The 72089-nt window shown below is 36.2% G+C and overlaps 2 protein-coding genes across 5 annotated transcripts; both read left to right on the forward strand.

The window, feature by feature from the left end:
* Positions 1-31843: 31843 nt before the first annotated feature.
* LOC131033349 (uncharacterized) lies at positions 31844-34965 on the forward strand. Of its 4 annotated transcripts, none has more exons than XM_057964558.2 (4): positions 31844-31997; positions 33124-33228; positions 33305-33774; positions 34176-34965. In XM_057964558.2, the coding sequence occupies exons 2-4, from the start codon at positions 33141-33143 to the stop codon at positions 34584-34586; spliced, it is 969 nt and encodes a 322-aa protein (XP_057820541.2). In that variant the 5' UTR covers positions 31844-31997; positions 33124-33140; the 3' UTR covers positions 34587-34965. The 4 variants fall into 4 exon arrangements, with proteins under 4 accessions (XP_057820541.2, XP_057820544.2, XP_057820542.2 ...); XM_057964561.2 differs by having other exon boundaries at positions 33124-33216; XM_057964559.2 differs by having other exon boundaries at positions 31878-32056.
* An 11814-nt stretch (positions 34966-46779) lies between these two features.
* LOC131033323 (purple acid phosphatase 7-like) lies at positions 46780-49983 on the forward strand. Its single transcript, XM_057964520.2, has 7 exons — positions 46780-47143; positions 47264-47420; positions 47866-47994; positions 49073-49203; positions 49282-49410; positions 49609-49676; positions 49788-49983. The coding sequence occupies exons 1-7, from the start codon at positions 46949-46951 to the stop codon at positions 49981-49983; spliced, it is 1005 nt and encodes a 334-aa protein (XP_057820503.2). The 5' UTR covers positions 46780-46948.
* Positions 49984-72089: the final 22106 nt, after the last annotated feature.

Below are 72089 nucleotides of genomic sequence, written 5' to 3' on the forward strand. Positions count from 1 at the left end.
AATGCCTCAGATTTCTCCTTCAAAAAGACAACTCATATCATCCTGGAATAATCATCAATTAGCAACATAAAATATCTATCTCCCTGCACACTTCTAACATTTGTAGGTCCACATAGGTCAGTATGCACAAGATCTAGCAATCCATCAAATTTATATTGTTTTCTCTTGAAAGAAATTCTTGTTTGCTTACCCAATTGACATTCCTTACATATCGAATTAGCATGCTTAACAATCTTAGGCAGATATCTAATAGCTTGTGTAGAATAGATCTTAATCATTGAATCAAAGTTATCATGACACATTCTCCTATGCCACAACCAACTTTCATCAATCTGAGCAATCAAGCAACTTTTCTCAAAAGCATTTAAATGAAAAATATTACCTTTAGTCTTAGTTCAAGATGAAATCTCTACACCAAAGGCATTTAGGATCTTGCATTTACCATTCTTGAATTGTAAATCATAACCTTTGTCAACCATCTATCCAATACTCAAAAGATTATGCTTCAAACCTTCAACATACAGAACATCATTAGTATTATGTTACCATAAAAGGAAATAGAACCTCTACCATGAATCACACAGACTTTGTCATCTCCAAATCTCACTATTCGACCATCATACCTTTCCATACTCACACATTTTCTTTTATCACCGGTCATATGATGTGAACAACCGCTGTCAATCACCCATTCATCTTTTTCCTCAACTTTAGCAGCTAAAGCTTTATCCTCAATAGTGCATCTAGTGGATTCAACAGGTATCGATCCATCTTCTTTAATGACAAGAAACACAACTTCATCTCCTTCTGACCCTTCATCTGCAACACCTTCATTAGAAACATAATAGTAGTTCTTCTGATTCTTATACTTCCGGTTAGACTTGTAAGGCTTATCATACTTCTCATGCTTCTCATATCTATCATTTCTATCATGCTTATCAAATTTATCATGCCTATCATACTTAAACATTCTCTTCGGGCACCTAGAAGTAAAATGTCCTACCTTATTGTAAGAGAAACATTTCAAGGGCAATTTTCCATCGTACTTACCAGCTCCTTTAGACAATCTCTAGGCAATCAATGTTTCAAGCTCATCCAGTTCTCTTTCTTGCTCTTCCATATCTCTTCTTTCTCTTTCATATCTAGATATTATGTATTCTTCAAGTTCGTACTTCTTATTTCTAGATACAGATGCTATAAATGTTGTCTTAGACTTTCCATGTGATTTACCAAATTGGATCAGTTCAAATGCAACAATCTTTCCAACTAGCATATCTCTTGTTACTGTTGTCACACTCTAGATCTCATCAATAGCAGCTACCTTGTGTTTATAAGCATGAGGCAAAGATCTCAACACCTTAGCAACAATTTCATCTTCTTCAAGGGTTCCACTGGCACATCTAATACCTAGGACAAGATCATTCACCTTAGCCATAAAGGTATTTATATTCTCATCTTTTCCCATCTTCAACATCTCATATTTTCCTTTCAAGCTCTAGAACTTAGCAACTTTCACTTGTTTATATCCTTCATATAGGGTTTCAAACTTCTCCTTGATCTCATATGTGGTTTGAAGTCCCATTACATTTATCATATTTGAATCAATCAGGGCACTCATCAATGCATCCTTTGCTCTAATATTATGTTCAACTTCCTTGATCTCATCAACAGTAACCGGTCCATTCAAAGGAGAAGAATAGGCATTCTTTGTAATCTTCATGTAATCTTCTTCAAGAAATCTTAAGTGCACTTCCATCTGGTTCTTCCATATAGCATAGTTGCTTCCATAAAATATTAGACTCTCCTTCTTAAAGATAACACCTCCAATTCTAGTTGCAATCCTGGATCTCCTCAAGTAGTTAAGCTTCTTCCAGAGGATCTATCTCTAATACCAATTGTTAGCAACAGAAATGAAGGAAAAATGAGAGGGGGGGGGGGGGGTGAATTAGTTTTCAGCAAACCTACAAACTTAACAACAAATACAGATCTGATAAACTGCATCAATAAAAAAGATAAGAAAATTGATAGCACAACACACAACACCAAGGTTTTGACGTGGAAAATCCGGTTAAGGGAAAAACTATAATGGGAACCTACCCACAATAAGATGATACTCTGCAGTAGTATGTGTAAATATTACAATGGGGAATGCACATGCATTCAGGCACACTACCTAGAGCTCACTGCTCAAAATATAATGACCCAAAAGGATACAACCCTTAGGGGAGTTTGACTGACTTACAATAAGATTCAGACTACAATTTGGAAGGAATGAACTGCAATAATCGTATCTCCAAATGCCTGAAGATAGTTACGGTTAAGCACAATTGTCTGCTCTATAACACCAATCTCCGCTCAATCATAATATCAAAGAAAAAATCACTTGTTCGCACATACACCACTCTCTGATAATACAGACACAACCACAACACCTAATTTACATGACAATACTACCTATTTATACAATTCATCAACCTTGACAACAAGGTCGGCTAAACCCTCAACTCACAATTATAAAATTATATCACATGATACAAAGATCAACCACCAGACCAAGATAATTATATACACGACATAACATGAACCTAATTCAAATCACCAAACATGCAACACCATCGAAAATCACACCAAGATCAACCGCAACATGCTACACCACCAGGAAAATCGTATAACATGAAGAACATCATCGATTCAAAAAAATCACCATCAAATCACACAATGATCAATGCAGATCGTCAAAATAAATAGGACACAATTAGGAAACACCATCAAGCACGTTAGAATCATTTGCAACAATTGCATGAATGCCACTTATCAAATCTTCATCGATCAACATCTGAAACTCAAGAACACTCAAACAACAATAATTGTCATGAAGAAATTGAGGAGAACCAAATTATGAACCATCTGAACTGAAGATACACAAGACCATCCCAAATAGTCTCCAAAAAACTCAGCTCAAGATCTAATCACACCGAAATATATCGGATGAAATACTAAACTCTGCAAAGCACTGATCAGAATTTTTTTTTGCAAAAACTGATCATATGATATGATCAATTAAGCTTCCCGGATCACCAAAACAAAAGAATGTAGTGATACTATAAATAATCCATACACCAAACCATGATCCCAATAAACCAATCAACAATCACCAGAGTAGGAATATGTTGACATAAATGACAACAACATATCCTAGCAACAACAATGTCCAACACTAAACTTTCTGATAAACCTTCACACTAGACTTCACAAAGCACTTCAGGCTATAGTCAGCATGCATCGCTAATTTTTCTTCCTCAACATTTCCAAACCTACATCACTAGCTTCACCACCCTTTTCTTTGATGACCAGCCCAAACTTAACCTCCTCCTCATCATCACTTACAAAGCCTTCAGACCACATGTAACTCTACATCCACTCCTCTCACTCACTGAGCACCATACCCATCAAATTTTCTAAAAATAAGATGTTGTGGGATATCCTATCCTTTATGCCCTCAAAGAGAGATGAATCGATTGAGGAAATTAAAGGAAACTTCCTCACATCTCTTCCTCTGCACCAAACCACATAATAATCTTTTGGAGGTCGGATGCCCTTGTCTGCATAAACATTCTTTAAAACATCTTTAATTTTCTTGAGAATTTTTTTTTATCAACTTTTGACACCTTAACTTAGCCACTTCCTCCGGCTCTCCCATTTCCAAAAGAGTTACCAAAACATGGTAGACACATCGATGTTAACCCTATGCCTATGACAAGCCCTTAGAAACTCATCACCTAAAATGACCTCCACAACATGAATAACCAAGACATGACAAGAGATACATATTTTCTTTAAACTTTTCTTGATCACCTCCCCTAAAAAAGACATTTGCCTCTTCTTAGACACCCGATGAATAGGAGTATCCATACTCATCACTAGAAGTTAGCACCCACTCTGCCAGAAATATGAATCACCAAGAACCACCAAGGGCGATAAATAGACACATCCACCCTGCCAATGTCCTTATTCATGTTTCTTTCTCAATGTATCCTTGCCATGACATTAATTCTAGTCTAGCCCAATCCTATTAAATCCTCCCAAATATGCTAAAGAGATGGTTGTTAAATGTAATTGAGCTCCTTGCATGAATGCATACATTTATAGGGTAAAAAGTAATTATATTTTAATGTGATAGTTAGAGGATTGACCAACACATCATCATCGATTGAAATCTTGCATTGATAGATTTTGCCCAGTACTGAATGCAATTCCCAATGAATCATGGTGTTGTGATATATGTGAATGATATAAATCACCTTTCATCTTAAACCCTTCAATGTCCATTGGCATTCATAATGAGATGATGTTATCTTGATGACATGCCACTGGGTGTGGCATAGTCATAAAAAAGGACACCCGCAATTCGACAAAGAGTGTCTACTCAATTGCTTTTTTGGTGAGTTCGTATGAATGGAATTTTCCTCATGATAAATGAGCAAAATTTTGAACTTGATAAATTTGCTAATGAGATCCCAAATTGGATTTAACCATCTATATGTGGGAAATGAGGGGCGATGAAACTTCAAATGTGAAAATTATGTTCAAAGAGGCTTGTCCACACACCCATGAGACTTCTTGGTGCAAGTTATGGAGTCATGATTAATGACTCAACTTTCCAAGGTAGGTTCCATGGTTCTCTATCTCACAAGGTCCCTCAAGCCAATGCCTTTTCTCTCAGATCACTGAGCAAAGTGACTTAGAGATGACTAATGCAAGAATGAGGGATGCTTTTGATTGATTTTAACATGAATGCATCCTATTTATGCATGATTCTATAAATGAGTTAAACTAGATTATAAGATGACAAGGTTAGTATAAATACTATCCTAACATGATATACTAGTTAATGATTTAAGCTAATGATAAAGGAAATATTCTAAAATTCTATATTAGATTAATTCCTATTGCAAAGAGAGGCTAAATGTATTGATAAAATTGAGCATAAATGAGATACTAAAAGCTTGGATGATCTTTGAAATGGAGGAAGGACAGCTCTATTTATAGTGAAAATAGGGCAATGGAGGGTCAAGATTGGAGGAGTTATCAAGGGTTAGGATTGAAAGTTATCAATCCATGTTTGCAATTTTCACCAATGTAATGGTGACAATTGTCAACATAAGATTGCTTGAGAGGAGAGGTAGGAAGCATTAAATGCTTGAGGGGACATGATGGTTACCTAGGGGGTTGGGTTAATGGATATTCCTTTTATCCAAGGGATAAATGAATGTGCAAGGGTTAAATGGCTACCTTAGTCAAAGAAATAAATGATTTGAAGAGACCCATGAGTCAAAAGGATGGTTAAGTTAGAGGAAAGTCTCTAACCAAAGATAAAAGGTGAGTTAACCATAAATGGTTATGTAAGAGCCTTTAATGGTTTGGAAGACTTTATAGGTTAACCATTTGAAGACATAAAGCCTTTAATGGTTATTGAAGACTTTGAAGGTTTTTGAGAAGTGACTTCCTTTTATTTAGGAATGTGACAATGATTAGGATAGGATTAGGCTAATTAGAAGGAGTTAGAAGAATCTAGAAGGGATTTAGGTATGCAAGTGGATTTTGTAGGAGAATGCAAGTGGGAGGAATTTTGGGATTTTCAATTAAAATAAAATCATTTATTTCAATTAAATGGTGTAATTTGCATTTGGATAAATATTTTAATAAATATTAATTTATTTAAATGTGAATGTGAATTTTGGATTTAAATAAATCTTAATTTATTTACATGAGAAAAAGGAAAATAAAGTTTTAAATGCTTGAAGATTTTGAGGGAAACCATTAAAGGCTTAAGAAGACTCTAGAAAGAAGCCATTAAGTTTGAAGATTTTAAGGGAAACCATGAAAGGCTTAAGAAGACTCTAGAAGGAAGCCATTAAGTTTGAAGACTTTAAGGGAAACCATTAAAGGTTTCAAGTGGGTGAGGATAAATAGGAATAAATAATTTATTTATTTAAAATAGTTGTGCAACTTGCATTTGTAGGAAAATACAAGTGGGTGGTGGATAAAGGATTAATTAAAATAATTTGCTTTCTTTCAATTTGGTTGCAAGTTGGAAATTTAAATAAATTAGATTTATTTAATTGGGGTAAACTATTTAATTAAATGTAAATTTAATTAAAAGTAGAGACAAAGGGTTTAATTAAATAAAATGATTTATTCAATCAAATGATATAAAGGGCTTAAGTGAATTTAAATAAATAAATAGAATAATTCATTTGATTAAATAGAAGAATGTGGTGATTTAATTAAATTAGATTTAATTAATATAGAGGAATGAGAATAAAATGAACATTAAATATTCATTTAGGAATATGGTAATTTTTATACGTCTACATTTTGCCCCTCTTTGAAGTGACGTGTGTGCACATGTTGATTCAAAGAAAATGATGTGTCGTCATGATTTGGTTATGATCAGTATGATATCTTGTCGAGATGTTCATGTCGTGCCCCAAATTTTGATAAATGATGTTGATAATGCCCCCTCGAGAGATGAATCAAAATTTTGAAAATTTGATGTGTTTTGATTGCATTGTAAATTTTTGTCTATGTTGAATGCGATAAGTTGATTCATCTCCCGATAATGAGCGTTTGATATGAGACCACGAGCAATTTACGTATTGGTCCATGCAACCCTAGTTTTCATTTACCCCATAAAAGGGAAAAGGTGATTTATTTTGTCTCATTTGTGCTTTGTTGACTTTGGAGAAAAAGACAAAATGTCGATTCCTTTTGCTTCTCATCGATTCGAGCACGTGCAGAAGTATCGAAGGCCCGCCATGTATGGACCACCGGTAAGTCATCATTTTTGACCCCTTTTCGATTTTTGTTTTTTCATTTTTTATCATGTTTTTGAATTTTTCCACGCGAATTTAATGATTTAGGGCGTCTGGGTTAAACCGTAGCGCATACGATAGGTTGCATAGCACGTAGAGTTTAACGAAATAGGGTAGCATCTGAGTAGATTAGGATAGCACAACAGTGAGTTAGGGTAGCGCATCAAGAATACAGGGAAGCATATAGGAAGAAAAGGGTAGCATGTAGGAAAGACCTAGCGCATAGGGTTAGTAGGGGCTCGCATGGGTAGTGTAGGATAGCATGTAGGTATACCCTAGCGCATAGGGTTAATGGTGTAGCGCAGGCCCAGGCTAAGATAACGCATATGGGGTTGTAGCGCTTAGGGTAGTTTTGGTGGTGCGTAGATAGGATAGGGTAGCGCATGAGTGGAAAATGTTGGGTAAAGTGGGATTTTCGATGAAGAAAAAATAGGTAGGTGTTTGCCAGTTTTTCGGGGGTAAGTGCAAAGTGGTAGTCTTTGTGTCTACTGTCATTGTTTTGATAAGTTGTCCAATATGAGTTCCGATATAACTTGATTTGATTTGCAATGTTTCAAGTTGATTTTGATCTAATGGTGATTGGATATGATGTGAATTTTGATATGGATGTTTTGATATGAACTTTATTTGATATGCATTGTTTCAAGTTGATATATATGTGGAACTTGAATTATTTTACAAGTTGATAGGGTTGTGGAACTTGAGTTACGTTACAAGTTGATGTGAATGTGGAACTTGAGTTTTTTTACAAGATGATATGAATGTGAAACTTAAGTTGTTTTACAAGTTGATATGATTGTGGACCTTGATTATATTTTCAATGTTTCAAGTTGATATGAATCTGATTTTGATATGAATTGAATTGATGAGGAAACTGATATTGGACTTGTTTTGTTTTTGACAGGAGTGACTTGGGGTTGTTCAGTCGCGAGAGCGATTTTCGAGACCATGGTCATGGATACCACGATTGACGTAGGCTGATAGGGATATCATTGAGAGGTGTGGCCTATCCTCTTTGTTAGAGATGCCCTAGTTTATCATTAACCAAGGTTGGTTGACAGCATTGGCCGAGAGGTGGCATAGTGACATAAACAACTTTCATTTGGCTATTGGTGAGATCACAGTGACACCAGAGGATTGCTACCGGATTCTATGGATTCCTGTGGTAGGAGCACTGTTACCTTATGAGAAGATAAAGGAGGGCGGGACAGAGGAACTCCACTAGATTCTACAGGATGATACGGTTTGTGGATATGAGATCCCCTAGCAAGAGTTCATAGATTTGGATTACGCTCTGCTTCCATCAGTACTGGTAGGATTCATAGGTGGTTTCTTATTTCCCAATCGTAGGTAGGTTGAAGGGACTGGTAGTAGAGTGGGGGTTGGTCCTGGAGGACATGGTGACATAGGGTGGAGATGGTGGTGACATAGGGATTCGGGTGGAGAGAGCAGTGTGACAAGCTATGGTGGATAAAGGGAGAGGAGGCTTGGCTATTGGAGCTGGGGGTGAGGAGAGGATAGGAGAGGTGATAGCAGCAGTGGGAGGGACTGATGAGTTTAGATGGCCAGTGCAAAGGAGGAGGTCAGATGTTCTACCCCCACCAGCACTAAGGACAGGTAGAGGGATAGGGGGTACCACTTTGTAGGTACCCCTCCAGATTTAGATTCTAACCCACTGGGAGGATTCTTAGATTAGGTCCTTATAGTTATCAGTGCAACACCTTTAGACACAGTTACTGGTGCATCGACGACAGATTACACAACTGACCACTGAGTGGGATACAATTTTGGAGCGGTTGGGTCGATGTGAGGCTCGAGCAGAGGCTTTGGAGAGAGCAGCGGTGGGTGGCTCAATGAGAGATACCCTGAGAGAGGTGGCTTTGAGAGCCAAGGAGGCAAAGTACTACCAGAGGCATTATGAGGATGTGGTTCCTAGGGAGCACCGAGTTTCGATTTTCATAGCTTCGAGATCTAGTCGATCCAGGGAGACCGGGTCGAGGACAGAGAGTAGAGGTGTGACAAGGCCTATTCATCAAGATCCACCTGGGGATCCTGGTGCTGGGACATTTGTTGTGAGACCATCACCCTCGGGAGATAGTCATACTTGAGAGACATTGTCTCTATTGTATTTTGATCATTTTGTTGTATTTGGCACATACATGACATATTTTGCACATTGATCATTTTTGAGATATATATATATATATGACACCATTTTCTTCAATCCTCATGTGATGTGTTATGGATGATGCTTTCTATATGATTTTTTTGCTTCTATGATGATGATGCAATGCTTAGATAGATGCATGTGATTTGATATGTGATAATGCATGATGTATGAGATGCATCTTGTATAATATGATTTGATGTGAGATGTATCTTGAAAATGAGATGTACGATAATAATATGCTGTGAGATGTATCATGAAAATGAGATGTATGATAATGATATGCTGTGAGATGTATCTTGAAGATGAGATGTATGATAATGATATGCTATGCGCAACTAATTGTAAAATGATATGCAACTAATTGTAAGATGATATGCAACTAATTGTAAAATGATATGCAACTAATTTGAGCATCCTCATTCTGCATTTGTCATCCTTGTATAGTCACATGTTTTTGCCTTCTTTGTAGGCATCATCACTGAGCATTGATTTGTTTGGGATATGTTGAAAATTTATACAAGCATAATGGTATAATTGAACCAAATTTACATGATTTTTGATTTTGCAAGATGGCACAAGTGTCAAGGTATAATTGAACCAGGATGACCTGAGTGCAGATTGCATATAAACAGACAAGATTAAACCATTTGTATACGTGTTATCTTGTCATTCGTTCCTCATAACAAGAGTGAGTCGCCTTGCAAAATTTTTAGTTGAGCCTTTGTCTTGTTAAAAATTTGTTGGTTCAATCCCTAATCCTCCTGTAAATCGTTTCTAAATACTTAGCATTACGTTTCAATAGTTGTTTGAACCTCATGAACCCCTTGAACCCCTTGAACCATCTTGAATAGAGTTCATAGTGTTCATTTAGGTACCACAGGTGCTAAGTTGTGTCTAAGACATTTTTAGGCTAACATTCATATCAAGTGTTTTGCAGCAGCTCTTCACGATCACGGATGATGTTTCATATATTCTTTCTCCAAACTGTGAACCATTTGAACCTAGTTCAAATAGTTCAGTGATGTTCAAACTGTTCGATGAAGTTCAAGGTTCAAGATCTACAGGTCTGATTTTATGACAATCATATAGACCCACACACAGTAGCTCATATCTTTTTACTCAGGCATTATTTTGGAAATTGCTCCTGTCAAAATGCAGAAAACTAGGTTTCGGCTAACATATCTAAAATTGAGAAAGATCCAATAGTGGAAACAAAAATTATGGCCCCCGTACCGAGACAGACTTTGACTGTCACAAATATTTTCAGCCCGCCCAGCATAATGAATATTTTCATTTTGGTTTAAAATATTCAAGTGCCACATGTCCAAATATTTTATAAACTTTAGAGAATTATATTTCTAATGTTTATAAATATTTGATGTTATAAATAATAGTAATGGGGAAAGTGAAAAGTAGAAGTTAAATTTTTTTTCAAGATTCGGTTATAAAAACTGAATAAAGATTTCATGTAACTATTTATTGTGAAAGGATTGAAAGAGCAAGGGTTCTTCTTCTTTTTCTTTTCTTCCAGCAGCCTGTGGGTGAGGGAGAGTAGATTTTTATTTGTAAGGGAGGAGTTGAAGCTTTTCTAAGCAATGCTTTGTACATAAAATATCAATCTTTGAGTTGATTTTCAGACATGAATAGATGTAGATGATATCTTCAATCTTTGTGTTGCTGATATTCTTCTCATGACTGTAGCTAGTCTTTGAGCCTTTGCAGTTGTTTATTAATGTCTTTTCTGTTATAATCAATTGTGTATGTGGATTTATTACAAGTCTATGTGCTTGAAAGTAAGCCATATTGGAGCAATGACTTTCTCTCTTAGTTTTTAGTCCAAATGCTATCCATAACTACAGAAAATTAAACTTTGATTTAATGGTCTTCATTTATATATGTTTTGTAAGTCTTTGGCATTCATTTTCATGGCTATGGATGAATGTTATTTTCCTTTATTGCTTTCTGGTTAAAAGCATATCAGCAATTTAATTCCTTATAAATCTTCTAAGAGGGAGTTGTACCTCTCAATTCAGAGGAAGATTATCACTTCAATGATAATCTATCCAACTGTTAGTACTTTTTGTCCTTCATTCTGGGCATTTTGAGTTTATTTGTATAGTTATCTTTGAAGGACAAATCTGTTCACTAACAAATTTTTGGCAACTCTGCTAGGGATTCGGAATCATAGACTAGTGCATTTTGTTTCCTCAGATTTGTAGATTTATCTCTGTGCAGGAGATTGGTGACTCTGTATATAAACATCATGCTCAAGGCAAGAGCAATGAAAAAAGGGAAAAGACTAGATCCTTCGATCTTGGAAATTGTTGCAATAGATGATAAAGTACTGCATGACTTCTTGGAGCATTACAAAGAAAGTATTTCTCGTGCTGTTAGAAATAATATAAGTGTGGAAGATGATCATGAATCCACTCTTCTATGGAGAAGTCTTTGCATCAGATTTCACAAATTGAAAGAATTGAAAGAAAAGACAAGAATCTTGCAAGTTTATGCAAATAAAATATTGCAGCTGAAAGAAGATTTAAAATTTGATGATGATGAGGCTCTAGTCATCTCAGTTTCATCTCACTCCTACAATTACCTTGTCTTGAATGAGCGAGAAGTTTAGTAAGAAACAGTACAGTCTCATGAAAGTCAAACAATGGTAAATGAGAATAATCAAGACAACATTGGAGAACCTGCGAACTTAAATGAAAAAGGTTTTTTGAGATCTTTCTCTTACCTAGAAATAGAAACTTTCAGTTTTGATAGTATGGAAAGTTATCTTGTTACAAATAGTATAAAGGATGAAAATTTTCAGATTTACATGCAACCAAAGTATGAAGCTTTCAATCTTATACATGAAGTTGATGGAAATGATTCTTTATGTTTAAAAGTTTGTGATGAGTCCTCGTAGAATCATTTCATTTTGACAGTAAGACAATATTATGTATTCCTAATGAAGATTGTGTTAACAATAAGGTGGAATCATGTCTTGGTAAAGATGTTTCTCATTCTAAAAATCTGATTGAAAAAGAAAATTCAGATTTGAAACAAAATAATGGTCAAACTGATGAAGTGTTGCAATCCCAAGAACTATTGGCTAGTTTGGATAGTACTTCTTTTTGTGAAGAAGAGATCATAGAGAAGTTCTTCTCATCCACTGAAGAAGAGGATTTCAAGGAGAAGGATTCATGTATTAATTCATTTCATGCATTAAGTTTGGAGAGGGAATTTGCAGATTTAATTTCAGTAAAAGATGTTGAAGTTGTTTCAGCTAAGTTGGATCCCATGCATGATGAAGTGTCTCTCTATTTCAAGATTAGTTCAAATGCTGAAAATTATTTTAAGAATGATGGTCTTAATAGTGGTGATTGTAAGAATGATGCAGCCTTATCCCTAGGAATTTCTAAGCATTACTTTTTTCAGCCAAAAATAGAACATTATTTGAGAAGTACGGTGCAGATGTTTCCAGAAAATTCAGAAGTGCTTGATGAAACGTGGCTTTTTGGGCATGAATGTGTATTCACAAAGTTCCTGCATATTGTTAGTTTGGTGTTCAGCATTGAAGAAGTTATCAGAAGAGCATGGTTTTGGGTTACTTCATTTGAACACAAGCCATTTTTCAGAAAAGGCTCCTTCTTCTCCCAACCGGTGGATGGTTTTGTGTAAGAAGTTCTTGGCTCTAGTTCTCATGGTGGGATTTTTCTACCTGTATATTTTTGTAACTAATATTTTTTGTGTGATCTAGGTGTAGCTTGTCTTAATTTTTAGCCTTGGTTTATTGTGGGTTTTGGCTTGTTAGTTTTTCCTTGTTGCCTCCGCCCTCTGCAAGAAGCTCCATGTGCTTTGTTTTTCTTAACTCTGTTGCCCAATGGTTAGGCATTGATATTTTCCAAAGACATTCTGGATTCTCCTAGTCCTTTACAGTCCTGGTCCCCAATCAGAGCCAATGTTATCTTATCATTCGTTCCTCATAACAAGAGTGAGTCGCCTTGCAAAATTTTTAGTTGAGCCTTTGTCTTGTTAAAAATTCATTGGTTCAATCCCTAATCCTCCTGTAAATCATTTCTAAATACTTAGCATTACATTTCAATAGTTTTTTGAACCTCATGAACCCCTTGAACCCCTTGAACCATCTTGAACAGAGTTCATAGTGTTCATTTAGGTACCATAGGTGCTAAGTTGTGTCTAAGACATTTTCGGGCTAACATTCATATCAAGTGTTTTGCAGCAGCTCTTCACAATCACGGATGATGTTTCATATATTCTTTCTCCAAACTGTGAACCATTTGAACCTAGTTCAAACAGTTCAGTGATGTTCAAACTGTTCGATGAAGTTCAATGTTCAAGCTCTGTAGGTTTGATTTTAGGATAGTCATATAGACCCGCACACAATAGCTCATATCTTTTTTCTCAGACATTATTTTGGAAATCGCTCCAGTCAAAATGTAGAAACCTAGATTTTGGCCAACATATAAAAAATTAAGAAAGATCCAACGGTGGAAACAAAAGTTATGGCCCCTGTACTAAGACAGACTTTGACTGTCACAAATATTTTCAGCCCGCCCAGCATAATGAATATTTTCATTTTGGTTTAAAATATTCAAGTGCCACATGTCCAAATATTTTATAAACTTTAGAGAATTATATTTATAATGTTTATAAATATTTGATGTTATAAATAAGAGTAATGGGGAAAGTGAAAAGTAGAAGTTAAATTTTTTTTCAAGATTCGGTTATAAAAACTGAATAAAGATTTCATGTAACTATTTATTCTGAAAGGATTGAAAGAGCAAGGGTTCTTCTTCTTTTTCTTTTCTTCTAGAAGCCTATGGGTGAGGGAGAGTAGATTTTTATTTGTAAGGGAGGAGTTGAAGCTTTTCTAAGCAATGCTTTGTACATAAAATATCAATCTTTTAATTGATTTTCAGACATGAATAGAATGCAGATGATATCTTCAATCTTTGTGTTGCTGATATTCTTCTCATGACTGTAGCTAGTCTTTGAGCCTTTGCAGTTGTTTATTAATTTATTTTCTATTATAATCAATTGTGTATGTGGATTTATTACAAGTCTATGTGCTTGAAAGTAAGCCATATTGGAGCAACGACTTTCTCTCTTAGTTTTTAGTCCAAATGCTATCCATAACTGCAGAAAATTAAACTTTGATTTAATGGTCTTCATTTATATATGTTTTGTAAGTCTTTGGCATTCATTTTCATGGCTATGGATGAATGTTATTTTCCTTTATTTCTTTCTAGTTAAAAGCATATCGATAATTTAATTCCTTGTAAATCTTCTAAGAGGGAGTTGTACCTCTCAATTCAGAGGAAGATTATCACTTCAATGATAATCTATCCAACTGTTAGTACTTTTTGTCCTTCATTCTGGGCATTTTGAGTTTATTTGTATAGTTATCTTCGAAGGACAAATCTGTTCACTAACAGTACGCAAAGTGGATTCATGTCTTTAGTGATATGCTTTGAATCATGTCTTGAGACAAGTATTTGCACAATACAAATGATCGCCTCACAAACAAAAAACTAAAAAAGATATTGGAGGCTACATGACTTTCTCTAGCTCAATGCATCATTAAGAGAATTTAGAGGATCCAATAGTTCAAAAAATTTTAAGTGCAAAATAGTAAAAACTTCATGTAAAATGCAAACATTTGATACCTCAGAAAATCATCCATCATGAGTTGTGAATCTGTTAAGTGATCAATGTTTGGTTTTGTGACTGTTGATTTGTTTGCTGGATATGATTGTCTGAGTTTACCGCAAGTTTTGATCAATGCTGCCCCTAGCTGAGTTTTCCTCTTAATGTGGATATGTACAATGATTACCAAGCCATGGTGGGATACGATGAAAGGATATGTGGATAAACTAGGATAGTGACTACGCTAAGTATGCCTTGGATAATGCGATAAAAATGTCGGGCAATGGCTGATAGTGCTTGACTGGGGATATAACTGCTTGGTAGTAAATAAAGATAGAGGATTTGTCCGCTCGTAGTAGCGCCTGTTGCCAACTTTTCACCAGTTGCTTTTATTGTACCTTTTTATTTGCTTTTTCTTGATTTTTTTATATTTTTTGATTTTTCTGTGCATTAGATTGCTCAAGTGTAGTATTTTTTCAAATGGATGTTGTTAGTTGGTTTGTCGAGCACATCTCCTTCTAAAGTTGTTAGCTGATAAGCACCTGATCCATAGGCTGATATGATGACATAGGGACCTAACCAGTTAGGTTCAAATTTCCCTTTCTTTTCTTGATCTTGCTGATTTCTAGGATTTTCCTTGAGTACTAGATCACTAATTTAAAAAATTCTAGGAATGACCTTGTGGTTGTAGCTTCTACACATGCGTTGCTAATATGCTTTGAGGTGAGTGTAGGCATGTTATCATTTTTCATCTAGAAGTTCAAGCTCTTGTAGTTGGTTGACTCAATACTCTTTGTCTGGAATTAGGCCTTTCAAAGAGACTCTGAGAGATGAAATTTCGACCTCTAGGGGTAAAATTGCTTCAGATCCATACACCAATGAATATGGTGTAGCTCCCGTTGGTGTGCGGATGCTAGTTCTATATGCCCAAAGTGATGGATTGAGTTGTACATGCCAATTTTTGCCTGCATCATTCACTGTTTTCTTTAGGATTTTCAATATTGTTTGTTGGATGCTTTTGTCTGACCATTCCCCTGTGGGTAGTAAGGTGTGGAAAAACGATGTTGGATTTTGAATTTTTCACATAGTTCTCGCACATATTGGTTCTTGAAAGGTCGTCCATTATCTGTGATGATGGAACTTGGAATGCCATATCTGCAGATCAAATAATTAAGGATAAAAGAGGCGATTTGTTTCCCAGTTATTGTGGTCATGGGGACTACTTCAATCCATTTGGTAAAATATTTTGTTGCAGTTATAATGAACTTGTGTCCATTTGAAGATGAAGGATGAATTTTTCCGACTAAGTCCATTCCCCACTGGCAAAAGGGCCAGGATGTTGTGAATGGCAGCAGTTCCTGTGCTGGTGCATGTATAATATTGCCATGGATTTGGCATTTAGGACACTTTTTTGCAAAATGATAAGAATCTTTTTCCATTGTTGGCCAGTAATATCGCATTCTTAGAAGTTTTTTAGAAAGAGTAGGACTACTTGAATGCGTGCCACAAATACCTTCGTGAAGCTCTTGTAAAGAGGAACCTAATTCATTATGATTAAGGCAACGAAAAAGAGTACCATCTAGACCTTGACAATACAAAGTATCAGTAGTGAGAGTATAACGGGCTACTTGTCGGATAAAGTTGTGTTTTTGGTTTCAAGATAGGTCAATGGGGAGGATATTGCTTTTTAGATAGTCATATATCGATACGTATAAGGGAGAGTCAGAACTGGTCAAGGCATAAACAACATGGGATTCAGAATGGTCATAGGCTGGGGAGAACAATTGCTCTACCAGAAACTCGTAACGACTCTATTGCTCTAGAATTTGTAGCAGTGAAGCGATAGTAGCCATTGCATTGGCTGCTCTATTGTCCAACATTGGTATTTGCTCGAAGGTGATATGTACAAAATATTGTTTGAAATCATCCACCATTCTTTTGTAGGGTAGCAGCTTGTCATCCTTCGTCTGATAGTCATTATTGATTTGATTTATAACTAGTTGTGAATCTTCGTAGACTTTTAGTTCTATGATTCTCCATTCTACTACCATTTTGATGCCCATGACTAGTGCCTTATATTCAACAACATTATTTGTGCATGGAAACATGAGCCTATATGATCTTGGTATGGTGTGCCTTTCAGGAGTGATGAACAGAATGTCAATACCTGAGCCATGTTGAGTATAAGATCCATCAAAGTATAGGGTCCATTGTTGTGTGGAAATAGTAAGAACATCCTTGTCTGGAAATTTGATCTCCATTGATTGTTTTCCAGGAAGCCGTGCTTCAGCTAGTTGATCTGCAATTGCCTATCCCTTGATGGCTCGTCGCTTTGTGTAGTGGATATCAAAGTCATTGAGAATCATGACCCATTTAGCCAATCTACCTATAAGAGTTGCTTTGCTGAGTAAATATTTGAGAGGATCAATTTTTGCTATGAGCTTGATTGTATGCACTAGCATGTAATGTTGGAAATTTTGAGATTCAAATACCATTGTCAGACAAGCTTTCTCAATGAATGTATAGTTGAGTTTATATCCATTTAATGTCCTGCTGATGTAATATATAGCTCGTTACTTGCCTTGTTGATCTTCTTATGCTAATAATGCCCCTAGTAATATATCTATTGTTGAAATGTAGAGAATGAGCGGCTTCTCTAATATTGGTCGTAATAGAACTGGTGGGTTCATCAGGTATTGCTTGATTTGATAGAATGATTCTGCACATTTGGCTTCCCATCTGAATGGTACATTTTTGTGTAGCAGATGGTTGAATGGTAGAATTTTATCTGCTAGTTGAGCAATGAATCACCTAATTGATTGGAGCCATCCTTGTAGAGATCCGAGTTGGCTGATATTCTTTGGTGGTGGCATTTCCATTATGGCTTGTACCTTTGCTGGATCTACTTCAATACCCTTAGCTGAAACTATGTAGCCTAGTAACTTGCCTGATGTAACCCCAAAGACACACTTCTTAGGGTTGAGCCTGACTTGGAATTTTTCCAATCTGTCAAATATTTTCTCTAGTATGTCCAGATGCTCTGCCCGAGTAAATGATTTAGCTAGTAAATCATCCACATAGTCTTCCATGAAGGTGTGCATCATATCATGAAAGATTGTTGTCATTGCTCATTGATAAGTTGCCCCTACATTCTTTAGGCCAAAAGGTATGACATTCCAACAATACGTTCCCCAAGGATAGGTAAGTGTTGTTCTATCTTGATCCTCTAGGGCTATCTTGATTTAATTATAGCCTGAAAAATCGTCCATTAATGATAGCATTGCATGGCCTGTTGTAAGGTCTACAATTATGTCGATACTGAGTAAAGTAAAGTCATCCTTTGGACAGGCTTTGTTGACATCTCTAAAATTAGTGCATATTCTGATACTGCCATTTGGTTTGGAAACTGGTACAATGTTGGAAATCCATTCAGCATAGTTGATAGGTCGGATAAATTTGGAATCGAATAGTTTCTTCAGCTCAACTTTGACCATGAGTGCTACATGTGGATTCATCTTTCACAATTTTTGCTTGACTGGCTTAGCTCCTGGAGTAATGGACATGTGATGCATGATTAGATATGGATCAATCCCGGGCATATCTGCATATGACCAAGCAAAATTGAAATTTGATAAACTCTAATCTTTCTTCCTCTGTCACAGATTCTGCAAGGTGTATGTTTTTGGCTGCTTCTATAGTACCAACGTTGATTGATTGAGTGGGCTCAATCAATATGGGTGATCACTCCTGAAAATGTTCAAGAAGAGTGTCAAGTCTCCCATATTTAGGTGCGTTAAAAAGGTTTTCACCCTCAAATGCGTTCTTTATTTTTATTTTTTTGTGATCTATTGCTGCCATTGACTGAAATTCAGTAGTAGATCCTTTACTTTGTTCACTTTTGCGACTGAGAGACTTGGCACTCCCCTGATTGCAGATGTCATTACTTTGTTCACTGGTAGAGTCTATTTCTAGGTTAACAACACATAAGTAATGGATAATGGATTCATCATTTGGGAAAATTGGTATGTCATGGTTTTCAGGTTCGTCCCAGTCTATGAGGTCAAGAAAGACAAGTGGTAAGGAGTCATTAGGCGGATCAAGTTCAGCTGCTATAAGTGTCAGGATGGAGGTATCATTGTGGTTGACCAGGGTATTAAAGAAGTTAAGGATGTTGTCAAGGTCTTCGATGGTATCATCTTCCATGTAAACTTGCTCATAATGTTGTTGCTCACTTTCTATGGCCTCATAGATATTTTGTGGACCAAATTCAAGTAGTCTAGGTTATGTGCAGCGTTCTTCTTGAGAGATGGGTGTATGACTATCATTTTCAACAATATCTTCAGTAATATTGAAACATATGCCCCATTCATATTCATTTGAATCAGTCTCTGAGGTATTATCCCAGATTCTGGCAGTGCTGTGGACTGGTATGTCATAGGGTGAAAACAAGTCTTTGATGATTGATACAAGTCTGATAGTTTTCTCTGATTATGTGTCAGATCCTGCTTCCACTCTTTGCATTTGCTCATACACTGTCTCTCCTCAGGGAGGAATGATGTTATCAGGAGGTGATTCTTCTTTGCTAGATATTAGTTCTTGAACATGATGTACTTCTGTAGATGCTACCTTCTTTTGAATGATGAGCTTCTCTTGATGTTGCTTTCATTCTTGATATTCATGTTCTTTGCATATAGTGCTTCCTGCCAGGAGTCCTGCTTGTATTTCTTCTTGGGTTTCCACTGAGGTTTTTTGGTATTTGCTTGGTGTCTTCCTTGGTGGTAGAAGGTGTTCATAGCCCAATCCTGTTTTGTCTTTATTGAATTGTGAAGGAGGATCTAAAGGTTCTGTGACACCTTCCTGACGTTTGTCAATAGGTCCTTTGCCATTGTATCCCATTTGTTGCATGATCAAGTAGCCTTTTCCATATGGGTGTGTTGGTATAGCTACTTCCATAGTAGTTGCTCTGTCATTGTCTTCCTCATCCTTGTATAGCCAACTAAGGATGTCTTTTTCTTCTGATTCATGTGCTAGAGTGCCTAGATAAATTTTCCATCAAACTTGGTGATGGGCTGTGTTGCTTGATGTGTTGATGTTGTAGGTAATCCATGAGTTTTAGGTGATGCTGGTAAGTTGGATAAACACAAAGGTTCCAAAGAGTATTCGCCCATGCCTTGCTCTTTGATTTTCATTTTCTGCTTGAAATCCATAGATAGTGATTTAGTGTTGAAGATCTAGTGCTGAGGAATTTTGTTTTTCTTTGTTATGTGGAACCAGGTTGTCTTGGGCTGCCCCCATAGCATTACAATGTTGAAAAGGGTTATGATCTGCTGATATAGAAATCTCCTATCCATTGTAGGGGAATTTAACACACTGGTAATAAGTGGAAGGTACTGCTTGCATTTCCTGTATCCAAGGTCGACCCAATAAGATATTATATGTGAGGTCTATGTCTAAGACTTGGCACATAGTGTCCTTTTGTATTGGTCCTACTTGAATTGGCAACATTACTGTTCCTTTGGATGATCTTTCCTCATCATCATATGCTTTGATAGTGATATTTTTGCATGGATCAATAAACTCCTCAGAGAAGCCTAATGCACAGATAAGTTTCAAGGTACAGATATTGAGTCCAGCTCCTCCATCTATTAATACTCATTTAACTTGGTGTTTATAGACCATGACTTCAATACGGAGTGGAGTATTGTGTGGATGTCTTAATGAGATATTTTTGTGCTCTGAGAAGGTAAGGTTGTGAGGCCCTGTCATGTGAGCCACCATGGCTTGGAATTTATCAGCATCTAGATCTTGAGGTACATTTGTTTCCAATAATGCTTGCTCCAATATGTCCTTGTGTTAGTTTTAACAACTCCAATATAGATATTTGAGCAGGAATTTTACTTAGTTGACTGACCAGATCATATTGAATTTTGGGTATGGTGTTTGTTGTTGATGTATGCTCCTTCAAGACATATTTTTGAGCTCTGGTTGGTACATTAACAGATTCATGTTCACGCTTGTCTTTGATTGTGATGATGTTTACTTGATTGTCTTCAGCTGATATATGATTGATGGTGTTATTGTATATGTGATTGATATGAGCTGCACGTGTATCGTTTGAGGTTGAAGCTCCATCCTTCTTGTAGTTTGGAAGAGGATTCTTAAAGGCTCCATGGTCACTATTTGTCTTGAGACCATCGACTATTAAATCGCCTCTATCAATCATGTCTTGTACAATGTTTTTTAGTCTCATGCAATCATTTGTTTGATACCTTTGTTGCAATGAAAATCACAAAAGTGTGAGTCATTCCACCAGGGTGGTTTGATTTGTGGCTCAAAGTTGTTGATCGCTGGTAAGGAGATAATTTTGTTCGCCAGGAGTTCTCTGAATGCTGACTCTAATGATTGCTCGAGTGGTGTGTAAATGCATTTTGGAAAGTTATTGTTGTTACCTCATGAATTTGTATTAGGTCCTCGATTGGTGTTATTGCTTTGGGTATTGTTGGTGTTGTTTGTGTTGATTTGATCTTGATTGGTATTTGGTGCATAAGTGTTAGTGCCTTGGTTAGCACCTTTTGGATTCTTTGTAGCTTGAGGATTACCTGATAATGCTAGCACTAGTTGCTTGGATTTTGTATCATTTGATTCATTTCCAATGTTTTTGTTTCTGGTCCAGAACTTGGATTTGTCTAAGTTGTTGTTTTGATTTTTGTAGTTTGATGAATTTGTTCCTTCTTTGAAGAATTTCAATGTTCCTTTTTTGACACATGCCTCCTCTACTTGGATGCCATTTTCAATTAATTTGGCAAAAGATGGTATGCATTGTAGCTTGAGTATGTAACTCATCTCACTATTCAAGTTGTCGATGAAAATTTCCATTTTTTCTTTTTCAGGTACATCGCGAGGATATCTCGAAACCATATGTTGCCAACGTTGAAGGAATACCATGAATGTTTTATTGTTTTTCTGCTTGGTGTTACAGACATCTATCATAGTGATATCATGTTGAATGTTGTAGGAATATTGAGTTATGAATTTGTTGACTAATTCATCAAACGACCTGATAGGAGGTGTGATTTTGGATAACCATTCCATTGTTTGTCCTCCCAAGCTTCTTGTAAATAACCTCATCAAATAGGTGTCATCATGAGAAAATTCAAGACTCATGGTACAAAATTCCCAAACATGATCACGAGGATCGTTTTTCCCATCATATTTGTCAAATTTGGGAATATCTGAGTTTGGGGGAAAAGGTACCATGTTTAACTATCTATCAAAAGGATAAGGACAAATTTTATTTAAGGAATACCATATTGTTTACCCTTGTTGCATGTCTTGCATTTGTCTTTGCAGCATTTGCATTTGCTGTGTAAGAGCAACCAAGGGTGCATTCATTTACCGAGGGAAGAGTTCTTCTCTTCTATTGGTTCTAAACTGGTATGGCATGTGTAGCGGTATGTATTGCTCTAGGATGTTTTGCTCGGGTATATTCTGCTCTGGTATGTTTTGCTCGAGTATGTTTTTCTCAGTGTAACTTGGGTCTTCTTCTCTTTGTTGTTCTTGATAAGTGTAGAGGTTAGACCTCATTCTAAAGGTGTTGGAATCAAAGTCTTTTGGAATCCTAACTCCTTTGCTCGCGAGCATGAGTAGATATTTTTCTTTGTCAGCCTCTATGAATCTTTCCATGAGTCTTTGGAACAAGGCACTTTCTTGGCATTCTTGAAGGAGTTCTTCAGTGATCTCCGTATCTTCTAGATTTGGGAAGTCGAAAGGATTTGATAACCTTTGCTCCATACTGAACTCTGGCTCTGCTTCCCTTTGTTTGTTTTGTTGAGAGCGAGTAACAACGAGCATCTAGTAGAAGCTTTCTGTGACAAAAGGAACGAACTATTCTTCGATGTTTTGTTCAGGAGTTACTAGTTCAAATCATGGTATATTGTAAGTGATGCACTCTTCGAGAAAGAAAGCCAGATTGATCTTTCCTCCTTGATTTAGGTGTTGACTGAATGCTGATTTTTGACAGAATGCTCTACTCCTTAATGATTCCTTGTCAAATTCATTGGTTTTGTTTTGAAGGTATAAGCAGATATGACGAAGGAATGTTTGATGAGATTTGAAGAGTTGGCGATTGATGTATAAAAATTTATTCCATTTGGCAAGTTTCAGAGAACTGGGTTGTTGTTTCCTCAACTTAGTGTTATGATAAATACTCTTTCTTCTCAGAATATGAGGATTAGTCATGCACAAGTGATCAATGGTTTCCTTTGATTTGTTTTGGATTTAGTTATCTTGTTTGGAAATGCAAGTTTTACTTTATCAAATGAAGGTTTAGATGCCCCCTCATGAAAAAGCATGTCAAATGATGTGGAATAAGAGCTTTCCCAATATGGAAACTCGATTTGACAACTTGGAGTTTAAAACAAGTATGTTTTTGGATAGAAATCTCTTTTGATTGAAGGACTCGTTGATGCTTGTGATGAGGTTTCTTGATTTTGATAGGAGAAATGTGTTTTATCTTGCGACTAGTTTTCAGATTTTGACAACTTTGTTTTATGGAGAACTTGCTTTGAGAATAGGTTTTGATACTCTGTTTTGATTCTCTGTTTGATGAAGTTCAGGCCGAGGAAGGAAAACTCCCTAAATGGTTTTCAAATTTTTCAAAAATAGCCTCTATTTAGCCCCTTATTTTATTAGTTTTTGCCATGCGCTAGGACAGAAACCCAATCCGCTACAGAATTTCTGCAATGCACTAGAGAAAAGACCCTACATGCTATGTTGGCCCCTGTGACGTGCTAACTGGTTTGCTTTGATTTTATTTTGGTCTAAAAGTTTATGCGCTAATATGGGCTGCTAATGCACTAACTGTTGGTCTCTATGTGCTAATATTTGGTCTCCACACGCTAAACTAATGTTTCAATGCGCCAGACTGTTTGGAAAAGGCACTACTTTAAACTGCTAGTTTTGGATTTCTATGAAGTGCCAATGTTAAGACTTAATGCACTGGATTTCTATGAAGCGCCAATGTTAGGACTTAATGCGCTAAGGTGAAGGTCGAATGCGCTAAAGGATAGTTTCCATGCACTAAGAAGTTTCTCTCATGCGCTAAATTGCCTTGATAGTTTGACTTGGTTGTTTTTCTACAAATTTTGGAACGTTGTTTTTAGTTTTCAATGATGGTGGATGATTTTTTGAAGTAATAATTGAAAGCACGACACAAAAGAAGCAAACATTTTTCTTATTCTAAACAATGAGTGTATTTTCTATGAGGATGTATTCAAATCCCCAATGTTTTAATAGGTTTAGATACAATAACATACAATTCAGTCAGACTCTTTATTCAAGGGTCATAAGTAATATCATAGCCCACTAGTCTTGATACTCCGTCAGCTCAAACAACTGTGTCATCCCCTAGGGGGCGCCCATTTTTTTGCCTTTTGCCAGAAATTAACTCAAAGTCAATTTCTTCACAATTGAGTAGTTATCTTGGGAGATATATGGTGAGCGATCTTGGGGGCATATTCTTCCCCACCCTTGCACTATGATATTACAAATGTTTAGATATTGACTCGGCTCAAAATTTCTATGCGAAAGTTCATATTCAAGCTTCCTGTTCGGTCTTCAGTGATAAACTCCCTTGGGAGGCTTCCCAACCTTTAGAACAAAGGCTTTGTGTATCTCAAGGATACTGGGGAAAGACTAATCACTGAGCAAAACCGTTGAAGGGACTTTCTTCAACCTTTACTTTTGATTATAGTGGGTTGGAACACTTGGCTTCAAAGCCATTCCCCACTTAGGTCGTTCCCTTCACACCGGCCAAAGAATGGCTTTAAGAGTTTTTCAACCCCTTGGGAAGGTAGGCCTGCTAAAGGATTTAATGCAATAAACACTGAAAGCATAAGAGCGGTCTGGATTTTTTATCACCCAGTTAAGGGGAGAGCATATTCCTTCCACTTTCGTAGCAAAGCAAACAAGTGTTCTTTTTAACTCTTCATTGCAATGAATTTTTTAAAATCTATATGGAGATGCTGCTCCACAAAAACATGGTGTTTATTTTATCCCTTCAAAGCAATGTTTTTTTAATCTAGGAAAAGAACCTGGTCAACAAAGCAAAACTTCAATGTTTGGTCAACAAAAGAAATTGACCAAAAGGGGAAGATCTTCCCTCTTTAATTGTGAACAAAAAATTAAAGTGTGGTTCTTTTTCCTTGTAAAAATTTAAAATTGATCCTTTTATGCACCAAAGAATGGTGAGGTTCTTTTTTTAAAGCTTTTTGTTTGCAGAAATGGAAAGATTGCTTTGTTCTTTTTAGAGCCCAAAGTGAAAATTTTTCTCCTAGAAAAAGCAAGAAAGATTGTTTTTGTGGTTCTTTTAATAGCCCAAAATAAAGTGAGTTCAATTTTATCCAACAAGAATTAAAAACTCTAAATTTTAACTAACTTAACTAAGTTATTAAAAATTTAAACTATTTGTAATTCTAAAAATAAAACTAAGCTCCACCTACAAGAAATTGTCAAAATCCTGCAAAATACCAATCAAAACAGTTAGAAAAATCTTGGATTTTGTGGACTTCTACAAGTCTAAATTTAAGCTCAGTTGCAATTTGATTTTTGTTTTATCTCTGTGATGCGCTACAGAAAAGACTATACGCGCTACAAGATAACAAGGATGCGCTATCAGATAGACCTGATGCGTTGAAATGTTTTCCAAATGCACTGCTATGTTATGTTCCTGCGTCGAGACCTACAGGAAAAATGTTAAAAAGGCTATGCGCTAAGTGATGGTCTACACGTGCTAGGAAATGAATCCCATGCGCTAAACAGTGAGCCGGATGTGCTATAATGTAAACCAGATGCGCTAAGGGATGTTCCCTACGCGCTGATTCCTATTTCCCGCGTACCTGCAAAAGTGGTTAGATTCAAAAACTGATTTTATTAATGGGGTAAAGCCCTACGGTGGGCGCCAGAAATGTATGCGAGAAAAGTGGGTGATGAAACTTAAAATGTGAAAATTATGTTCAAAGAGGCTTGCCCACACACCCACAGGACTTCTTGGTGCAAGTTATGGAGTCATGAAGAATGACTCAACTTCCCAAGGTAGGTTCCATGGTTCTCTATCTCACAAGGTCCCTCAAGACAATTCCTTTGCTCTCAGATCACTGAGAAAAGTGACTTGGGGATGACTAATGCAAGAATGAGGGATGCTTTTAATTGATTTTAACATGAATGCATCCTATTTATGCATGATTCTACAAATGAGTTAAACTAGATTATAAGATGACAAGGTTAGTATAAATACTATCCTAACATGATATACTAGTTAATGATTTAAGCTAATGATAAAGGAAATATTCTGAAATGCTATATTAGATTAATTCCTATTGCAAAGAGAGGCTAAATGTATTGATAAAATTGAGCATAAATGAGATACTAAAAGCTTGGATGATCTTTGAAATGGAGGAAGGAGAGCTCTATTTATAGTGAAAATAGGGCAATGGAGGGTCAAGATTGGAGGAGTTATCAAGGGTCAGGATTGAAAGTTATCAATCCATGTTTGCAATTTTCACCAATGTAATGGTGACAATTGTCAACATAAGACTGCTTGAGAGGAGAGGTAGGAAGCATTAAATGCTTGAGGGGACATGATGGTTACCCTAGGGGGTTGGGTTAGGGTTAGGTTAATGGATATTCCTTTTATCCAAGGGATAAATGAATGTGCAAGGGTTAAATGGCTACCTTAGTCAAAGAAATAAATGATTTGAAGAGACCCATGAGTCAAAAGGATGGTTAAGTTAGAGGAAAGTCTCTAGCCAAAGGTAAAAGGTGAGTTAACCATAAATGGTTATGTAAGAGCCTTTAATGGTTTGGAAGACTTTAGAGGTTAACCATTTGAAGACATAAAGCCTTTAATGGTTATTGAAGACTTTGGAGGTTTTTGAGAAGTGACTTCCTTTTATTTAGGAATGTGACAATGATTAGGATAGGATTAGGCTAATTAGAAGAAGTTAGAAGAATCTAGAAGGGATTTAGGCATGCAAGTGGATTTTGTAGGAGAATGCAAGTGGGAGGAATTTTGGGATTTTCAATTAAAATAAAATCATTTATTTCAATTAAATGGTGTAATTTGCATTTGGATAAATATTTTAATAAATATTAATTTATTTAAATGTGAATGTGAATTTTGGATTTAAATAAATCTTAATTTATTTACATGAGAAAAAGGAAGATAAAGCTTTAAATGCTTGAAGACTTTGAGGGAAACCATTAAAGGCTTAAGAAGACTCTAGAAAGAAGCCATTAAGTTTGAAGACTTTAAGTTTGAAGATTTTAAGGGAAACCATTAAAGGCTTAAGAAGACTCTAGAAGGAAGCCATTAAGTTTGAAGACTTTAAGGGAAACCATTAAAAGTTTCAAGTGGGTGAGGATAAATAGGATTTATTTATTTAAAATAGTTGTGCAACTTGCATTTGTAGGAAAATACAAGTGGGTGGAGGATAAATGATTAATTAAAATAATTTGCTTTATTTCAATTTGGTTGCAAGTTGGAGATTTAAATAAATTAGATTTATTTAATTGGGGTAAACTATTTAATCAAATGTAAATTTAATTAAATTTAGAGAGAAGGGGTTTAATTAAATAAAATGATTTATTCAATCAAATGATATAAAGGGCTTAAGTGAATTTAAATAAATAAATTGAATAATTTATTTAATTAAATAGAAGAATGTGGTGATTTAATTAAATTAGATTTAACTAAAATAGAGGAATGAGAATAAAATGAACATTAAATATTTATTTAGGAATATGGTCATTTTTATATGTCTACACCATCTACCTAGATTCCAATTAGGAGTTGAGTTTTGATAGATGATATTAACCATTATTAAGGAATCACCTTCTAGATCCAAACATTTTGCTTTCAATTCCAAGCCACATTTTAAATCTAATAGAGTAGCCTAGATTTCTACAATATTATTTGTCATTTCTCTAAGATATTTTAACCTCTCTCTGAGAACTGTGCCAGTGTGATCACAGACTATACATCCAACCCTACTAGGGCTAGGATTGCCTCTTGATGCCCCATCAAAATTAATCTTGACCCATCCAAAGTTAGGCCCATTTTCCACTCACCCCATTAACGAGGGAGTTTATTGCAATTTTTATTTTCTATTTAGCCAACTTAATGTCCCAACTTACACATTTTCTTATATTTTGTGTTGTTTGATTTAATCATCTAAATTATACACTTAAGGCACAAAACTCTTAAATACAATTTATATTAAAGCCTGTTAGTAATAGTAAAACTCCTAATCTTAACAATCTTAGAAACATATGATCATTGCATAACTATAATCTAACCACTTATTAGATATTTGCATGACATATTCATCCTCTTCATTGTCCATGCTATCGTCATCCATCACAAATGACCAATATTCTCCAAGAGAAGGTTTGATCCTCATGGAAAACTTGTGAAGTTCAAGAATTCAATCCTTCACCTAACTTGGTGCTTGAGGAGGGATTTATTGTAGTCTACAATAGAGACAATGACTTATACGATCCACTAGCATGCTAGAAAATTTGCATTAAATATTGGTCACTTTCCTATATCTCATGGGTAGAAATTGTAGTTTGTTACTACATCATTCATGATGGTTATGAGCCCATGATGCCAATAAGGACATATTGGAGATTCTATCATGATGAGTATCACCTCCTTTAACTCTTTAACCTCTATAAATACTTCAACAAACATAGATGATATATGAACATGTGTTAACACTATATTTGTTGGCTATCAATAAAAATAACTCACCTAGAGTAACCCTAGTAGCATTAATCATTATCACAACATTAACTTTGAATATTTTCCTTACTACAAATCTATGGTTTCTCCCAAGAATGATATTTGTTGTCAATATCCATTTTACTACAAAACTATTGTCACTGAAATAGAAATACAATAAAGCATTTTTGGGCTAGGTGTGTGTAGTAACTGCAAATATTTTCATGATCATTCATATATGTTAGTAGCTCTTTTTTTTCAAAAGCATCCTCATCTAGCCTCGCACAAGTCATTAACCTTCTCACCTCTATTATATGATGATTATTTACAAGATGTTATGGGGTCACTAATGAACATGCTCAAGGGTCTAGACATTTCCATATCGATAGTGATCTATCCACGATATACTCTCACTCAACATCTATAGTCACACAAATCTGTCCATTTTAATTAAATGAATATTTCGTATTTATTTGATTAAAAATCCACTAGCCACTAGTTAATTAAATTAATATTTAATTAATTCATCTCCAAACATTCTTCTATTAATTAAATAAATTATTTAATTTATTTTAATTAATTCCTTAAATCAAATTCCAAATCAATTAAATAAATAAAATCTATTTATTTAATTAAATCCCCTTTTCCTCTTTTAAATAAATTAAATAAAAATATTTATTTAAATCATTATCCCCCCCCCACTTGCATTTTCCTACAAATGCAACTTGCACACATTTATTGAAATAAATGAATTTTTATTTTAATAAAATCCTATTTTCCCTCACCCACTAAATCCACTTGCAAAATCTAATCCCCTTCAAGATTCTTCTAACCCCTTCCTAATTAGCCTAATCCATCCCCTAATTATTGTCACATTCCTAAGCAAAATGGAGTCACTTCTCAAAGACTCAAAAAGTCTTTGAAAAGCATTTAATGCTTTGTGTGTTCAACAAATTAACCCCCAAAGTCTTCCAAGACCACTAATGGCTCTTACATGACCATTTATGGCTCTTACATAACCATTTATGGTTATTTCAAACTTGTCTCCCCAAACATTTATTGTTTTGACCATATCCATCCATTTCACATTTGCACAAGAGTTTATCCATTGGATAAAAGCTTTATTATTTGAATAAAGATTTTATTCATTCAACCAACCTTGACTCTAAAATCCCAAGGTCATATCAGACATTTAATGCTTATTCTCTCTCCTCTCAACCTATCTCACATTGACACTTGTCATCCTGGGATTGGGTTGAAAGCCCTCACATGGATTTGAAATCATTCAATCCTAGCCCTTATTGAGATTGCTCAATCTCAACCATCCATTGCTCCATTTTCCCTATAAATAGAGCCCATTCCTTCATAATCCAGATCCTGAAAACTTGTATGCATTTAAGCTATAGGCATTTTAAGAGAGCATTCTAGCATAATTAACTCATGTATTGTTATAAATCATTTTAGCATCAATAGCATAGTATTAGCTTTTCATTTCACATTCAAAGCTCAATACTACTATCTCAATCCTCCATAAGCATCCATAGTGCAAAAAGCTGCTGAGAGCTACACTATTTTGGAACTTGGAGAGGAGAGGAACAAGGGAGAAAGGAGCTAAAGCCATGCTAAGAGGCAGTTGGAGATGCCTCATAATATTTGTTTCATTTGTTAGATACATTAGCATGTTTTTAGTGTCTCTCTTGGTATGCCTTTTTAGATTAGTTTTTGATTGACTAACACTAACGGTTTTGTGTCTTTGGTGTTGTTTATCATTTGCTAACCTTGTGCCATTTAGGAGGGCATCAACATCTATAGTGAAGTTTTTTGAATTGTCCATTTGAGAGTTGTTCTCTCTAGATACATATGAGGCAATCTTCTAACAATATTATGAAAGGCTAGCGTTGGCTCAAAATGTTATTGATTTCCAATTTGGCATCCTCTTTTTCCTAATTACATTAACAATGACCACAAAGTCACCCTTTATTTGCATTTTTTAAATCTTAAGTTGATTGCATGCTAATAAGCATGTTGAAAGAGTGCTCAAACTTTTGCTTCATTATTCATTCTTGTCTCAAGACCTTTTGATGCCACTCTAACCATTATCCCTTTATGATTTTTGAGTATACAACCAACCCTAGAGACCGTAGGGTTTCCTCTCATGACTTCATCAAAATTAAGTTTGCACCATCCTTCTAGGGAACTTATCTCTTTCCTCATAGTCAAATGGGAATTAATCACTCTAGCTCCATGTTTTTTGTTTAATATATTATAATTAAATGTTGAGATTTAAATTGAAATACTTCACACTTTTTGTAATAATTTTACAAGTGTATTGTAAAAATAAATCTTTAGAAATAAATTAGTTACAAGTAAGAATAAATAACTATCTTTTTTCCATCTATTTAATTGTTTATTTTTTGTATTTGTAGTAGTATAAATTAGTAAATCACTTGTGTAAAAGATAATATATGAAGCAAATAATTTGTTTTATTTTCATTTATCTTTTTCAAAACAATAAAAAAAATTGTTCTTCAAATAAAATTAAAATACTTTAAAAAGTTGTGTATTTTAAGAAAATAAAGTAACATATAAAACTATTGAACAATTTATTTTCTTAAAATTTTGACACTATTGATATATTTATGTACTTAAAATATGAAATAAATAATTTATTAAAATTGTAGATTAAAAATACCTTAAATTCATCTATCTAAGAACATCAAACACTAAGAGATATCTCTAAACATCTTTTGAATTAATATATATTTAATATACCTATAAAAATTATTAAATTATGAACATGAAATTTCCAAAATTCATATTATTAGATTGAGTATTTTTGAATTTGAATATGTATAATTTATCTTTTATCAATGTTTCAAATCATACTCCATGATCCATCATCATCAAGAGAAGATAACAAAAAAAAAAAAAAGAATCATAAAATACAATCCATAATTTTAATAAAATGTATATTTTTTCTTTAATCAGTGTTTCAAATCATATTACATGATCATCATTCATCATCAAAATAAGATTAAAAAAATAAAAAAATCATAAAATATGATTCAAAATTTTAATAAAGAAAAAAACACACCTGAAATACCCGAACTAGAAAACTTCAAAGCTAACATTTAGTCCTCTTTTTCAATTAAAAATAAAATAAAATCAGTCCTCTTGATAGAGATTAGTTCCACATACCTAACTTGCCCCTAATTGAGGTATTGTAATAGGACTTGGAAATCGTAACGGCTAGTTGAGATGCCCTAGGAGAAAATTGCACCGTTGTAAAAAGTCCCTCGGACTGCGCAAATACAGAATAATTTAAATTAAAATTTAACGGTCGCATAGATAGGGTTAATTTGAATTTGAGCCTTATACTTTATAAACAAAGTGCTATTTCACCGAGCAACCAAAGAGTTATTTGGCATTCATCTATTGACTGTAGAGTCTTCTTCCTTCCATTCCCAAACAAGAAGTAGGCGTTAAGCAAGATCAACAGTCTTGTTTTCCTAAGGTCGGCACTTCACCAAGTTTTTTTCTTTGGATTTTTTAGAAGGGCTTGCATTTTTTCTGGTATAGATCTTGCCTACAGTGTGGGCTGCCTTGTGCAGTTTAGTGGGGCTTTTTTATGTTTTATTTAATATTTTTGTTAAAATGAGCAGATGTTTGAAACTTTTTCGGAGAATGCGCCTAACAGAATCTTTATCAGCACTTGTTTTTGAATGTGTTTGAGTATTGTCAGCAGCCCTGTAGTACATTTAACCTTGTCTACAGATTCATATATGGAATATCAGCATATTCAGTGAAGAAATATGATAATCTGTTCTGTGTTCTTTAAGTTTTGCATTACGCTTCCTGCAGAAGAAATTTTTATTGGTAAAAGGGGATGATGGTCTTGTCATATTGTATTTTGAGATTTCTACATAAGCAGGATGCATAAAAAATTTCTTTTGCAGGACAGCACTCCATTTTATGTATGATACAAATTGCATTTGTAATTTCTGTTGCATCGGGGTTTTCAATATCTAGGTACATAGCTCTAAGGACAATCTGGTTGTTTGCATTAGATCTGCCCTTTATCACCGCTTATATTCTGTAAGGATCTGTTAATAATGGTTGGTCTTCTCAGGCTTGGTTAATCATGGTTGGTCTTGCTCTCATGCTACCTTTCTATTGGTTTCTTTGCTTTTTGTGTGGTTTTATGCTATTGGGTCCATATATTGTTTTTGGCTGAGCCATGCTAAGTTATCTCACTTCTTTTTTGGCTGAACCACGGCTTCTCTTAGTTCGTATGTATTTTTTCCTATGGGCATCCTCACTTCAATGGATGGATTAATTCCATTCTCTCAGTGGACTTTTTTATTTTGCTGCTATGCTTCATTTGGCTTTGTATACATTCACTGTTTCGAGGGTTAGTCCAGTTAGATACCTCGTTGTGAGGGTCAGTGCATATTTGGGGTCATTTTACACAGATTTTGAGTTGTGATATCTCTTCATTGATGATGCTTTGAGGCACTGTGTATCCAAATTAATATATCTTCTCTTACTTATTTCAACTATTCTAGAGGAAATGGTATTTTTTTGAAAATTTGACTTTCTTTTAGCAATCATGGAGGGCTTCTGAGTATTTGTATTTGCAGTTTCATTCAACTGAACAATGGAGACACCATATTCTGGGACAACAATGGCAGAAATTCCAGCATTAGTCTCTCAAAACATTGCCTCAAGCCCAAGTAATTCCTCAGGTTTTCACAAAGTACCAGTGTCTTGGCGATTTTAGAGCTCATCAGCATGTCTAACAAAATGGTTTCGGTTGTGCAGGAAAAGAATCTGTTTTTGCAAGTGGTCGCCAAGTCCTTCTAGACATGACAAATGATTCTCCCAATTCTGGACTTGACAGAGTTAATGGCATAGAAACCCCTGCTTCAAAAATCAAGTGCCACCCTCACTCTGAATCTGTGCAGACACCTGGACCAGGTGAGGCATTGCTGCATCACGATGCAAAATCAATTGTGCAAAGGGTTGAATCAAACTGCATTAAGCCTGGTTTCAGCCTGCGAACCCCCCTGTCCCATATTGATGGATACCAAGCCTCTCCAAGCAGACTGTTGGCCCCCACACCTGCAAATACCCCTGAATCTGCTACTACAACTCATGTAGCAAACAACAGCTCACTTTCAAGGAAACTGGATCAGACCATTGGACTTTCTAAAGATTTGGGTGTATCTTCTCTGCGACCAGAGTTCAAAGATGAGTCTTCAGGGTCCTTGTCAAACACTCCACTTGCAGATGTAAGTAGCAGAGTAATTTCATTTGTTATTAATGTATAGATTGTTTCTCATATTTGTTAATTTCGAGATTCTTTACATTGAAAGGAACTTGAAAATTGTTAACAATAATATTTCTGATTTCATATACTGATGGTCTTGTGAATGCATTAAAGCTCATCTATTCATTTTATAAATTTGATACTCATTTATTCATTTTATAAGTTTGATATGTGACCAGTATAACATTGTTATCAACCATAAAGCACATTTATCTTGTTATTATTGTTCCTATTGAACCAGATCAATTATGCCTGATGTTTTTTTAGGAAAATTGATACAGTGGAGTTGACCCAAAAAAAAGAAAAAGAACATCATCACCTGCAACGCTCTTAACTCCAGCATGATTGTTTGATTCTGTGCAGAAGGGCAGAGAAGCTTCGTTTTCATCTCCAATCTCAGTTGATGAAGCTCGCGAAGAGAACAAGGTGGAGGAGCAAGGTAATAACTATCATGAAACAGAGAACATTGAGGATGGAAATGAATATAATGAGCAGGAAGAGGGTGAGACTATTGAAGATGATGAATGTGAAGAACTCTGTCAGGGATTGAACAAGGTATCAGTTCATGACAATGGTGGTCCTTTGGAAGGGATTCCTGCATTTGCAGGGAAACATACTCGCTTTGTCTACAACAGTGACGATGAGATTGAAGGAGAAGAAGTAGCATCGGCCGCGCCTTCTCCAAGTGTGGTACATTTGAGGGGAATGCCCTCTCCCAAGGGAAAACATCTCCGTTTTGAAGAAGATTATGATGCTGAAAAAGCCTCAAATTGATTATTTCCTAGGCTTAATTGATATTATCCTGCTTTCTCCACAATTGCACTACTGCAACAGCAATTTACAGTTCAATTTTGAAATGATGTTTGGAATTGCTCATGGAAATTGAGCTCACCTATATTTTTTGGTGTCTTCTTGGCACATTAATAGAGGCTTTCTGGTCACATTTCCTTCAGGAAATGTAGTTTGTTATTTATTTTTTAACATTGCTCTTGACAATATTCAGGGATTCATGATACAAAAATTTCCAGGTCACACTTCCTTCAGGAAATGCAGTATGTTTATCTATTTTTTAACATTGCTCTTGAAAATATTCAAGGATTCATGTCACAAAAATTTTCATTTCAAAGTACGTCATGGATATTTCATTTCATTATATTATTTTGTTCACATTATTACATTTTACATTTTGTTGTCATTATAATTAGCCTTCTTGATTGAATGAAACAGTTACTTATTTCAATCTGCACATAATTTTCTTTTGGAAAAAGTTAAAAAAAAAATGTTATTGTATTAATTTTTTAAAACAAATTAAAATACATCTCCTCACTTATGTCTATTCACTCCAACATTTCTCAAACTTTGAATTCTATTCTCAATTTTTCTATTTTATTTGTTGTATTGTTAATGTTTCTATATTTCTCTCTCTACTTCCTCCCTAACTAATATCTAACTAATATCTTTGCATATTTTTTTTGGAAGAAACCCTTTACATAGCAAAACTATTAAAAATAATAGCGCAGGGTATTGTTAATGTTTCTATATTTCTCTCTCTAGAACACTTCCTCCCTAACTAATATTATTTTTTTGGAAGAATCTTTTCTTATAAATATAAATTATGATCCATCCCAATCAAATGATAGTTTCATTATGTTTTTGATTAAGGGCACTGACCCTTTAAAAATCATAGCGCAGAAACAACACTATAACAACAATTAACAACAACTATCAGCAAAAAGAAACTTGTAGAGGTCCCTAGCCTCCTGCTTGTCCTCCTCAGTGTCCACATAGTGTTCCCTCAGTAGAGAGAGGGTGAGCACGAATCTATGTAAACTTGGCCTCCTGCTTGTCCTCCTCAGTGTCCACATAGTGTTCCCTCAGTAGAGAGAGGGTGAGCACGAAGCTATGTAAAACTTGCACATGGAATTTGTTTTTGAGTCGGTTGACATCCTCCTTGATAGTCTGCAGATCAAGCACAAGGCTGAGGTTTTCAATTCTCTGCGTGATGTCCAACACATCCGTGCTTAACTTTTCCATTTGTTGGAGAGTAGGGACCTGCTGGGGGTTCTCAGCAGCCATGTCATCCGTAGTTTCTTCAGTCTCTTTGGGCACACCACCAGCAAGGGAGTTATCACTATCATTAACCAGGCCCATCACCTCTTCAATTCACACCACCAGCAAGGGAGTTATCACTATCATTAACCAGGCCCATCACTTGTTCAATTCTCTTTGGGCACACCATCAGCAAGGGAGTTATCACTATCATTAACCAAGCCCATCACATGGTTTTCAATTCCAACACATCTGTGCTTAGCTTTTCCATTTGTTGGAGAGTAGGGACTTGTTGGGGGTTCTCAACAGCCATATCATTCGTAGTTTCTTCGATCTCTTTGGGCACACCACCAGCAAGGGAGTTATCACTATCATTAACCAGGCCCATTAACGAAGCTATGTAAAACCTACACATGGAATTTGTTCTTGAGTTGGTTGACATCCTCCTTTGTAGTCTGCAGATCAAGCACATGGCCAAGGTTTTCAATTCTCTGTGTGATGTCCAACACATCCGTGCTTAGCTTTTCCATTTGTTGGAGAGTAGGGACCTGCTGTGGGTTCTCAGCAGCCATGTCATCCGTAGTTTCTTCAGTCTCTTTGGGCACACCACCATCAAGGGAGTTATCACTATCATTAACCAAGCCCATCACTTGTTCAGTCATTTTTAATTCCGGGTCCAAATTACCAGATTCTAGGGCTTTGCTATCAGAGATTTCCACGCCCATAAGACCCTCAGTGCCCGTGTTCAGAGATACTCATGCCAGCGGCACCAACAGTGGTTAGGACCATGGGGTCCCCAGTCGCATTCACATCCACAACATCCCCATCAGGCCCCCCCATAGTGGTATTAGGGCCCTCTTCCTTCTTGTCCCCAATGGGGTCCTCCTCAGAGTCCAGATTCTCGATCACCAGGTCTTCTTTTTGTGGCTTTTGGAAGCAAGTCTAGAGGATCTCCTTTTAACCTCATAATCCAGGGAAGGATTGTCGTTCTCAGCATCCTCAGAGGAGGAATTGTCATCAAAGACAATGAGTTTGCGTTTAACGGGGGTTTTGCCTTTGCCCTTGGATATGGAGTGGTAAGCTCTTGGAGAGGTAGATAGAGTTAAACTAGGGGAGATCGCCGATAAGGAAACAACCGAGGCATAAGCAGGTAGGGACATGGTGGCCATAGCAAAGCCCTCATGGGGATATTGGAAGAATCTAGGGAAAACCATAGACATGACCACAAGCTGCTGGGGAGTCGACATGGAGGGATGAGAGCACGAAAGATTCTTTGGGGGGGGGGGGGGGGGCAGAGAGCCTCATGGAATTTATACAACCTATAAATGATGCCTTCGTGGAGGAGGTAGGGAGGCTTATCCCCATGCTTGGGGTCCATGGTGTCTTTAACATAGCTCTCTATTGAGTGTAGTAAATAAAATGACATACAAAGCAAATCGTTGTTACGGAAGTGATTGAGGAGAGGCAAATGGTAGTAGTAGAATACTTTATACCTGCCTTTGAGAGTGAAGTACTTCATGATCATGAGGCAAAGCATGTTCCACGGGTGCTTGAGCTCCTCCCAAGCAAACCCACCTTGCAACTTGACGGGTTCTTCATGGTTATGCAAGAACCGTTTCAAACCTTCGCTGTTTGCAAAATGACTGGTACGCTTCTAGCGGCAGCTATTAAGGGTCAACTTCATAGCTTGGGCAATAGTCTCCTCAAAGACATCAAAGGCAATGTTGCTAACCGAGATTCGCCTCCCAGACCATGAGGAGGTAAAAGCATCCAAGAGCTGCTCATCATGGCCCTTCAAGCAATCCAAAAAATCGGCGACCCCACTTTCAACACAGAAGTTCTAGACTAGGGGGTCATTTTTTAAATCATCCAGATTATCCGGTTCATATCTAACTCTGTCGTCGCCCATGTCCTCTGCCAACAAAGCTTCTTTAGTCATGAAAAAACTAGCACAAAGAAAGTTGCAGAGACCCTTCGAGAAGAAAGCCAAGAAGAGATAATGGGAAGTGTGCGAGCCTGACATCAATAAATGAGAAATGAAGTTGGGTGCTTGGGAAAAAATGAATTCACTTTTAGAAATGATTTCCTGGTTACGAGGCATTAAGAGCCAGCAAATACCAGCAGCAACCAACACGTTTCCAATCCAATCATACCTCATCATGACTTTGCAAGCCCAAGTGAATTGCCAACACAACAACGTGTGCGTCATCGCTAGCCTGGCTGAACGAGTCACCACCACATCAAAAGGGATTGAAGGGATATTCCCAATATTTGAATTATGAAACCACCACCTCCAGACTGCCTCGAGGGAAGAGAGGAGGGTAAGGGAATCATTTGGCAGCCGCTCAATCATTAGTGAAGTTTTTGATTTTTTCTTCCTAGAGAAGGAAGTTAACATGGTCTGGGAGGGAGTTGTGACTCCTCCAACATCTCAACCCTATGAGGTTTAGGCCAATGGCTGCCGCCACATGATTGCCTTCCCTGTAGATATGCATAATTTTGAATGAGTCAAGCCCGAAGATGAGCCTCAAGGTGTCCCTGATGGTTCCCTCAATAGTTCAATTAATTTTATTTCGCCCTTTGACAACATCAATGATAAGCTTGGAGTCCCCTTCAATGTCCATAATCCTGATTCCCATGGAGAGGGCAATGTGGATTCCCTAGGCTAAGGCCATCACTTCAGCACTGATTAGAGGAATGCCCATTCAGGTTACCCACATAAGCAACAACAAGGGCACCCAAATGGGATCTAATAACCCCTCTACCAGCAGCCAGGCCCCCCTGGCAGCCCCATCAAAATTGAGTTCTAAATTTGTAGCCAGGGGGAACCAGACCATGCTTTATCTTAGAAGTCTCTTAGAGAAGTCAACAAGAGAGAATGAGGGGGGAAGGTTCCAACATCTAGCAATTTCCCAGTCCCAGGTAGAGGGGGGCTTGGAAGCCATCCGGGGTTTAGAAATAGAGATATTCTCAAGAATCAAATTAAGGAATCGAGCAAACACATATTCCACAGAGGCCTCTTTGTCTCTGAATATCCCGTCATTCCTTTCCTTCTAGATACACCAGCACACGTGGGGGGGGGATCTGCTTCCACAGTTGTTGGATAAGGGGATTGGAAGAGGGTCCCTGAAACTCCTGAGACAAATTTAACAAATTATAATTCATAACCCAACATATATTAAGCTTACTGTAGACCATCCCTCATAGCTCCTGAGTGAAGGCACAATGGAGGAAGAGATGGGTAGACTTTCTTCATCATTTTTGCAGAGGATGCATCTATTAGGGAATTGGAATCCCCACTTGACCAAGTTGTCTTGGGTCAAAATTTTGTTGAGGGGAGCAGTCCACCAGAAGAAATTAACCTTGGGGAGGAGTTGGGGATTCCAGACCTCTTTCTAGATAGAGGAGTAAACAGGTTCCTTCGGTAAGCTGGTGTAGGCAGTTCTGACTGAGAAGTCTCCAGAGGGGTCCCACTTCCAAATAAATTTATCCTCCCTAGGAAACAGGGGGAGGAATATACCAGCCAAAAGCTTCTGGAGCTCTCTAGCAGCAGAGAGGAGGAAGGGATGGTCAATGCAATAGTCCTCCAAGGCCCTCCAAATGCAATTGCTAAAGTAATCACTGACCCTTTCACCAAAGAAGCCTTTGGTGGCATCCTGTAGCCGTCTCAGGGAGGGGGAAGAAGCAAGGGGTCACTCTCCTAACCAACAATCTTCCTAGAAGAGAATGTTCTTGCTATTTCCAATAAGCCACCTCAAACCATGAGATAAAGGGTCCCTGCAGCTCAAGATGTTATTCCAAATTTTGGAACCCCTGGGAAGAACTCCTCTTTCAAAATAGAGGAAAAGTCCCCATTACCCAGGTACTTGGCCCTAATGATCCTACTCCAATCCGTATCCTTATTCAGAAGCTTCCAAGCAATTTTAGTCATAAGGGACTTATTTAACCTTGAGATCTTATGGGTTCCCAAGCCGCCTATGGCCTTGGGAAGACAAACTTTGTCCTAGCCCACCAAGGCAAGCCTCTTCTTTTCTTCCATTCTCGTCCAAAGAAAAGTCTTTTGAATGTTTTCCAGCTTAGCAGCCATAGCCACAGATATCTTGAATAGGGAGAGAAAGTACACAGGGATCCCCTGGAGGGAGGAGGAAAGCAGCTGCAATTTCCCAGCGCTACTCAAGAATCTACCTTTCCAACCAGCTAACTGCTTTTGCATTCTTTCAAGGACAGAGATCCAGAAGGAGTTAGAGACATCTTTAACAGTCAAGGGGAGGCTTAGGTAGGTGCTAGGGAAGGAGGCCCTTTAACAACCCAGGATTTTGCACTTTATCTTGGAGTTGGACATTAGTGTGAAAGAAGTAAATGCTGCTCTTTTCATAGTTAATGTGTTGGCCAGATGCCAGAGCATAGGCGTTGAGAAAGGATTTCCAAGCCTTAGCTTCCCAAATAGAGAGACCAAAAAGAATAGTATCATCAATGAACTACTATAGAACATTGGGGGGTGTTGTAGAGGTAGGTTTGATGCCCAGACCAGCGCCCCTATGAACCATAGAGTTCAAGTTAGAGGCCAACACTTCAACAAGGATGATGAAGAGGTAAGGGGATAGAGGATCCCCTTGTCGCAACCCTCTGGAGGCCCTGAAATTCTCCAGGGGGCTCCCATTTAGCAACACAACATAGGTGACAATAGATATGCATTCTCCAATAAGTTTGATGAGTTTGTCTCCAAACTCCAAAGCTTTGAGAACTTTGAAAAGGAAGTTCTAGTTGACCCTATCATAAGCCTTGGAGATGTAAAGCTTGAGTACCATCCCCAACTGATGACACTTATCCATGGAGTGAATAATCTCATGAGTAGAGATGACCGCATCAAGAATCTGTCTACCTGGAATAAAACCCTTCTAGGAGGGGCTAATCAAAGGATCCAAGAAAGGTTTGAGCCTATTGACAAGAACTTTGCTGAAGATTTTATAAATAGTGTTGCAGAGACTGATAGGGCAGAAGTCCTTGAGAGTAGATGCTTCCTAAATTTTAGGGACAAGGGCAATGAAGGTGTGGTTGAGTTTGTTATGGAGCCTTCCTGATCTGAAAAAATATCTAGTAGCCAGAACAACATCAGGGCCCACCACATCCCAGAAATCTTGAAAAAAAGCTAGGGGGAAACCATCAAGACTCAGGGCTTTGAAGGGGCCCATAGCAAAAACAATAGACTTGACTTCCTCCTCAGAAATAGGGGCCAAAATAAGGTTGTTATCTTCCACTGAGAGGGGTGGTGGGAGGCAATTGAGAAGATCCTCCCCAGCAGGGGCCCCTAGGTCATTATCATCCCTAAATAAAGTGGCAAAATAGTTGGTAGTCAGTCTGCTCAAACTATCAACATCGTTGACCACCTGATTATAGTCATCCATGAGGGAAGAGATGTGGTTTCTACGCCTATGGATAATAACAGATCTGGAAGAAAGTTGCATTTTTATCACCCTCTTTGAGCCATTGAACCCTAGAATTCTGTTTCCAATAGAGTTCCTCTTTGTGGGATTTTTCCTCCCATTTTCTTCGGAGGGCAGCCTCCTCCATATGGGTGGCTTCAAGGGAGTCACCTTGATCAATACGCTCTTGGATAATAGTCAATTTACTGTTGAGCTCCTTTTTTTGCCTGAAGATATCCCTAAAGGTGTATTTGTTCTAGCCCCAGATGTTTCTTCTAACCAAGTCGAGCTTTTGGGCAATCCTAAACATAGGAGTACCAGGTATGTTGGTGGTCCACCATTTTTTAATACAATCCTTGAACTCTGGATGAGAGTTCCACATAATTTCATATCGAAAAGGATGATTCTTCCTTGTAGCATTTGTGGCATTCCAAAGGAGCAGGGGGTTGTGGTCAAAGACTATTCTAGGGAGGGCAATGATCTTCAAGGCGGGACCAATTCCCTAGTTACCCGAGATGAGAAATCTATCAAGTCTGACCTGAATAAGATCCTTTCCCTTCCTAAGATTGGACCAAGTGAATTTTTGCCCCAGTAAATCCACATCCATCAACCAGTTCCTACCAATGAAGTTGGCAAGATCAATCATGTTGTCAAAGTACTCTGGAAGGCCTCCCAGCTTCTCAGAGGGGATCAAAGGAGAGTTGAAATCACCCGCAATCAACCAGTGAGCATTGACATTATTTTGTATTAGAGCAGTTATGTCATTCCAGAGATTTAATCTACCAGATCTGACATTGGGGGCATAAACATTAACAAGAATGCAGGAGTCCATCGGGGAAGAGAGTTCAGAGACCAAAAGGTTGGCCAAGGAGGAGAGAAGACTGCCAGAAAAATGGGAGGGGTCCCACATGGTGACCAAGCCACCAGAGGCTCCAGTAGCATCACTGATAACAAACTTAGCACCAGGCCAAATTTTCCCAGCAACAAGGGAAAAGGAGGACATAAACATCTTAACTTCTTGGAGAAGAAGGACCATAATTTTATTTTCAAAAATACACTTCTTAAGAGCATAATGCTTTTGGGGGTTGTTAAGGCCCCTCATGTTCCAGGAGAGGACCTTCATTTCTTACCTTTTATGGACGTCTCCAAGGTCCACCGCATGCCATTGGCAATACCCCTTGCTGCTTCCTTTTGTCTTAATAGTCTCTGCGATGGCCAACCTGCTTTGAGATCCATCCCCACATCAGGCTTTGCATTCTTAGTCTTGCGTCTTTGAGTAATCCAACCGTCAGCAACAAGAGTCATGCAACCACTAGATGACACACCAGGAGCACCAGGTGAGAGGATACCCTGGTTCAAGGTGGGAGACACCAACGGGGAACGAGTTGTCTCTGGGGCGAGAGAGGGGTCCCTCGCAATCTCACCATCTTCCAGTTGATCAACCAGAGAAACCGAGCTGACCATCGGGGAGATGCACTGTTCCTTCCAGGCCGAATTAGAGGCTTCCTCCACAATCTTTGTAGGAGATTTGAGAAGTTTGTTGATACTCTCAGCAAAGGGGTATTCTTCCATAACCGGGTCCTCAACTGCTAAGGGAGGAACGTCTGGGCTAGGAGTAGGAGTCACAATAGGCCCCACAACCAGTTCTTGATGAATAATAGGAGCATTTGGCACCAAATCTTCCACTAGGGCCGAGCCCTTAAGCTTGAGGGATAGGGGGCCAAAGCCTTGCATTGGGAAATAACATGCCTAGATTTGCGACATTTTTGGCAGAAGAGGGTGGCATTTTCATAAACCAAGGCTTGAGTCCAGCTACCAAGCCTGGATTTGAGGGTTATGCAGGTTATGTTTCATCCTCATTCAAATGATAGTTTTCATTATGACTCTCTAGAATTATTTTTCAACAAAAATATTCTTAAAATGGGTCATATTACACTTGAAATTTTTTTGTGTCATTTAGTTGTGGGGTATAATTCCACTAGTATTTAATTCTATTCTTTCAAAATTAAAGTATTCTCTAACTAGCCTTGAATATAAATTTAAGCCAAGTTCCACCAAGAAATGATTAGACCCCAAAACAAGAAGAATATGACTCTCTCTAACAAGACCAATCCCCCAAAAGCAAGAAGTTGTCTATCCTCTTAGCAATAATATTAGACAAACCAAACCTCATGTTAGTCTAGGTATAAAGGTCATTCTTGGGAATGATAGGGAGTATTGGTTCAGGAAGGAATAGAAAGTCAAGTTATTTTGTCGAAGATTTATAATTCCTCCATAATTTTTATATTTTTTAAAGTTGCATTAAGTCAACCCTCAAAATTTATTCTCTTCCTAAGTTTTGCAAGGAGTATTGGTTCAGGAAGGAATAGAAAGTCAAGTTATTTTGTCGGAGATTCATAATTCCTCCATATTTTTTAGTAATGTTTAAAGTTGCATTAATTCAACCCTCAAAATTTATTCTCTTCCTAGGTTCTGCAAGGAATAGAAATTTGATTCCATTTTTTTTTGGAAATTGATGTTGAAATATTTAAATACAAAAACAATATATTTTACTTTACATATTTGCCAATTCTATGACTCTATAATGGCTTCAAGGTTAATAATAATCATATTTCATAGAACTCCAACTCCTCCCAAAGATCTTGAAGCTTTCTCCAAAAGTGTCTCACCATTGTTTCCATTTGAACATAAATTGATGTTGAAATATTTAAATACAAAAACAATATATTTTACTTTACATATTTGCCAATTCTATGACTCTATAATGGCTTCAAGGTTAATAATAATCATATTTCATAGAACTCCAACTCCTCCCAAAGATCTTGAAGCTTTCTCCAAAAGTGTCTCACCATTGTTTCCATTTGAACATAAATTTCCTTACCTCCAGAATGATCAGTTTAGTTTCCTCAACCAAAAGTAGATTTAGCACCAAGAGTTCCAATTATCTTTCGAGAAAGTGACTCTTTAATGGCATTTAATCCCCTAATATTCCATGAAAGAAGTCTTGTTTCTCTTTGAGGATGATCTCCCTCCCAAACAATTTTATTTGACCTTTGGTTGAGACTGCTAAAGCATGATTAGTCTTTCTTCCTCCACATTGATTCTCACCATGTTTAGGATTTTTCAAAATGAATTTTGATTGACTAATCATCCTTTCCTTCAAAATTTTAAAAGTTATCCAAACTTAAGTTATTTGTTGCTTTCTATTTTTAATCTTTCTTTTATTTCACCAAGCTTGGTAAGGCCCCTTCTCTACTTCAACCATTCTTATTTGTAGTGTTAAAGAGCTCCAAAGCTTCCTCTAATGCATTTTTTTCTTTTTCTACCTCTTGTTGCTTCATTTAAATTTTTTCATTAGCAATAACCAAGAGATTGAACCCTTCTAATAATTGAGAAGGTGTGACATTAGCTAGTTGTCACTTCTTGGAAAAATTCTAGTTTAGGGTTTTTATCTATTTCAAATAATATCACCTATTGTCTTTCTTCTATCTATTTTTAAAATATTCCACCATTTTATGATCACTTTGATGGTAAACACTAAAAAAGAGAGTCCCCTTTTCCATCTTTAAATTTTGTTTGTAAAAGGCCAACTCTATTCATAACTTTATTTCCTCTAGAAGTGGGTATTTTGGATCCATCAATATACATAAACAAGAACACATGTCCCTACCTCCTCTTTTGAAGCTATTTCATCTTCATGAATGAGGAATCCTAGTGGATTTCCTATTTTCTAAAGAATTCCCACATCTCAATATTCCATTAGAAGATTAAAAAATCTTATCCAAATTAGGAACCATATCAAATATTGTATTGAAGGATCAACATTAGGTTCCCAATATTTAACAAAGAATCTCATTACATCCATGATCTAAGGTAGTACCCTAGAGCCATAATTTCTTCCTTTTTTTTTTCTCTCTTGAATCACATTCTACTAAAAAGAAACCCAAAGATAAAGAGGACAATATATCTATCTCTCTCTATCTCCATATCTCTCCTTATATCTCCTTATATCTCCGTATATCTCCTTATATCTTTATCTCTCTATCACTCTCACCATCTATCTATCTCTCTATTTCTCCCTTTTCCTTTTGATTTCTCCCTCTCCATCTCTCTATCTCTCTATATTTATCTCCCCCTCCGCTTCTCTCTTTTTCTCTATCTATTTTTCTCCCTCTTCCTCTTTCCCTCTATCTTAATCTCTCCCTACCTATCTCTAGACATCTCTCCCTCTCTCTTCCACTCCCCCTCTTCCTATACCTCTAAACATTTATTTCCTCTCTCTCTCTCTCTCTCTCTCTCTCTCTCTCTCTCTCTCTCTCTCTCTCTCTCTCTCTCTCTCTCTCTCTCTCTCTCTCTATATATATATATATATATATATATATATATTCTTCTCCATCTCTATAGTCTGTATCTCCTTACCCCTCTCTCTCTTGCTCCCCCCTTCATATCTCCCTCTCTCCTTATTGCAAACATAACATGAGTTTTGTTGGTAATGGAGCCTAATTATCTTCTTGATTCTAATATTTTGTTTCAATCATGTTTATATTCTTGCAAGTGGATGCATAGTTTATTTGAAGCTACCACTTCTCTATTGAGACCTTTGTTGTGGCCAACTAATTGACCTCGTGTACTACACAAATGTATACAAAAAAATAGATTAATATTTTTTTCAATACCACCTTGGTTAGTGTGATTGCTAGTATAGATAAATTTGATAGATGCATTTATTTTAATTTAAAGATTAGAATATTTAATTTTTATTTATTTAAGAGTTATCCTACTTTATTTTAAATGATTTTAGTTTATTTGTATTATTTAATGAAGTATTATTTTCACTTACTTTAAATAACTCTTAAATAAATAAAATTAAATAAAAATAGCTAAAGAATATAAATAAAATAATTTTAAAATAGCTTTTGAAATACAAATAAAGTAAACAATATAATTATAATAGAAAAAATTCAGATAATTTTAAAATAAAAGAAAATAACTTACTCTTTATATAATATTATTAGTTTTTTTCTTAATTTTATTTTACTTTAAAATTTATTATTAATTTTATTTTACTTTAAAACTATTAAGAATGATTACAATTAATTAAATTGATGATAATGCATTTTTAAAATTACAAAATATATCATTAAATAGTAGTGTGTGAGAGACCAAATACTAAAAACATATTTAACTTATATAAAATTGCATTAACAAAAACAAAGCATTTAATATTTTCTCTCTATCATGTTACACCTCAAGCTCTTTATAAACCCTAGGATTTACCAAGTATTGCACGTCTTGAGAATTAGTCAGCGTGTACCACAAATTCAAAGTCAAATTCTAACAGCGCTTGAATTTGTGGAACCCATTATTCAAATGGCAGCTAACACGCTTCACTGGGTATGATGTTTTTTCCTTTTCTTTTCTTTATAACAATAGAAATGTCTTGACACTGTAATGAAAAACTCTGCATAGCATATATTTTGAGAGTTTGATTTTGTTCTTTAAGTTGTTTTTGGGTTATATCAATATATTGGAGTTATATCAATATATCAGATCACATTGGAAGAATTATAAAAACTCACATTCTGTAATCTATTGTAAGAATTATAAAAGCTCAGCATCCTCAAAATTATAAAGAACTCAAGAATAAATTGAATTGTTTTTAATATGCAGAAGCACCTAAGAAATCTTGGAGGGATGCTTTCTTTGTTGGTAATATTGTGCTTTTCAATAGGGAGATCTGATTGTTCAGTGACCCAAAATGTTGTAACTGCAAAGAAGTATGGGAGTTCTCTCAATTTCTTGGCTGTGGGAGATTGGGGCAGGAAAGGATTGTTCAACCAGTCCCAAGTAGCTGCTCAGGTAAAACTTTAAATCATAGCAGCCTTTAATGTATGGCTTGGGACTAGGTATTAAATTTCTTTTTTGTATATTTTTAAGCCATGTTGTATATTCTTTGATGGAATTGGGATCCTTGTGCAGATGGGTATAGTAGGAGAAAAGTTGCAGATTGATTTTGTTATTTCCACTGGAGATAATTTTTATGACAAGGGATTGAATGGCACAGATGATCCAAGTTTTGAACACTCCTTTTCTCAAGTATACACAGCCAAAAGCCTGCAAAAACAGTGGTATGCTGGTAAGTTTACTACACTGATGTAATGTTAAGGTTTATATATATGGTTACAAATATATTTTATCTTCTTTGCTTTCCAGACGTTTTGGTCTATTTTCTAAACCTTCATTGAAATGATGTAAATCTATGAAGAAGAATGATATAGAATTAATGATAAGAGATTTTCACAATTCATAATATAGATAATGTTGATTTTAGATTAAATTGTGTTCAATTTTTTGGATAAATATTTTGGATCACATTCCGTGGATTAAATTCATTTTGATTGCTTAAATTCTATATCATTCTAACCATAGATCACTGAGTGTGCTCCAAAATATTGATCCGAAAAACTGAAACAACATTATCAATGACATAGAAGTTAAACAAACTTCAAAACAAATGGGCTGAATATGAATCAAATTTTTGAGGTCTGAATCTAAAAATGTCTGAATTTTATTGTGAACAGTCCTAGGAAACCATGATTACATGGGAAATGCTTTGGCTCAGTTCAGCTCCAGTCTTACAAGGAGGGATCGTAGATGGTACTGTCAAAGATCTTTCAGACTCCACTACAAAATTCATTCCCATTCAGAAGGTATTTACATACTAATCAAGGGGTTTCAAACTTTCAGAGCACACCTTATTTGAAGATATTAGGTTACTGGATTAAATTTGTATTGCAGTCTTAATCAAGACCTTTTTTAATTTCTATCTATGGCACTTCTTTTTTTTTGGTATTGGTTGCACAATCACAATCACTTGCATATAACTACATATCCATTGAGGACATCCAAATATTCTAGTTGCTTTTCCTAGGCCATTTGTTTCACTGATAACCCCACTAGATCTTTTAACTAATATTAGAAAAGATGTGGTGTCAGAACGCACTTGTCTGATTCCTCATATTAGAAAAATGAAAAGACCATAAGATCTATATTAAAATAGCATTAGGTGAAAGTGCTCTTATAGATTTAAAAAACTTATGAAACCAGTGGTATATTGCATTTTTTATCAAAATATTTATATTTATTTATTATGTAAAGCAATAGCACTCATAACTCTGGTCTATTCATTTTCATATTTCTTAATGCTATTAGTGTTTGTTGCATAGTTTTTGAGTTACTGATTTATATTTTATTAGTAGTTGTCCACACTAATCTAATTTAAAAATGAATGGTTCACTTCATATTCATTGCATCTAGGTGATGCAATATTCAAATGAGTTCTTGCCAATCACTATTTATGAAATATGAGTCAACTAGTTTGAATCAAAATCTACATAATTGAATCCTAAAAATAATATTATAATTCTATACACTGCAGAAAATACATCTCAATGTTAGTAGATTTCCACAATCCATGAAATTAAACTGTTCTTGCTTCTGATTTAGATTGCACGATTTTTTTTGAATTAAGTGTCCCATCACATTCCTTAAATTTTCAATCTCCTTTTGCTACCTAACATACTGACGATGGATCATAGAATGTGATCCATAATATTGATACAAAAAAAAATCACAGAATGTGATCTGAAATGCTGACACAAAAATTCACACAATCTAAATAAAAAACAACAACAATTTAAAATACCTCTTACATATCATTTATTAATATGATTTCAATCTCTTTTTTCTTCCTTCATAATTTTAATGTAATTTGATTTCGTTTTACAGAATGTGCTTTGGTAGACTTTTTCTTCTTCGACACCTCACCCTATATAAATAAATATTGGGAGCCAAGTAATATTACAAATGACTGGAGAGGGGTTCTTCCTAGAGCAAGGTTTCTTCAAAGGCAGTTAAAGGTATGATCACAGTATTATAACAAGTAGTAGTACCTGTTATGGAAGCAGTCCTTCTGATCAATATCTTAAAATGTGCAGGATCTGAGAAAAGCTTTGGCAAATTCAAACGCAGTGTGGAAAATAGTAGTGGGGCACCATCCCATTCGGAGCATTGGTGATGATGGTGATACAGTTGAACTTGTTCAAAAGCTATGGCCAATTTTAGAAGTAATCAGATCTAAGATTATCTTTTCTGATTTATCAGAGAATTTGAAATACCAATCAAGGATATATGGTCAAAGAATAGAAATGCCTAACAAATATTTCTAACCAGCTTAGATTTGATCTGATATAGTTTTTATTAATATTGATTAATTTCATAAATATAACTTTCATGTTTATGGTTGTTTTGGGATTTGTTGGCAGGAGTTTCAAGTGGATTTGTATGTCAATGGACATGACCACAATCTTGCACGTATTACTAGTCTAACAAGGTTTATAATCAGACTTAATTTTTTATGGCTTTATTTATTTGGATTGAATTTTAGAAATATATTTTGTTTTGTTTTTTAATTATGTTTCTAATTGTAATTTTATGGATCCAGTTCACTACAATTCTTGACAAGTGGAGGAGGATCTAAAGCATGGAAGGGAATGAATGAGACTCCAAATATGAAAGGTTCTCAGTTCTTTTATCCAGGTCAAGGTTTCATGTCTACTCAAGTCACAAAGAAGTTTCTTAGTGTTGATTTCTATGATGTTGAAGGAAAGATCCTTCATAGTTTCAACTTAACTAAATAATATTTCTAATCGTTATTTAATTTGGAATATCAAGAAATAATACATCTTTTCGTAAGATGTTTATGAAAATTTTGAATAAATGTAAAAGAAATCTTCTAATAAAAAGAAGTGTTATTTTCACATGATAATTATCTATTTGAAGAGATTTATTGTCCATGACCTATTTGTAAGTAAATCATATAAGATGTTTACTGAGAAGTGTTATTCCATATTTGAAAAATTAAGTTCTAAAGAATCTTATTGTGAAATAAAATGTGCATTTATGTGTTTATTTGTCAAGCTATGCAATATAAAAAAAAGTCATTTAGTAATGTCAAAAATTGTGAATATTTGATTACTTATTAAAATATTTTTCAATATATTTAAGATTTTGTGGAGTATGTGAGATAGTAAGATGATACATTTATTGAAAAAATAAATCTAATGAAATAAAAGAACATTCATTAATATAGAAACAAGAAATATGTTTTATAATAAACTATTAAAGATTTGCAGCATATTTAAAGTAGATATTATCACCCTATAAAAAAATAACTCCTCTCTCATGAATGTCTTAAGAGTTTCAACTACCACAAAAATTGTTGCAAATCCATCACAAGCATAACTAAAATAATCTACAATATTAACCACCACCTTAATTGGCATGCTTAAGTAAAATAATATACATAAAATTAATATGATAGAAGGGATGCATGAAGATCTAGCTGTCTTCACCTTCAAGATATATGAACCTATTGAGATATTGTTTACAAACACCATTGAGGAGCATGCTAATTCAATAGGTGGAGTAACTTCTCCTATGTCAAATCCTTGGGTGGATCAAATTAATTGTAATGGGAAAGATTGAAGACAACATGACCTATATGAATATGGGAATTTGATTCCTTTATTGACATTAGAATTGAAATATGTTCTTATAAGGCACCTTATAAAATTTTGTACAATGGTTCATATTTGTAAATAGCATCACATGCCATGTAACTTGTGTTAAAAATTAGTCCATAATGACAAGTCAATGGGGATACAAAAGTTGATCTTTTTTAATTTAATGTACACAATTTTGGGGCTCATTTTGATACTCCTAAAGGTTGACCTAGGTCAATCCTAAATCTTATAGTTTTTTTTTACAAGGATGAACTACTTATTTTAAGATAAGGAGAAAATGTGAGAATTAGTGCAAATGGGGTGGAGGGATGAATATGGATATAGTATTGCATTTAGAGTTTCAACTACCACAAAAATTGTTGCAAATCCATCACAAGCAAAACTAAAATAATCTGTAATCATTACAACATCATTACCAGTTACAATTGACATCAATGACAACATAATAGTTCATCAATGCAATCTTCATGCAAATGTCAACAATCACCCCCTTTGGCATTGATGGCAATACAAGTAACAATACCCTTGATTGTTATGATTGTGTATAGGAATCTTGGTTACACTTTACCATGTACTCTCCTGCAACTGAATCTCCATGTCTTCAATTGGTAACTGGTCAATCATACACTTCTTTCCATAGTCATATATTTCTTCTCCCCCTTTGACAACAATGCCAAAGTGAAATTAAAACATGCAGTGTCATACTTCATTGTTCTGCGTCATCAATCTACAACTTAATGCTCCCCCTATGGAATAACTCCACTCTACACCAATCCTGCTACAAGATTCTTCAATTAGCTCCGGGATTGATGTGTTCCACATCTTGCTCAATTGACCTCATGTAGGGGCACAACCCCTAGCTGACCTCTAAGACACTCAAAACTAGTTTTAGGAAGAGGTTTGGTAAAGATATCGGCTAGCTGCTCCTTGGTAGCTACATGCTCCAATAACACATCTTTACTCTGCACTTTCTCCCTCAAGAAATGATATTTCATCTCAATATGCTTGGTTCTAGCATGCAACACTAGGTTCTTTGAAATATTAATTGCACTGGTGTTGTCACATAAAATCTTTACTAGATCAGTAACCTTCAATTTGAATCCTTCCAGAATGTGTTTTATCCAGATTGCCTGGGTACAATTCATACATGTTGCAACATACTCAGCTTCAGCGGTGGACTATGATATACAACTCTGCTTCTTACTGCTCCAAGATACAAGTCTTCCTCCAGGAAAGAATGCACCACCGGTTGTGCTCTTCCTATCATCAATATTACCTACGCAGTCTGCATCCGTATAAACCTTCAAATCAAAGTTACCTGCATATGGATACCATAATCCATATTCAATAGTACCTTTCGAATATCTGAATATTCTTTTGGTTGCTATCATGTGTGTCTCCTTTGGATTCTTCTAAAATCTGGCAACTAAACCAACTGCATGAGCAATATCCGGTTTGCTATGAACAACATAATGCAGTTTCCCTATCATTGACCTATACTCCTTTTCATCAACAAATGTGGCTTCATCCTCCTTAGACAGTTTACAACCTATAACCATTGGTGTCCCAACTAGTTTACAGACACTCATTCCAAATGTCTTCAATACCTCTTTCACATACTTAGACTGTGTGATAAAAATATCATTCTTCATTTGTTGAATTTGTAGACCTATAAAGAATTTTATCTCTCCTACTAGAGACATTTCAAATTCACTTTTCATCTCATTTGCAAAGTCATCACTCATGTCATCATTGCCTCCAAATATGATATCGTCCGCAAACACTTCACTAACAAGTATCTTATCTCCTTTAGATTTGAGATATATATTGTTGTCTTCACTAGTTCTCTGAAAACCTATCTTCATCAGGTGTGAATGTAGCCTTTCATACCATGCTCTCAGTGCTTGCTTCAAACCATATAGTTCCTTGTGTAGTTTACACACCATATCCTTTACATCAATCAAAGCATAACCATCTAGTTGCTCAATCTATACTTCTTCTTCCAGTATTCCATTTAGAAATATTGACTTCACATCCATTTGATATACTTTGAATCCCTTATATGCTGCAAATTCAAGTAGAGCCTAACACCTTCCAATCTGGCAACTAGTGAAAATGCCTCACCATAATCTTCTCCTTCTTCATGTGCATAACCTTTAAATACCAATCTAGCTTTGTTTATGACTACTACTCCATCTTCATTCAATTTATTCCTGAATACCCATTTAGTACCTATCACATTTTTATTCACTGGTATGGGTACTAGGGTCCATGTATTGTACTTCTCAATCTAGTCAAGCTCCTCTTTCATAGCATTAATCCAGTGATCATCTCCAAATGCTTCCTTAGAAGTTCTAGGATCAATGGTGGAGATCATGCAAGAATTCTCTCTAATTCTTCTTCTGGTTAACACTCCAGCATCTTTATCTCCAATAATCTAGTCATGATTATGATTGAGTCTCACATACCTTGGAATGACATGATCATTATCTTCAGATTCTTCTTCCTCACTTTCATCATCTCCTTCTGAATCTACATGTTCTAGTTGAACTAGTACTACAACATTCACGTCAACATCTTCTGGCTTTACTGGTTCTCTTTCCAAAATTAGAATGCAAGGTTCATCTTCCTTCTTTTCCTTACAGGTTTCTCCATCAACACTTTCTATGATTCTCCATGTCTGGTTCTTGTAACATTTGTAGGCCTTACTCTTGGTGGAGTAACCAAGAAATATGCCTTCATCACTTTTAGCCTCAAACTTACTAACATAGTCACCTATCTTGATAAAAAAAATTACTGCCAAAAATCTTAAAATAATCGTCATTAGGTGATCTACCATACCAGTATTCGTAAGGAGTTTTATCCTTACCTCTCTTTACCAATATCTGGTTCATAGTGTAGATAGTTGTGCTGATAGCTTCTCTCTAGAAATTTTTTGCTACTCCTCCTTGTATAAGCATCATTCTATTAGCTTCAACAACTGACCGGTTATTTCTCTCTGCAATATCATTCTGTTGTGGTGTCCTCGGTGTAGAAATTTGCCTCTTGATTCCATTATCTTCACAATATCTAGTGAATTTCTATGAAGTAAATTCATCTCCTTGATCAATCCTCAGACATTTTATCTTCTTACCACTTTCCTTTTTAGCTAAGGCCCCAAATGCCTTCAACTTACTAAAGGATTTTGTTTTATCCTTCAAGAATGTGACCCACATCATTCTTGAGAAATCATCAGTGAAGATCATGAAATACCTATCACCTTGAATACTTTTAGTCCTTATTGGTCCACAGAGGTCTGTATAAACCAAATCTAACAAATGTTCTATTGAGAAGGATTTTCTCTTAAAAGCTGAGGATGTCATCTTTCCTAACCGACATTCCTTACACAAAGCATTCACCAGTTTGTCCAACTGAGAAAAACCTCTTACTGACTTGGACTTACTAACCTTAACAATGTTATCAAAATTTATATGACAAAATCTTTGATGCCAAAGCCAACTATCATCTACTTTAGCAATTAAACAGTTGTTGACTTTAGGATTCAGGTGAAACATGTTACCTTTTGTTTGGTTGCCGGTTGCAATCAGTTCACCTTTGCTCCCATAGATTTTGGACATTCCATTCTTGAATTCCAATGGATAAGCTCTGTCATTGAGTTGAGCTACACTTAAAAGATTGTGCTTTAATCCTTCAACCCAGTAGACATCATCTGCACTGTTCTTTCCATTAAGAGAAATGTCTCCCTTTCCTTTTACCATGCAGGGTGATTCATTTCCAAATCTCACAACTCCTCCATAAAATTCCTTCAATGTAAGAAATTTACTCCGGTCACTGGTCATGTGGTGTGAGAAACCACTATCTATGATCCAATCATCAGAACTATCCATGTGAGAAACTAATGCCTTCTGATCAGATGTCTCCTCTTTAATGGCTACAAAGATAATGTCTTCATTAGAATCTCCCTTAGATTCTTCATCAGTGATACCACCATCAAATGCAATGAGACAATCCCTTTTGCCTTTTCCTTTGTACTTCTTATACTTCTCACGCTTATGCTCATTGTCACCATTAGGACAGTTAGCTGCAATGTGTCCAATCTTGTTACATGCAAAATATTTTAAAGGTAATTTACCTTTGTACTTACCGGTACCTCTGGGTAACTGCTTGGCCAACAATGCTTCAAGCTTAATCAAATTATATTCATCATCAACTTCTCTGTTGGATCTAGATTGACAACTGTGACTAACATCTCTACTTTTCCTCATAGGAGGGTTATAAGCTGAAGCTCTAAATGAAGATTCAGATTTCTGAGCACTACCATCATAACCATTTAATTCAAATGCAGGAATCTTACCAATGATGGAGTCAAGGGTTACCTTTATTTTAATCAATAGGCTTTAACTCCTGAATGGCTGCAACTCGGATAGCGTAGATCGGTAGAACGGTTCTCAACACCTTACTAACCACTGTGGTATCTTCCACTTTACCACCAACACTCTTGATCTCACCAACTATCTCTTTGATCCTTTGACCATACTGTTGTATATTCTCTCATTCAACCATCTGCATGTCATCAAATTTACCTCTTAGACTCTCTTCTTTGGAAATCTTCACATGCTCATCACCGTTATAGATTTCCTCAAGTTTCTTTCACACCTCATAAGCAGTCTCCAGACCATGGACATCAACATACTCTAAATCAGACAAAGAACTAATAATGGCCTCCAATGCTTGATTATTTTCTTGTTGCTCTTTCTTTTGATCATCAAACATAGTCCCACTAGGTGCAACATATTGAGTAACAACATGTTCCCAGTATTGACTTCCTAGACACTTGATATATATTTTCACTCTATCACTCCATATTCTATAGTTTTTCCCATTGAACTTGGGACCTTCTTTCTTCATCATGTTCTTCAAGATCGTTACCTCAAGTTGTAAGGCTTAGACACTAGAGGACCTGAGATGCTCTGATGCCAATTGATGGTATGATGAATCAATAAGGATCCAGACAACTACTAAGATGGGGGGGTGAATAAGTAGATAGAATACTAATTAGACTTTCACCAAACTCAAAATAAACCTCTCAAGTCAAACTCAGGATTGACTGGTTCAAACACTGAACTATCGAATGCAATATCACTATCAAGTAAACCAGTTTGACTATCATAACAGAATAACAGCAAAATAACTCTACAACTCTCAAAAACTTTTAATCAAAACATCCAAATACATTATTGACAAAAGTAAAAGCACATTTCAAATTATTGTCAGTCATCATATCATATCTAAGTGGATTTAGCAGTTAAGCAAATTAACCATAGCAAACATAATCACATAAATATTCACCACTTGACACAATGATTTTGACGTGGAAACTCAAATGGGAATAACCACGGTGGGGATGAATACCCACAAGTATTCTAAACTCTTATGAAGTTTTCCCTGTTAGGAACCAAGCCTGTTAAAGCTTTACAATAAGTCTTGTTAAGAACAAATCTTGTTAGGGACCACCCAGTTAAGGGATTGACTATAATTCCCTATTAGAAGCAATACCCTATTAGGATTAACCTCGGTAGAGAATTTAAAATCCAAGCTAATGGATCACCTAGTTAGAGGATTTAGATAACACTAATCTTGTTAGAGCTTACTCGGTTAAGGGATTTGACTATTGTAATTGTTAGAGAACAACAGGGGTTTGTTGATCTGGTGAATAGCACTACTCTGCTTGATTGGATCCTTTTCATGCTCCTATTTTCCTTTACACACAATGTAGATACATCTCCTGGTTCGACAACCAATCACTCTTACACTTAACCAAAATTGCCAACACTACAACAAAACAACTTATCGACCTTATAAGAAAAACAATAGCTCGGTAACACATCACAAACCTAAGATCTCATAGAGATTACAAACAAATTAGTTCAAGTATGATCATTGGATTATATGGAAATTATTGTATATCATTCAAGCCAACATCGACCGCTCCTTGATCACCACTTCATCGATCCTTGTAACTCATCATGAGATTTCCATTACATGCAATGTACTTGCTCATTCCCAAGATAAAACCATTATCTCTACATGCCAAAAACCATTTGAAACTCTTCACATACAACATGCATACGTGGCATAATCATTACCGCTCATCATTTGATCATAAACCAATACAACCGATTCACCAAGCTCCATCGATTAGGGTTTGGTACATCAACAGGTAGGGTTACTGGTTGATCTGACTGCTTCTCTAGTAATACTAGTTTCCTTCACTATCTCTCCTACCAGTTGCAAAACAACATCATCACAACATCATTACCGATTATAATTGACATCAATGACAACATAATAGTTCATCAATGCAATTTTCATGCAAATGCCAACATTCATTTGATTCACTGGTATATCCAGTGTCAGCCTTCAAACATTTTCCTTTACCTCTCCTTCCTTATCTCACAAAATTATGATGCATATTATGAATAATAGGAGATAAGCTCCACTTACTGGTGGTAGTGGATCCTTGTCATCTGCATCCTGCAATGTACTCATGTGGCTTCCTTATTTATGCAACATACTTTCAAACAAGCACATGTGATCCAATTTGGACCACACTAACCATTAGTCATCATGTACCAGTTGTGATATCATATTGGTCACCTGTCCATATCTTCCACACAAGTCAAACACTCAGTTGTGTATCGGTGACTCAACTGTGACTCGAATAATCATTCCTTTGAATGACATTCTTCTTCTTTACCGGTGACCTGCAACACTCAATTGACATCAATGACTTCATGTCAACAATACTCCCATACCGGTTGTCCTTCTATACCGATTGACATCAATGACAATACAATGCCAACAATCTCCCCTTTTGGCATTGATGTCAACACATGTAGTATCTGGCATACTACATAATCTTTCTCTCTCTTTGTGTGATCCAACTCTTCCCCCTTTAGATAATCCATGGATTCTCACTCATGTAGTATGCGATATACTACAAAATCTTTCTCCCCCTTTGACAACAATGGCAAAGGGCACTATCAATTTATCATTCCTCCTTGTATTTACTGGTCATTTACAGAAATATTTCTCCCCCTTTATCTTTATCAGATGCATCTCCTCTTTTGATACCAATTGTTACAGTTTCTCAAGTTATAGCTCTTGAGATGGAGGCCTCAACCATCAACTAACACTAATTGAGTATGCAAAACTGATACTAATTGTTAAAGTTCTCAATTTACAGAAGGGTGTGTCAGTGAATACTACTTTCTTGCCAGTCAGGTTGCATCACCTCCCGTTTGATCCCAAATTTCTTTATAATCAAGTGTGATTGTACTATGAGTACAACCAATTGGGAAAGTAGATACCCATAATCATGAAGTTCTCTTGGGTATTCCTAAAGCAATTCCTATCATCTATAGTTTAGGTAGTCAGGACCTCATAAGTTCAAGCATGTCGGCTCTACTTCATAAGTACTTGAACTCCACCTGAGTCATACATCTCAGGTTCACAATTCTAGTCAAATCCAATATCGGGACTCCAATCAACTCCATATATCAGTTGAGCTATGCAACTATGATCATCTGATGATCTTTTAGCTCCATTATATCCACCACATCCTATGACATGATCCTAGATGTACACAATGCCATACAATATCATCATCATGCCATGAAACAAACCGGTTAGCCCAAAAACATGTATGCTTGTATGATCAATAACTGGGCCAACATATGTCATTAAGGTCTTCATCAACACCACCTGAGACATAACTTCCCATTCCATGTTATCAGGGCTAATGCAATGATCTCCAACCTCATTATCTTACATAACCTGCCAATACCTGTCAGCATTCATGTCGGTAACATCCCACACATATCGGTTTCCTATACCGGTTCATCATTACTACCAGAGAACCTTCCTATGACTCCTGATATTATGTGTCACTTTGCATATGATTCCAATTGTTAATCTTTATACATTGACACATGCAGTAGTGATCCAACTCTGATTTGTAGGTGTGCAGCCAAGGCAACCACTGTTGGCATTATGGATGAATTGATTATGTGTTGCATTGATGTTTTGTCATTGATGTCAATACTAGCTGATATGGATGGTTACCGACAGATAAGTTTTGGTTACCGGTAGAAGATCTAGTGTTGCCAACATAAGAGATTATCTGTTGACACTTCCGACATGTTTGAATCAGTGAAGTATATTGGATTTCATGAGTTATATGCTCCATGAGCATTTTTTGGCGAGTTGGTATTGGCTTGGTAATTGGATGTTGTCATACACTCTGGTAAACCCTTACCGACACTGGTTTACAGCTTTACCGACAAAGCTTTCATTGAGGAATTGTGACAGGATGCATAATTGGTGTTGGTGCAGCTTCTCCATGGACTTCAGGATTCTGAAGATATTCTTTGATTGTGCTTCAGATGCTTGAAGACTTTACTTTGGCGTGGTGGACCTAGAATAGGTCTGGTACCTATCTAGGTTATGGACATGTATCATGCTAGCATGTACTCTACATGTTACTTGGATGATTCGAGATGTTTTATGGATTTGTTAATATTGTTTTGGTCTTAAGCTGACATGGCATATCATTGTAAATGGAATTATGTAATGATATTATTGCAATATCTTTAGGTGGTCGACCTAATTGGTTTAGGCCTTAGGTTTTGTATAAATAAGAGGTAGAAACTCTTTGTAAAGTATCATGGTTATTAACAAGGTCATGGTCAAGTAATGTAATGTGCGAATATTGTAATATCATTCAGACAGAGGATTTGATCGATCATTGGTGATCGAATTGGATTCAAAAGAGGATTTAGTCCTCCGACATTGAGCTTAACCGGGACTATAATCAGGCATGGTAGATTTTATTTCTAGAAATTCACTCTATTGGATTGTTGTCCATTTATCTTGAGAAGTTTGTAGCCTCTCTATAGTCAGTGAGACTCTTTTGTAATGAGCAATTGCTCTAGGAAGTGTGCCTTCCTGAAAGTGCAGGCCCATCTTGTAACACATACTTTCTGCAGAAGTATCATCTGACTATGAGTATGTTTCCCACTATGGTTTTTCCCTTTCTAGGTTTTCCACATACAAATCATGGTGTTATGTCGTATGGTTGCTTTGCATTGATTATCTGGTTAATTGTTAAGTTGTATTGTTTACCGATACCTATTCCTACCGACATATGTATGTGCTTTACTGGTAATTGATTTGTTTAAGGTTGTATTATGGGTTATAAGTTATAATCTATTAACAACTGATTCACCCCCCCTCTCAGTTTTTCATCGGTTATCCTAACAGTCACTACACACACTTGTCTTCTCATTTAAATCCTTCATACTGGCAACATTTTGTTCTTCCAAGGGCCATTCTTCACAAAGGGGGTGAATGATCTAGTCAATATGTTACCCCCACTAAGGTCTTGCATCTCCTTTAGGCTTTAGGAGATATCAGTTGTGCATTGAATGAACAGTGTCAATCCATGGTTGCATCCTCTTGTTTCTTCCTCTATACCTTCTTGGTCTCATTCTTCTTCCCATTTTCAGTCATGGGAGAAGGTCTTACCTTCTTCTGTTGTTGGGTCCTTTCATTTTTCAGACTTTGCATCACAACCAGAAGTAGTGCTATAGAAGCACACGAAATCCATCCCAACTTCATGATTGGGGAATCTCTTAACATACCATTTTGACCATCTTCTTCTGGTCATGTTGTTATGACTAGCAACCAAAACTAGTGGACCTCTTGCTCCTGCAGGGACATTTCTCCTTTGGTTCCATGCAGGTCTTTGACTTCCATATGCTATATTTCCATTTCTATGTTGAGCATGGTTTCTATACCGGCTTCCATGTGAATGCAGACCCTTCTTCCTGCATTCATAACTTCTATGGCTAATTCTATTGTAGTTATAAAAAATATCATTTACATAACCAGGAGAGGGGACATGCTTGTATCTACTCCTTGATACAATTTTCTTATTTGCATGATATCCATGAGATTATAGATTATATCTTTTAAATCTCTTTCTACATTCTTCTTCCCTATGGCCATTACCATTACATGCAAAGCAATAACCAATAAAGGATGGCATATGACTTACAAATTTATTCTACCATGCATGAGGAGATCTTACCGGTTTAGCATCTCCATTTCTGCTTCTCCAGGGATGGATCCAAGGTTGTCCATTCTTTTCATTTCCTCCATCTGGTCCCTTCATCCTCCACACATGTCCTAACATGTGGGTGGTAGCATTTGTTTGTCTTCTACCAATGGGAGGTCTTGTTTGTTGTCTTCTCATGTTCTTTCTTTTGGTGAAGTTGTCTTCTCTCATTTTCCCTTTTCCTTTGGGATCTACATTGTTCCTCCTTGCAGCATCAGTCTTCATTCTTGTCTGCATGTCTTCACCAATTGTGGTTAGACCAACCTTCTTCCAGGGAGAATTTCTAGCTGTGAAGGTGTGTCCCTTGTTTTCTCCATTTGAGGAGACAAATAGAATATCATTATGGGGGACATTCTTGTTGTTGGAGCATTCACTGGAACCATTTACTAAACCTTTAGTGTCCTTGGCATTATTTTGCTTCTTTAACATCCTGTCCAAGGCATCACTTCTACCATCAAAATGAATTCTTACCTTAAGCTCATCTTGACACTTCTCAAGGTCATTTCAGAAAACCTCCATTTCTCCAAGCAGTTGTTGATATTCTTTATCTTTTACTTCTATCTCAGAGGCTAGATCACTACACTGGCACTCCTTGGTGTTCTCCTCTTGAGTCTTCAACTCTGAGATGCTTTTCTCAGACTCTTCAAGGCATTTTATTAACTGGTTCTGCTCCACTATTGTAGCATTCTTGAATAACTTGTATTCATTTATCACTCTACTAAGTTCTTCAAGAGAATTTACAAGTTTACCTTCAAGATCAACTTCTGCTTCATCTTCTTCTTCACCTTCACTATCACTACCAAACACATCTTACTGGTAGGAGTGATCTGCATGATCATTCTTAGATGTCTGCCTCTCATCTTCTGATTCTTGAGCCATGGAGAGGTGGGTTCCTTCATCATTATTGTTGCAGTTGCTAGCAAATCTGCCTTCATCATCTGCCTTCATCATCTGCATATACATGAGATGCATTTCTCATCTTATCATTACAACTCAGTTCTGCAGTAGTGGGCACATTTCCATAGAGCTTCTTCAATTTCTCCCATAAGATTTTTGTTGATCTACATCTATCCACCTATGAGGAGACATCATTTGTTAACCCATAGAGTATAGCCTTCATTGCTACTTCATTGCACTATTTTCTTCTTTCTGCATCTGAATCGGTGGGAGGACTAACTTTACTAGGGCAGCCATTTACAACAGACATCCATACATCATACCCTAGAGAGGATAAGTGAACTTCTATTCTACAACTCCAAATGGAATAATTAAGACCCTTTAAACACCGAAGCTGGGATTGACACTAAAAAAACCATTGTGTCCTTAATCCAGAATCTACCCAAGCTGGAGAAAGCTCGTCTGATTGGGAACCTATGCTCTAATACCAATTGTTAGATACAATGCACCACTGAGAGGGGGGTGAATTAGTAGTTCTCAATCTTTTCCCTTTAACTATCCTATGTGTGTATACTGGTTATCAAATCTAACTTAATGTAGACTTACCGGTTAGAGGGGAGACCAACACAAATGCAATCACACACAGAGGGACATCATATAACAGTAGCATATATGAAGAAAATCCAAGATGGGAAAAACCTCGATGAGAAATGTTGCTAGAGTCTACTGCTCCAATCCAGCCTCACAATCATTCTTTGATTACAATATTTAGGGTACCAACCCAAGGAGCTACAACCTCTGCACCGAGCTCCATCATAGTGAATACAAAGCATAATCATTTACAAGTTAATAGCCTTGTTACAAATGGATTTTGTAACTCTTCTTCAAATCTCTCTACTGGATTTTCTATCCAGTTCACTGTCGGTTCTCTCTCTATCGATTCTCTCTTCTGGTTGACTCTTCTCTCTTCTGGTTGACTCTTCTCTCAACTGCTCTACTTCTCTCCATCAATTCTATCTTTTGTTGGTTCCTTCTTGACTACTCTACTCTCTTCAGCAACTCTTCACTATCCGTTTGATCACCACCGGTTACCTCACTGTTGCTGGTTGAACTCTTCAACCCTAGTCTCTTTCACACTCAGTCTCTCTTCTAATACTCGTTCAATACTTGACTGATTTCTTCTCATATGCAACAACACTCTGTCATTCAACAACATGTCAGTTACTTTAACCTCATCGGTTAAACCTTCGCCCAAACCTATTACCAGTTTTCTCCCTGCTACTTGACCTCTATGATAATCTATAGATATCACACTTCATCTACTTCTCTATTCAGCTTTATGCATCACTTGGTAGCATCTCTCTCTGATGCATCATTAACTTCTATCTTTGGCCTCTATATTTAAGATCAGACATTCCTACCAAAAGCAACATTCAAACTTAGCACCTTAGGATTTCTTCCACTGATCACGAGGTATATCAAATCTAATAAGATCTCATTCGATCTGAGCTCCAAGACAAAGATCTACACATCACTATCATTGACGTGCCTTCTAGTACATGTTTTCTAAACTTAGCAAACATGGCCCTGTATATCGACTTGCTTCTATCAAAATGCCATAAATATCTTAGTTGTTTCCTTCTTGAGGTCCTCCTGCAATCTGATTTCCTTACTTTGATTTAGGCACCAACAACTCCCTGATCTTTCTCTGTCATTCACTCTTCCTTGAGCCGCACTCCTCTGATCTGATCCGCAAATCACAAGCTCCATATCAAATGCTCAACTGTAAAAGCACCCATCCCTACACGGCAATTCACTGACCTCTATGACATTCCACTTCAAATTCACATGGAATCCATGTCGACATCCACCTCAGCAAATAGCTTTGTGTTGGATAGACAAGATCACTGACCAAACACTCAACCGGTTCATCTTTTCTACTAGCTCACTAACCCTGTCGGTATCTCCCACTTTACTAGTTAACCTTCATGTTTGTAATTTGTTGATCTACCAATGGAACCCCTTAACCGGTCGCCAGTCATGTCTATCCATAGTATGCACATTCTCATCAGGTAGGAGCACATCACTTAGCCTCTTTGCTTCCTTACTGGTTCTCATGCTCATCGGTAACCATCTTGATGACACCTTGTCATCAACCTTCGACTAATACCAACTAAGGCATCTGCATATCGGTCGCGTACTCTCTCTGTAGCTGCTCCACATTGCCTTCTTCACCATGAGACCAAATATCATCTCAGCCAATTTGTCAAGGTGACAAAACCATCACTCTTCATTTGTTCTGGAAACTCAACATGCCTTCTCTGTCGGTCCAGTGCATATCTCTGATTTCATGCACTTGAGGCATTCCTTTGATTCATCGGTGGATCCGGTGTCATTCTTCAAACATCTTCCTTTACCTCTCCTTCCTTATCTCATAGAATTATGATGCACATTATGCATAATAGGAGATAAGCTCCACTTATTGGTGGTAGTGGATCCTTGTCATCTGCATCCTGTAATGTACTCATGTGGTTCCCCTGTTTGTGCAGCATACCTTCAAACAGGCACATGTGATCCAGTTTGGAGCACACTCACTGTCAATCATCATGTACCAGTTGTTATATCATATTGGTCACCTATCCATATCTTCCACACAAGTTAGACACTAACTTGTGTACCGGTGACTCAATTGTGACTCCAATGGACATTGCTTTGAATGACATTCTTCTTCTTTACCGGTGACCTACAACACTTAGTTGACATCAATGACTTCATGTCAACAATACTCCCATACTGGTTCTGTTTCTATACCGATTGACATCAATGAAAACACAATGCTAACAAAAGCATCACATATTCCCCAAGAGGGATTAATCATGAAAGCATACCATTGCAAAATGCAGCCCCTAAAGAAAAATAGTGATGAGATAAAAAGAAAGAGATAAGAGTGAAAATCCTTGCCCCTCAGGTAAGAAGGACAAGGGGAAAAGGGGGTATACATTTTCCAATGGTGTTTATTTTCAAGTGGTATGCCTTCCTAATGGAACAAATTCTCTAAAGGAAGCAATATGCACTTATCGAGAGATTATTCTATGCAAGGAGGCATATCGTGCTTGAGAATAATCGCAACCATAGAAAAGATATGTTTTCCAAGAGAATGAAAGAAAGAGAAGATATGCACTATCGATTAACGAAGCTTCTCTTCATCAAAGAAACCCAAGAACAATTATATGCTCACATAGGAATGATTCTTATGTTAGAAAAGAGATCTAATAATGAATAATGCACAAGTGTTTAGAAAGAAGAAGAAAAATGGACTTCATGTTGCTGCCCCAAAGTATGTAAAGTTGAAACAATACCACCACAAATGATAAAGAGTTCCTGTTAAATGGGCTAATTATGCCATAGGGTGAAGAGCAACATGAATGGAAAAGAAGTGCTAAGGCACTATATTTTTTCCAAGAAATACAGCTAGATCTGTTGTGAGACAAATTTGTGCAAGATCATATTGCAATTGAACGAAAATTTTAAATGCATAACATTTTCCAAGATAATGTGGATATAATTCATGAAAAATGTAGTATCCAATACCTTTCACTTTCTTAAGATTTTTGTTTTTATTTTGAGGAGGAAAGGAAATGTTCTTATCATATTTCAATCTCCAATAGATTTGTGCAGCTAATATGTCAGGATGGTAAATATCGTCTTGACACAAAGGAGAGGGTTTGTTAGGAGAAGAAGGTTTGTTATCCACAATTCTAGTTTTTCCACTATCTATGACATCTTGAATAGATTTTTGAAAATCAGGGCAATCATCAACATTGTGATCATTGGTTTGATGAAATGAACAAAAAGGATGCTTTGAAGAAGAAGCATTCTTACGGGCTCTTTTGATTTGTTGTTTTTGAAGATAATCCTTAAAGTTTTGAAGCGTAAGGAATTCATCCATAGAAAGAGGGGTACCACTCCCTAGGCCTCTTGTAGTAGTTTGTGTAGGAGGATTTATAGGGACACAAATTCCATGCTCAAATTTCCCAATTCCTTGTCCTTTAAAACCTTGTTTTGTAATTATATAAAAGCCACGACTCTAAGAATGTTGCAATTGACTAGATGAAGGAACATGATCATGAATTTCTTTGAAATCTGATGTGTAAGGAGGAAGAAAAGGATTTGTAGATGAAGGAGTATCATGTGAAATTACAATCTCATTTCCTTTATCAAGCTTATCCTTTTTGGAAGATTGGAGAAGAACATATTCATCATCTAAAAGCTCATTTTTTGTGATTTCTATGCAAGGGAAAAGGTCATCAATAAAATGCATGACATCATCCTCCCTACATATACTTTGATGTTGAAGATAGGTCTGAGGATAATAAGGAGGATCTAAAGATGTAAGAATGTTGGTGTTTTGATTTTGTCCCCCTTTCCCAAGGGTATGTGTATGAGAGGAAGATGGATTCATGTTACTTTCCAATGCTTGATATTTTTTAGAAACATCACTGGGTAAATAATTAGATCTAATTTCATCCACACAAGATACCCTAGGAGAGGTAAAAAGGTTAGGATCTCGAGGTTCGGGATCTACAACAACTTTAAGGTGATTAACATAGGAAATGCATTTTGTTAACAATGTCACCATAATGAAACATAAATGATACATGAAACCTTTGAAATAAAATTGAAAAGAGAATAATTTTGATATCCTATCCATACAATAGGACCAATTGCTATGAATAAAGATAAGTAACATGAAAGAAAATAAACTCTTATCCAACACATGATTATAGTAGATATATGTGAAAATCAATATAATCATTTTTGAAAGAGCAAGTAAATCCAATTTATTAATTTCCATTGAAAGTCCTTTAATTTAAATATGAATTTGCTAGAAAAATGATGCGGAGAATCTACCACAAACCATAAAACCTTCATTCAAGGGTATTACTGACCCAAAACTAATACAAGACCTTAAACTTGAATCAAGAGGTATATAAAAAGATCAACCACTCTTCTCAACTCCAACCCAATTTCAAAGGTTATATTCCATCCCTTCAAACCTTTATTCAAGGTTTCAGATCGCAACATTCACCATAACATGAGAGAACAAATTATTTATTGTCATGGAATACCCTAGTTCAGGGTTTCATCCTTTAAAAACTATTTTCACCAAAATAATCACAAATTATTCAATTCTTAACCAATTTAAGTCAGATAAAAATAAATGGAAAGATGATTCAGAGACCTTTCCAACACATATATCCTTTATTCATTATGATTCCTCATGTAACCATACCAAATGCTACAACCGGACTATTGTTGCCTTCACCATGAACTGTAACAAACAATCATCAATAACTTTTTAAATATTGATCATAAATAAAATATCTCTAGTCAGACTTTAGATTAATGAGTTAAAAAAATTCTCTCAAATTTACATCAAGATCCAATGGTTAAATAAAAATTTATGAGGATTTTTCCAAAAACGGGTAACCCTTGGTAGGGTTTTGACAATTTTTGTAAAAACAAACATATCTTGCCAAATACTCCACAAAAATGAATAAGAAAGGATTCATCTGAAATATATTTTATTAATCTATCATTAAAAGAAATTTACATTAGAAATTACAGAAAATGTGATCCTTCATGGATCTATGACAGCCACAGATTCCTTAAAACCTTATGACGGTTTGAGGGTTTGATGGATAATCTTTGTCAAATCCGCTCCAAACTGCTCTACTCCCTTGATTTTGACCAAACATGGCTTTATAAAAAATTTACAACTCCTTCCTAACTACTCTAACCACCTCATGACCAATGGATTTCATTCTTACACTTTTGTTGCACTTTTAAGCAATGTTGCAACTTTGCAATTTTTACATTTTTTGCATTTTTTACATAAATGACTCTAACCCTTACATGGACACTTTTAACACTTCAACATGGACCAAATATGATATCTTTGGACAAAATGACTCATTTAGCCTTACACATTATGATTCAATGGACTCAAATAACCTTAATACATTATGAATGACTCAAATACAATAAAATTGCTCATATTATGACTTTTGACCTCCTAATATGCTTAGGTGCTTAGGTGCCTCTGCACCAAAAAGCATATCTAAAATTAGGACCTTTGTATGGAAATTAATTTTAATATTTGAATTTGATGAATTTGGAATTTGTTAGAGAGTGTTAAAATTGATAAAGTACACTGATTTTCTGGATTTGAGCAGAAAAATACAATCAATTTCGTCTCTCGAAATTTTGGGAAAAAAATCGAGGACCATGGCAAAAATGCACACGGTCCGACCTATTAGAAAGTTCAAATAACCAGAAGACAACTGAGAGGTGGGGGGGGGGGGGGGGGGGGGGGGGGTGGGGGTGAATCAATTGTCATAGATTACCAGAACCTTAAGCAATTAAAACTTTAATATTGGAACCCAAAACATTAATACCGAAATGCTAAAACCAAATACGAGAATAGAAGTTAAACCAATTAACCAAAAACAATACTCACATAATAAATACCATCCACATGACACCAAGATATATATGTGGAAAACTTGGTAAAGGGAAAAACCATGGTGGGAAGCCTACCCACAATTAGATAATACTTCTGCAGTAGTATGTGAATTACAATTGAGGGGCCCGCACTTGCAGGAAGGCAAACATCCTAGAGTGCACTGCTTATCACAAAAAGAGTCTCACTGACTATATAGAAATCCAGACTACAATCTAGAGAAGTTTTTGAACTGCAAAGATAGCATCTCCTATGCCTGAGTGTAGTTCCAGTTAAGCTCCATACCAGAGGACTAAATCCTCTTACATAAACCCAATTTGATCTCCAATGATCAACCAAATCCTCTGCCTGAATGATATTACATTATTCGCACATTACATCCCTTGACCATAACCACGATGATCTATAATGAGATCTTACATCATATATATACAAACCCTTGACCATAAATAATCAGGTCGGCCACCAGAAAATAAACCAATTAGATAATTACAAAACATGTTAGCCTTAGACCAAACAAACAATATTCAACACATAAGACATCCTAAAAACATATCGAGAAGTCCAATCCACACGCTACATTAAACTGGTCCATAACCTAGACCAATCGGGACCTAATATAGGCCCATACGCTAAAGCAATGATCTCCATCTTCCAAGTTTTGAACATGATCACCAACAACATCCTGAAACTCCACCAGAAGCTGCACCAACACCACTTATGCATATCATCAAAGATATTCATCAAAATATTTGTCGATGAAACCCTCGGTGGAACCAAAAGCCAAGCTTCTAAGTAAACAGGATAGCATCCGATCACTAGACCAAAACCAACTGATTGAATATGAACATGGGTATTATGAATAAGGCAATTCTATAACTAAATCATACTGGAGCCTATCGGATCATGTTAGATCCAAACCAACCAAAAACCACTCATCCTACTAGGACTAGAAGGGTGTTGGTAAAGCATCCAAATAGCTAGTGTTGACATCAATGACAAAACATCAATGCAACACATAATCAATTCCTCCAAATGGCCAACAATATCCCCCTTTGGCATTGATGGCAACACTAGATGTGAAAAACATCTGAGTACCAAGAAATGTCAAACAAGTCTCCCCCAATGGAAGACAACCAAGAATCTCCCACTCAAAGATATAGTAATGAAGTTCTGAAATAAAGACCAAACTCCCCCTATGAGTGATATCTCAGTAAAACTCTAAATTACACATATATCTCTCCCCCTTTGACATCAATGCCGGAAATCTGACAAAAATATCAAAGCAAAAACATAAACCACTAAATCATAAAGCTGACTACTCCCCCTAAGCAGTAGCATCCCCACATCAGTGCCAGAATGAAAAATATCTATGATAATACATACCGGACCGATGCCAAACAACATCAATCAAGTCTCTACCAGATGGGCAAAAACCCCCAATCTATCTCTTAGGTACTCAAATGATTCTTTAGGCAAATTTTTAGTGAATATATCTGCAATTTGCTCTTAGTGTTCAAATAAACCATTCTAACTTCATTTGCTTCCACCTTTTCCTTCAAAAAGTTGTACTTGATAGATATGTGTTGTCTTAAAATGAAATATTTAATTCTTTGATATGTCAATAGCAACAGAGTTATCACAATGAATAACTACCAGTGCATTACAATCCACCTTTATATCCTTCAACATTTTCTTCATCCATAGAACCTATGAACAATTAGTAGAAGTGGCAAGATACTCAGCTTCAACAGTAGATAAAGAAGTACATGATTGTTTCTTGCTGATCCATGAATCAAGTTTCTTTCCAAGAAAGAAAGCTCCACCGAAAATACTTTTTTGATCATCAACATCTCCATCCCAATCAGCATCTAATAATGCACACATAGTAAATTTATCATCCTTAGGGTACCACAAACCATATTCCAATGTACCTTGCAAGTATCTAAAAATCCTTTTCACCGCACTCTCATAATTTTATCTAGGATAACTCTGAAATCTTGATACAATACAAACAACAGTCATTATGTCAGGCCTAGTCTAAGTCAAATAAAGCAGGTCTCCAATCATAGATTTGTATCTTGTAGGATTTACCGATGCAGAAACATCTTTTCTTGTCAATTTCTCACTTGTAACCATAGAAGTACTTACCGGTTTAGAATTTCCCATACCAAATTTCTTCAACAATTCCCTGGCATACTTAGTTTGACAAATGAAAATACCTTTGTCAGTCTGAGTAATCTGCAAACCTAAGAAAATTTTCATTTTCCCAATCACAAACATTTCAAATTCTTTCTCCATATTCTTAGAAAATTCCATGCATAACATATCTTCACCTCCAAAAATAATGTCATCAACAAATACTTCAATAATCAGTTTATCAACATCAGTGATCTTATAATATAAATTACTGTTAGCATTACCCTTAGTAAAACCAAGCTTGAAAAGACATTTATCCAACCTTGCATACCAAGCTCTAGGTGCTTGTTTCAATCCATATAAATCTTTCCTTAACTTGCAAACCATTTTTGTATCATATGATAGTGAAAAATGACCAGGTTGCTCAATATAAGCTTCCTCGTCAATATCCCCATTCAAAAATGCAAATTTAACATCCATCTGATAAACCTTGTAGTTCTTATGAGCAACATAGGCAAGAAATAATCTTACAGCTTCAATCCTAGCCACCAGTGCAAAAGTCTCTCCATAATCAATTCCTTCCTTCTGAGAATAACCTTTACAAACCAATCTAGCCTTATTCCTTACAACTTGACCATCCTAATTCAATTTATTCCTAAAAACCCATTTAGTTCCAATAACATTCTTAGTTTTAGTTCGAGGAACCAAAGTCCATGTGTTATTTTTCTCAATTTGATCTAATTCTTCTTCCATAGCTTTCAACCAATATTCATCTTTACATGCTTCAATTACTTATATTGGTTCAACTTGTGAAATTAAACATACCTCATTAGTTGTCAGTCTTATTCTTGTCATTACTCCATTGTTCTTATCCCCAATGATCTGATCTTCTGAAGGATTCAATCTCACATACCTAGGAGTCTTCTGACTCTCTGTTCCTCTTGCTGGAGCTTCAATTACTCTAGAACTTTCTGATACTATCGGAGTAACTAGTTCAACACTTTGTTTCGGTAAGGGGGCTACCCGTTTAGACATAATCATTTCCACTACTAGTTCCTTCTCATAAACTCGGATTTGACCTCTATTCAGCTCATCCACTTTGACATTAGCACTCTCCACAATTCTCTACAATCTCTTGTTATAACATCTATATGCCTTGCTTTCATTAAAATAACCAAGAAATATGACTTCATCACATCTAGGATCAAATTTTCCAATGATATCATCTCTCCTGATATAACATTTACTACCACGGATTCTAAAATAATTAACTATAGGTGTATTGCCAAACCATAATTCATAAGGTGTCTTACTGGTGTCTCCTTTGATATGTACTGTGTTGAATGTATAAACCGATGTGCTCACTTCTTCTCTCCAATAGATATGAGGTAGACTACTTTCCATCATCATTGTTCTAGCAACATCCAAGATAGTTATATTTTTCTTTTCCGCAACTCCATTTTGGTGAGGTGTCTAGGGAGCAGA

This window comes from Cryptomeria japonica, chromosome 10, assembly GCF_030272615.1.
Source record: "Cryptomeria japonica chromosome 10, Sugi_1.0, whole genome shotgun sequence".
Taxonomy (NCBI): Eukaryota; Viridiplantae; Streptophyta; class Pinopsida; order Cupressales; family Cupressaceae; genus Cryptomeria; species Cryptomeria japonica.

Bases quoted from the DNA above. Each gene is read 5' to 3' on its own strand.
- LOC131033349 (XM_057964558.2), top strand. From the start codon at position 33,141: ATGGAGACACCATATTCTGGGACAACAATGGCAGAAATTCCAGCATTA. The intron at 33,229-33,304 runs GTTTTCACAAAG...TCGGTTGTGCAG, and splicing joins AAGCCCAAGTAATTCCTCAG to GAAAAGAATCTGTTTTTGCA. The intron at 33,775-34,175 runs GTAAGTAGCAGA...GATTCTGTGCAG, and splicing joins CAAACACTCCACTTGCAGAT to AAGGGCAGAGAAGCTTCGTT.
- LOC131033323 (XM_057964520.2), top strand. From the start codon at position 46,949: ATGCAGAAGCACCTAAGAAATCTTGGAGGGATGCTTTCTTTGTTGGTA. The intron at 47,144-47,263 runs GTAAAACTTTAA...ATCCTTGTGCAG, and splicing joins AGTCCCAAGTAGCTGCTCAG to ATGGGTATAGTAGGAGAAAA. The intron at 49,677-49,787 runs GTTTATAATCAG...TTATGGATCCAG, and splicing joins CGTATTACTAGTCTAACAAG to TTCACTACAATTCTTGACAA.